The sequence below is a fragment of the Urocitellus parryii genome, chromosome 2 (genome assembly GCF_045843805.1).
Source record: "Urocitellus parryii isolate mUroPar1 chromosome 2, mUroPar1.hap1, whole genome shotgun sequence".
Taxonomy (NCBI): domain Eukaryota; kingdom Metazoa; phylum Chordata; class Mammalia; order Rodentia; family Sciuridae; genus Urocitellus; species Urocitellus parryii.
This window is the reverse complement of record NC_135532.1, coordinates 26,136,161-26,208,249: the sequence shown is the minus strand read 5'-3', so window position 1 is coordinate 26,208,249 and position 72,089 is coordinate 26,136,161. Positions and strand designations below refer to the sequence as shown.

The following is a 72,089-nucleotide window of genomic DNA, read 5'->3' as shown; positions in this document are numbered from 1 at the left end:
ACAAAATATGGATCTCTCCCATAGTCTTCGACCCATCTTGTTTTTAGAAAATAAAAACTCAAGTCTAATCCCAATCAAAACTTCTACCTCTTTTCAGTTCACAGCTTAGGTCCAGCTTGGCCAGGGAGCGGACCTGCAGGAGGAAGAAGGTCTGGCCCCTCCCCCGTTGCTCTCCCCCTCCCCAGTTTGCTGAGGGGTGGGGGTGGGGTCAGGGAGGGGCAGTGGGAGGAAGTGCCTGGTGTCTGCTTCGTGCCTCACTTGCTGTTGCTGTGTCTGCTCTTTGCGTCAGATCCCCCTGTCAACATAGGACACGCCATCCACAGGCTCCAAGGAGTCCTCCCTGTCAACATAGGACACGCCATCCACAGGCTCCAAGGAGTCCTCTGCGGGATTCCTCCCAGGAAGAGCCTGGCCTCAGAGCCATGCTGCGGCACACGCTGGAGGCTGTTGGCCAACTGTTATCTTCGGTGCTGAATGGCAAGTATTTGCCTGAAGGGACACAGGGACAGCCCCTATCCCAGTGGCCACCTCCATAATCACTGCGGTTACTTCTGTCCAGGGCTCCAAATAAGGAGTTTCCTTAATTGTCCACTTCTCCCTCCATGAAAGGGAGTGAGGTGCTTTGCCGTCCCCTCTTGCTCAAGCCAAGTGAAGGGGACTCGGAGGGAGAGACCCTGATGGAGCAGGGGAGGGACACTCTCACCTGGACAGACATGCCTGTGTTACAGGGCTGGGGCCTCCTGGGAAACTGAGGCAGCACGGGGCCCCCTTTCAAATCCCAATTCTTGCAATCAAGTCAGAAAGGTTTCAGACAGGTGACGCAGAGCAAGGGCGTGGGTTTATTACAGGGGACAGGAAAGGGGAAAGAAAACACTCTCAAGGCAGAGAGTAGGTCCTCTCAGAGAGGAGAGGGACAGTGAGCCTCTCCCGCACTTCAGTTTTATTACGGGGTCCCAGGGAAACTTCAGGGTGACATCCGACTTTCAAGTCCCTGTTGCCATGATCCCTCTAGGTCCCTTTGGCCCATTCTGGCTGGTTCTAATTGGAGCCTGTTCTTACAGATTTTATGGCTAGGGGAGATTTTCTTTATCTCCCAGAGTTCTGGAATCTGGTCTTTGAAAGGGTCACAAAGAGTAACTTGGGCTTCAGGGTAACTTGGGCTCCTCTTATCAGGATTGCCTTGGGTCTGCATTTCTCCTGCAGATAACAGGTTGTTTGCTGAGGAATGTAACCTATCCTGCTCACTTAAGCCAGGCAGGGCTGCACGGGAATGGCTTTTAAAAAGAGAAAGCATCTGGGGGTCAGCACAGTAGGACCGTTTTATAGAATTTTTCCCTTAATCTCAAGTTCCCGCCACTCACATCTGTGTGTCCCCTGTCACCTGGAGCAGCTGGAGAGACACAGAGAGTTTGAGGAGCACAGAGCCTAGTACCAGGGGCAAGGAATGAAGGTAACCATGCGAGCAGCAGAACTGTGTCCGGTGAAGATGTGCGGGGTTTCCAGGGCCCAAGTGCAGCCGATGGAAGATGGGCCCCGGATGATTCCTAACCAGGAGACTGCCTGCAGGGCGGGGACAGCCCCAGCAAAAAGAGGCCAGAGCCATGCTCCTGCTGACAGTCAGCCAACAGAGTTAGAAAAGGTCACCTACAGAAGGTGTAACCCACTGGAGGAGGTAGAGCTGCACGGACTCCCCAGGAAAGGGATCACTATGGAACCCCTAGCAGGGTCCAGAGCGCAGCCAGTCCTGGCCCTGAGGACCTCCTCTGTGGGCAGCCTTGGGCCCAGAGCTCCCCACTGGGTGGACCAGCGCTTCGTCAGAGCTCCACTGAGTCGGAGGCTCTCCCTGTCCAATCCCACTTCCTCCTCATCCTTCACAGCAGCCAGGCCCCTCAGTTGATCTCTTGCACAGAACTTCTCAGGAGCTGCTCTGCAGAGTGTCCCAACTGAGATTCCTTAAGCTGTGCAGGTTTAAATTCTGTAGGGTTAGTGACTATCCAAGCACCTTGAGCCCCTTTTCCTTTGAAGCACCAACACTTAATACCCTGTCACCCACGTGTTGGCCCTATGGCATGTTGCATAAGTAAACATCATCAGATAACTCAAGGGGAACCGAACCCGACATTTTGGTGGCATATGACAGCACAGGTCTATTTCTAACTCACCTCGCTTGTTACTGGGCTCCTTTAGGTGTCTTCTCACAACACGATTTGGGCTGGAGGAACTGCTCTACTCTGGACGAGCCTTTCTGATGCCAAAGGGGAGAGAGCAAAAAAGCCTGTGGAAATATGCATTGGCTCTCAAGTTCTTCCCACTCACATTGAACTGGCAAAAGTCACATGGTCAAACTTGACAATGGGGCAGGGAAGGACAGTCCTCTCACAGTCACAGAGCAAAAGCCAAGAATATCTCCTCTTCCTATTCGGGAGCAAATATTTGAAAATAGACAAGAATGTCAGAACTAAGTTATCTGAGAGAGTCCAGAGCTTTCCTTCATCATCTCAAAATGGCTGCTGCAGCTCCAGACACCATAGCCCTTTCAACAAAGGAAGAAAAATGAAAAAGCAAAAGAAACAGAAACAACTGATAACTAAATCTGTCCCTTTTAAGAATTTTCTTGGGCTGGTTCCTCCGTATGACTTCCATTTACAAGTCACTAGTCACCCCTCTCTGCAAGAAATGCCAAGGTATATTATTTACCTGCCAGCTCCAACAACTAAGAGATTCTAAGAGGTACTAAGGAAAATAAGGGGTACTAAGGAAGCTGGGGAAAAAATGAATATTGGGTGGTCAGCTAGAAGTTACTGCCACTCCAACAAAAGAGAGAGATCTATAGATTTTTTTGAAGATACAAATGAAGCAAGTTGACTGTGGAGTTCAAAGAGAAAGCGCATCCTAGAACTTTATATGGTTGTTGCAGAGAAGGTAGAAATCTATCTGCTCAGGGTGAGCAGGTGGATGAGAGGCAAGGATTAGAGGCACCACCTTCTGCACTTCTGCACAGACAGCAGGCAGTTGGCTCCTCTTTAGGCAAATCAAAGCAAAACACAAAGATAACTTACAAATATTCAAGGAGAGCTAAGACCCTGGTTTACAGGTTGGTTTGCCAAAGTTCAGTCTTCCCTACACCTTTCCATGGGGACCCCTAAAGCCCATCAGCCCTATTCTTGCCCACTTTATCCAGAGCCCAGAGTCCAAGTCCTACTTCACAGAGACAACTTCCCTGAGACAAATAATAGTGAGGACCCTCGCCAGCGGCCAACTCTTCCTGTCTTAGAATACTGGGGTGGACAGGCAAGTGAGGGACTCTCCTGCAGAGCCAGGCCCAGTGGAGAGCGTGATGTCACACTGAGAGCCAACTGCTAACCCTCCAGGCCTCTGGTACCCATGCAACAAGAAGAGGTTGCTATAAAAAAAAAAAAATGAATCACAAAAGAGTGCTTATATATTTTAAAATTCAACCAACTGCCAATTAAAACAGGAAGTACTAAGAAGAAGCTGGAATTTTCACAATGAGGAGTTGAACCATAATGTCTAAGGTTGCTAAATGAATAGAGGGAACAAAATAGAGTCTAGAGTTAGGAAGGACTGACAAGAAAAGCTAGATAAAGAAAAAAAATAAAAAGCTTATCTCTAAGTTGTGGATTCAGAGAGGGGAAGCTGGGAGGCCCTTCCTTTCCATTGTAACTTGCTTGGTGTTCTTTGTGTTGCCACAAGTGTGTCCTTCCTTAATAGGAAATAGAAGGGGAAAATCTAATAGGATGATGTAGTCTCCAGTAATGTCAGGAAATTCGGTTTCACTATAGGCATCAATGCCTGCTCGTTAAGACTCAACAGAATTGGTCTGTTACTAAGCAACAGAAGCCACTTGACTGTAAACTGTACACAAGATGCTATGACACAGGACCACAATCAGAGCAAATGCTTATTGATGCTTACTAGATGGCGGTTACTCGGGCTTTGGAGATTTTTATTTGCCCTTCTCTTTTGGTTTTCATAAAAGTCCTAAGTCCTGAGTGATTGCAATACCATACCCATTTTACAGATGCAGAAACTGAGACGGAGATAGAAAGAAGCAAACCAAAATGCACAGGGCTAGTAAGTGGGGGACAGAGTCTGAATATAATCAGTCCGCTTGTAAAAGCACCTTAACCTCTGTGTGTCGTTGCCTCTAAGCTGTGCCCCAAATATTATCTTGGAAAATATTGGGCTAGGGGTTGGGAGTGTAGTGCACACACACACACACACACACACACACACACACACAGAGCTATCATACTAGCAGGAGGTAAGTTCTTCATTCTAAAATTATATGTAAATTCAAATAATAATTGCCTTTAATTTTGTCTTACCTCATTATTTTACCCAAGAAATACTAGCTCATCTCCAGGGAGTGAAGACTCACCCCTTTTAGGTGGCATTAATCCACTCAAGAAAGCAGATCCCCGAGACCCAAATGCCTCTTAAAGGCCCTGAGACCTCTCAGCATTGTTAGGTTGTCTACCTGACCTTAGGGCATGGATGACGTGGTGCACTAGCAGGTACTAAAGCAAGAGAGGGATTACATCTGGAACCAGGAGCACAGAGAGCCAAGGGAGAAGAGTCATTTGGACTCTGAATCTCCAAAACAGAACTAAATAAACCTCTTCTTCATAGGTAGGCATGTGTCAAATATATCACTTCCCATTACCAGAAAGCAATGCTCAGTATAAATCACGGCTCCTCATGGACTCTTGCAAACAGTGGCAGCCTTGGGGGTTAATCCTACCATACTTTGATCTCTTAGGAGGAAATGCAGACTCCGCCTCAGTCGTTCCCAGCCTGGACTGGGGCTGTCCCTCTGCTGCAAAAGCTTTGGTCCCAGAACCCTTGACCATCTTTAAAAGTACTGAGGACCCCAAGACTTTCTTTTTATGTATTTTTTTTTTTAGTTGTAGGTGGACACAATACCTTTATCTTATTTTTATGCAGTGCTGAGGACCGAACCCAGTGCCTCATCCCACGCCAGGCAAGTGCTCTACCACTGAGCTACAGCTACAGCCCGCCAAGACCTTCTATTTACGAAGGCACACCTATCAATAATTACAACATTCACAATTAAAACTGAGGACTTTAAAAAATTGCGTATGTTTCATTTTAAACTTACAATATCAAGCTTATTACTGTAAATCTAAATAACATATTTCTATGGAAAAAAATCTATATTTTCCAAAACAAGAAATAGTGAGAACAATAGTTTTGTTTTATACTTTTTGCATATTTCTTTAATGCCCAGTTTAATGGAAGAAAAACAAGATTTACCTTTTTACTTCTGCAATCAATTTCATTATCACACAATTTATATTTTGGAAACTACTCCTGTACAATGTAAGAACAAAAAAAAGGCAACAATATCTCAGTATCAGTAAGGTATTAGGTTTTTATTAATTTGTGGGGTGTGTGTGGTGTGTGTGGTGCTAGAGATTGAACCCCATGTCTTGTACCTACTAAGCATTCTGCCACGGAGCTATATCCCCAGCTCAATTATGGTTTAAATTTAAACTTGAACATTCCCTGAAAAGTCCCAGGGTCCCTGAACCATGTTGTGAGAACAGTTTTTCTAAAGAGTGTTTGGAAACAGGTGGGGTTGACTCAGTGATTTGAGGAAGGGAATGGCCAGGTTTGCTGATGTCCTGTACAGCCACAGATAGTTCTATAAAAGGAAAAAAAAAATCACAGGGCCCGAAACAACAGTGTGCAGGGTAGGGAGACTCAATCCCCACAGGGGTTGATCTGAATTCTTGCATTACTGGCCTCAGTATAACTTTACAAACATTTTTGAATTTGTTAAATGGAAATGAAGGAACCAAGCTGTTGACCTTGATGACTTACCTAATAATGAATCAAAATCTAAATGAGAGTGTTTTCATTGTGCAGCCTTCTAATTACCATGATGTTGCCAAAATTATTGCATGTCCCAGACAATGTCTAAATATATAGACTTTTTCTTTTTTTGGTAACCAAAACAGTTTGGCCATTGTTAGTCATATGATTGTCTTCATTTGCTATGTTAAAGTTCTACTGAACTAATGAGTAGATTTGGTGCAAGACAGAAAGCCCAGTGGAACCCACTTCCCCCCAGGAAACAGAGTGAGGCTGTAAGTCCTATGGGGTTTCTGATTAAAGTTACAAATGAACACAGGGAACTCAGTATATTTCAGTAGAAAATGTCGAAGAGAACCTCTGTTAAGTTAGCAGCCTTTTGTTTATTTTTAAAAACCATAGCTTAAATCATAAATATGACTCATTGTGCACAGGCAGGAATTACCAGGGATGTTGCGTTCTGGTTTGCTGGTCTGGAAGGCCCTGCTTTTCACAATGGCATTGGAGGTGAGATTCGGACTTTGGAGGGATAAATGCTCCCGCCCTGTGCTTCCTTCACCAGCTCCCTGGATGTAACCAATAGCTCTACTTCTCACTGCATTTTGATAGTAATTATCATCAATAAACTCTATTAGTTGAATGCATTTAGTTTGCATCTTTTTCATCCTTATTAATCTCCCCCAAACCTTGCTGTCTCTTTTCCATTCAAAATGGTCAGCGCAATGCCGGGCACTGGGGAGCTTGCCTGTCCGCCCAGCTACTCAGGAGGCTGAATTGGGAGGATCACTCAAGCCCCCAAGTTCAAGATCAGCCTGGGCAGCATAGTGAGACCCCATATTAAAAAGGAAATGATTCAGCCCATCCTCTTTCCACTCTGGATGAATACAGCAAAGTTACTAACCCGTCATCTCTTTGGTGAGTATCTAAGTCATGTAAAATTTTCCTTGATTATGAATAATACCGTTCTGTTCATAATGCAAATTTTCCAGCTTAGTATTCCAGGACTTCACACACTGTCACCTATTAGCTTTCTTCATGTCCTGATACACCCTACATAAATCCTCTGCCTCAACGGGGCTCCTCCACTCCCGTCACTAAGCCCTGCCTCTCTTCTCCTCCTTGTCACCATTAAAGCACCCTCTCAAGGATCAGCCCAGCCATCCTTCCTCCACGGGGTCTGTATTGACAGCTCAATGGCTGTTTCTTCCCAGACTCCTAAAATATTTACCATCAGTGCCACGCAGCTGGCACCCGCTGCCTCCATACTTTTTATGTATCTTCTCCCCACTCCCTGACACCCTCAGGAGATGAAAGTAACCTGGTTAGCAGAGAGCCTTAAAGGGAAGGAGATCCCTGCAGCAACCAGCCCAGGTCCAGTTCAGTCATTACCTGCTGGTTCTCATTTGACACACATGTATACATGGTGTATTTAAACTTTTTGCAAAGGTTTTTTTTTTGTTTTTTTTTTAAGTCTTCATTTTAAACTCTCCCTTAGGTTGGTTACCATCCAAGTGAAAATAACTCATTGTAAAAACAAAAGGAAAGAGAGAGAGAGAGAGAGAGAGAGAGAGAGAGAGAGAGAGAGAGAGAGAGAGAATAAAGAAGTATTTTAAGAAATTGAAAGTAAAAGTCTCCCATCTCGTTTTTTAAAGGAAAGTGTGCTTCTCCCTGAAGATCCACAAGTAGAAGTCCCTGTGGGTGTGGCTGGGTTTGCATTTGCCTCAGGCTTTCTGTCCAGGGGGTGGGGAGTGGGGGAGAAACAGCTGGAGAAGAGACCTGAGTAGTTGTTACAGTGTGCTTGGCGCAGACCCTGAGACCCCTGTGTGTTCACATGGACCTTCTGAGATCACCACCCCACAGGCTGACGCTCCTCTGCCCCAGATGGGGAAGATCAGTGCAGAGAATAACCACTTACTACCCTCTATCTGTAATTTAGGGAAACTGCTGCTGTCTTTCAACACTGGCCCCTCAAGGACTGCTTCCTTCCGAAGCTTGAGAAACTAGTGGGAAAGGGTGACAGAGAATATTCAAATCACCACTCAGAGATGAACATCAACATTGTTTTGTATAATTTTCCAAATTCTACACACATGGACATGTGCATGTGTGCACATACAGTAAGTACACACACACACACACACACACACACACACATGCACGCACAATTGGGGCTCACCCCATATATGCAACATGAGCAACTATGTGGTCAAGGTCACAAGTCAGGCCTCTAGAGTCTGACCCCAGGATCTGAACCTGGCCCTACCACAAACTAGCTCTGTGACCTTGAACAAATTGCTCTCTCTTCACATGTTCCCCCAGCTACAAATCAGAATAATGGTTCCTGCCGCATAGTGTTTTGATGAGCTTCAATGAGGAGATGTATAAAGTGTTTCTAATAGTGACAGCACAAAGCAAGAATGATTCAGCTATGAATGATCACAATTACACAGTTCTCCAACTTACCTATGAGTGTGTATGTGTATCAGTTATTCACCAAGGGCCTCTAGCATGCAAAGCAGGTATTTCACTGAGGTCCACCCCAGCCCCTCTCAACTTACCTGTTAACTTTAAAATTTTGTTTTGACTGTGTTATTAAATAGCCTTTGAAAATATTATTTTATGATTATGTGATCCTGTATCCTATTCTTTTTTAAATTTTTTTAAAGTTGTAGATGGACACAATACCTTCATTTTATTTATTTATTTTTATGTAGGGCTGAGGATCAAACCCAGTGCCTCACACATGCTAGGCAAGAACACGATCACTGAGCTACAACCCCAGTCCCCCTATTTTTTTAATTAACATTTAATCATGAACTTATGTTTTTAGACATTCTTTGAAAACATTATTTTTGATCTTTACATAATTAAAACTCTATTTTCTAAATATTCCATAATTTTATCTACGATTACTGAACATTTAGGTCATCTCCTATGCATCAGCATTATAAATAAGACTGTGATGGATGATATACTTCAAACTGTATCACATCCCCAATTATTTCCTGAGGATGAATTTCTAAGAGAATTTCCCAGGGCAAGAGGGCATACACATGATTTCACGTTACCACACTGCTCTCCAGGAAGGGCAAAATGGCCTCCCCTCATCAGCGTCCTGTGAGAGTGGCATTTTAGTATTATCTCCTCTTCTTTGCTATATGGGGAAAAGAAATTTCTTATTTCTTTTTGTTTTAATTACTCCTGAAGTTAAACCTTTATGGTTATATTAGTCATGGGTATTTTTTAATTGGCAAAAATTATATAATTTTGTGGTGTGCATGTGTGTGTGTGTGTGTGTGTGTGTGTGTGTTATACATATTTCCTCTTTTTTCTTCCACCTACCCTCATGGGTATCCCTAAAATCTTACAACCACTTTTATATCTCATGGTCTGGGACTAGAAGAATAACAGTGTGCAGGGAGCTTTGATAAAACAGAGAAGCTTGGGGTCCCATAAGCAGAGGGGACTGTTCCTAGCAATAGCTCTAAGAAATATCTGATGCAACAAAGCCAACTTCACAAGATTCCTTTCCCTCCACTGAGGCACAGGAGGGCCACCGCAACCCTCAGTGGAGCCAAACGCCAAACGCTCTCCACACCAACCTGGGTGCACCTGTGACCTCCCTCCAAAGTCTCAGCCCCTAGAAACCACTTCAGGGCAGGACATGGAGGAGACCTGGAATTGATTGAGATTGTGTTTCTGGCAATGAAAGAAAAGGGAATAAAAACAATTTAACGAATAAATTTCTATTTCTTATACATTTGAAATATCTCACTGCGGTTTGTTTGTTTGTTTATTTGTTTGTTTGTTTTAAAGAAAGAAACACCAAAAAAGAGATCATCGGGGCTGGGGTTGTTGCTCAGTGGTAGAGCGCTCACCTTGCATATGTGAAGCCCTGAGTTAAACCCGTAGCACCACATAAAAATAAATAAATAAAATGTCTATCTACAACTAAAAATATTTTTAAAAAGAAGTTCATCATTGAATTACATAAGAAATCTCCACAGTTTTTTTTTTGGGGGGGAGGGGGTGTTAAATACTGAGAATTGAGCTCAGGGTGCTTTACTAATGGGTTGCATCCCCAGTCCTTTTTAAATTAATTAATTAATTTAGAGACAAGGAACTGAGGGTCTTGCTCATTTGCCCAGGCTGACTTTGAACTTGGGATTTTTTTTTTTTACACAATACCTTTATTTTATTTATTTATTTTTAAAATAAAAAATAAATAAAATACCTTTATTTTATTTATTTATTTTTAAAATAAAAAAAAATAAAATACCTTTATTTTATTTACTTATTTATATGTGGTGCTGAGGATTGAACCCAGGGCCTCACACATGCTAGGCAAGTGCTCTACCACTGAGCCACAACCCCAGTTGGAACTTGGGATCTTAAACCTCCAGAGCTGCTGGAACTAAGAGGCATGCACCACGGTGTCTGGTGAAATTCCTACAGTCCTTAAGAAGAATCTGAAACTGTATCCAGAATTTCATTAAGTTAGCAATAATAATAAATAATAATGATTTTAAGTGAATTTTTTAAGGTGCAGTTTGAAAAACATTGTTTGTTCCATTGTGTCCAAGGTGGAGGTGACTGATTCTGCTCTTGCTGGCTGGCCCATCACAAGTACCAGAAGCACAAATGTCCTTCAGGGGCACACACAAGCAAAGACCTCCTGACAGTGGGTTGCTAAATGGTCCTATTGAGAAGATTCCTTCTTTTCTCCCCTCCCAATCCATAAGCCCCCTTAGCCATTCTCCTCCTCCTCTCATCAGAGGCTGGCCTCTACAGTGGGGCTTTTTCCTCACTGAAGCAGAGTTGGCCCTCGGTGGGAGGAAGCAAGTAGGGCAAAGCTCATAGAACACGGTGTCAAAAGAAAGCATAAAAAACATGCTCACCTGACTGTATTATTCTGCATTAAAAAATGACAAAATCATAGAATTTGGAGGGAAATGGATGGCATTAGAGCAGATTATGCTAAGTGAAGCTAGTCAATCTTTAAAAAACAAATACCAAATGACTCCTTTGATATAAGGGGAGTAAACAAGGACAGGGTAGGGACGAAGAGCTTAAGAAGATTTACATTAAACAGGGATGAGAGGTGGGAGGGAAAGGGAGTGAGAAGGGAAATCACATGGAAATGGAAGGCGATCCTCAGGGTTATACAAAATGACATATAAGAGGAAAGGAGAGGTAAGACAAGATAATACAAATGGAAGAAATGATTTACAGTAGAAGGGGTAGAGAGAAAAGGGGAGGGGAGGGGAGGGGGGATAGTAGAGAATAGGACAGACAGCAGAATACATCAGACACTAGAAAGGCAATATGTCAATCAATGGAAGGGTAACTGATGTGATACAGCAATCTGTATACGGGGTAAAAGCGGGAGTTCATAACCCACCTGAATCAAACTGTGAAATATGATGTATTAAGAACTATGTAATGTTTTGAACGACCAACAATAAATAATAAAAAAAAAAAAAAACATGCTCACCATCACCAGTATCAGGGAAGTGCAAAGCCAAGCCACAAGGAGAGAACATTTCACACCCATACACCCATCAGGATGGTGGTCACTAAAAAAAAGGGGGGGGGGAAGCGGGGGAGAGAAATTGGAGCCCTGCAAACCGTTGTTGAGAATGTGAAATGGGGCAGTCACTGTGGAAAACTACACAATGTAGTAATTCTACTCAAGGAATGTTCCCCAAAGAACTGAAAACAGAGATTCAAACAGAAGTTTGTACACCCATTTTCATAGGAGTATTATTTACAATAGCTAAAGGTAGAAATAAGAAAGTAGCAGAAATGTTGTTACAGGGGGAAATAGGGAGTTACAGTTTAAAGCCTTATGACATTTCAGCTTGGGAAGATGAAAAGGTTCTGGAAATGAATGGTGGTGATGGTTACACAGCAGTTTGAATGTACCTAATGGCACTGAGTTATCCATTTTAAAATGGTTTAAAGGGGCGTGGTGTCTGTAATCCCAGCTACTCTGGAAGTTGAGGCAGGAGGATCGCAAATTTTAGGCAAGCGTCAACAATTTGGCGAGGGCCTAAGCAATTCAGTGAGATTCTGACTCAAATTTAATAAACAGATAAAGTAAAAACAAAAAGGGCTGGGGATATAGATCAGTGGTAAAGTACCCTGGGTTCAACCCCTCATACAAAAAAAAAAAAAAAAAAAAAAAGTTAAAAAGAGCGGGAGTGTTGGTGCCCGACTCTCAGCTACTCGGGAGGCTAAGGTGGAAGGATCCCAAGTTGAGAACAGCCTCTGCAATTTAGCAAGTCCCCATCTCATAAAAAAAGGGGGTGGGAGGGGAGGGCCTGGGATGCAGTTGAGAAGTAAGGCGCACAGTGTTCAATCCCCAGTACGCGGAGGAGGAGGAGGAGAATAATCAAGAGTTAGAATGGCAACCGGGGACCCGGGTTGACTGTCCCCAGGAGCAGGTCCCAGGGAGTCCTCAGGATTGTGCCGTAGGAAGAAAAGGCGGGGGAGCGCCTGGGTGGCCCTTCTCAGCCCCCACCTGGCTCCTCCAGGCACCCGGGCAGCCTGATTGCAAAGGGTTAAGTTCGGAAATGGCAAGTGGACGTCCTCAGTGGTACTTAAACGGAAGGCCCCTCTGTCGCCCTTCCTGATGTCCCCTAAACCGTGCTTTCTCCCCCCCCCCCACCTAAACGGGGTGCAGATTAGTTCTGGAGGTAACAGCTCACTTGGTTTTCACGCACAGAGCACAGAACGGCCCAGGGCACAGGCACCGCGCGTCTGTGTCCCTACATGTGACAGAGGTGGCGGGGGAGGGGGCAGAGCCCAGGGGAAGGGGCACCCACGTCCCGGAAGCCGAGGAGCGCCCCGCGGCTCGGTCCCGTGGCCCACGCCAGCCCTGCGCTCTCCCCCCGGGACCTGGGAGGGTGTCCGTGCGGCCTGGACCCGTCCCAGCTCCCCTCGGGGACCCCAGGCAGCGAACGGCGGGTCCCGTCCCCCGAGTAGCGCCGGCCACGCTCGCAGCCGGGGCTGGCAGGGAGGCGCCCCGAGGCCCCGCCCGGCCTCCCGCGCCCCCGCGGCTCCGCCTCGCCCTCGGCTCGGCTCGGTTCGCGGCTCGGCCTCCGCCCGGGCCCGCCGCGGTCCTCCGCCCGCACTCGGCGTGGCGACGCCCGGGGTGGCGAGGGCCGCTGCCGCCGCCGCGGAAATGTGTACCTAGCGCGCCGCGGCCCGGCTAGCTGGGTCTCTGTGGCGCAATCGGTTAGCGCGTTCGGCTGTTAACCGAAAGGTTGGTGGTTCGAGCCCACCCAGGGACGGCGGCGCTTCTTTTCCCGAGACGATCTCTGCGGGGGTTCATTTTAAAACTGCAACCCAGAGGTTTTTAATTGAGGAAGAGGACCACGTATAACCACGTTTCTACGACAGAGGACACTATCTCCTTGCTGCTTGGGGACTAACGCGATGGGTGCACCCCCAGTGTGGCAATGGACTCCCTACCCTTAACCCTAGTGGTGTGCACGCGGGCTTCAGGAGACCCGCCCAGCAGTGCTCCCCAAGAGCTAGGTACTGCAGGAATGAAACAGCAACCCAGGTGCCCATGGGCAGGTGAAGAGATAAATGCCATTAGTTTCCCCCCCAAATTTTACACCACCAAATAGCAAACTTATTCAATATTACTACCCCCCCCCCAAAAAAAATGAGCAAGCCCACAGATGAAACTGTGAAAAGGAGTCATCCAGAAGAGGGTGAAGCACACCATCTTCAGAAACTATTCGGTTAACCTCAGTCACAGGCCCGCCCCCCCAACAATGGACCTGAATCTAGAACATTTACCTTAGCTTGATGATGGAATTTTCCCTGAAGTTGACCTCAAGAGGAAATTGAATAGGTTCCTATGAAAAAGTTCCAAATGACTTTTTTTTTCAACTCTAGTCTTACGGGGGACACAAATATTTTTCAAGTAAATGATTTACTTAACCATGAAGACAGAGAATCCCATGTTTTTTTTTTTTTTTTTTTATATAATAACACAATTTTCTGTGAGGCTTGAGGTCATGTGGCAGGTGCTTTGTCTCTGGAATCAAAATAGAATTTAGAGACCTAGATGAAGGAACTGAGTCACTAGAATGTCTCTTAAAGAATGCCTAGGCAAGGGGCTGGGATTGTGGCTCAGTGGCAGAGTGTTTGCCATGCACTTGTGAGGCACTGGGGTTGGTCCTCAGCACCACATAAAAATAAATAAACAAAATAAATATGTTGTGTCCACGTATAACTTAAAAAATGCCTAGTAAATGCTAACTGATTTTTTTTAACCAAATAACTTGACAATAAAATATCCTCTCTTGCATAGTTAGGGCCCCTAAAGAATGAAGCACAGCATTGCTTATGGCAGAATTCCAGGCAGAATCACAGGTAGTCCCCTCAAATGCTCTTAGGTTAAAGGCCTTCCTGAAGCCTATCAGAATTCCTCACTTCCCAACTACAATTACGGGTATGTTTTTTTCAGTGGAAACAAGAAAATGAAAATAAATTAGGTCATAAAATCATGTATACACTGTTCAAATCTTACCTAACTTCACCATGAAGGGTATATTATTGGCTACCACTACAATGATGGGGACTTAGAAAGCATGCCTTCCACTTAACTGAATATTGTATTGGAGGTTACAAGCTCCTTGGGGCAGAGACCATCTTCTATCACTAATGATTATTTTAGGCTTCAAGGTGCTTCCTTCAGGATACAGATCAATTTCTTGAGCTTAACCCCAAAGGACTTATATGATCCACAGCCTTTGTCTTATATCACGTTGTCCGGTGAAACCTTCCCATGGTTATATGTACGTACCCAGGGTTCCTTGAGTGGCCCTGCTGCCTTACAGCCCCAAGATGCCCTGACAAGTCCACCCCACTCAGACTCATCAGCTCAGGAGTCACCTCAGCAAACTTCCCCTCACGCCCCTCTTCTGCAAACCACCACACCACCCTGAAAACAGTGGGCTTGTCGCTGACACTGGAATTGAACTCGGGGAGAGTATACACCAGGGCTTCCCATGCTTGCTCATCTAGCACAGGACTGTCACACAGCGCATTCTCAGTACAGGAGCAGTCCCTGCCTTCTCAGGATTCAGAGAGATGGACAATCACGTAAAAACGTGTATGATGGAACATTAGCTCCAGACCCACAGAAAAATGTTGTCAGGCAGTTAAGGAGGTGGTCAACATAATGGAGGAGCTGTAAGTGTCTTGATGGAGGATTTGAAAACCTTGTAAGATCTGGATAGGTCAGAAGTAGGGGAGGGGCATATAAGTCTCAAGAAAATTCAGGACCAGATGGTAGTGGGCAGGTGGTGGGAAATGAGAACAACTGGTATATAAAGCAAGTGTACTCTAAGAGGGTGAAGTGGAGGTGTTCTTAGCTGTGGAAGGGCCCTGGAGACCTGGGGATGAGGCTAGACGTCACCCTGTAAAGTAAGGGAGTAACTATTAGAAGGTTCTGCTTCAGGACAGAATAAAACAGACTTTGGACAGTTAGTCTGGCAATAGTGCAGAGAAAATAAGAGATCAGAGAACAGTTAAGAGGCAATTCTATTTCAAGAGAGAAGCAAAGAGATTTTGTGTTAATGTGGGTACAGAGAAGGCAGGGTATGGATGCAATTCAAAGGAAGTCTGGGAATGGGCTTTGGAGATTCAGGCTTTTAATCCCAGTGAGTCAGGAAGGTGAAGCAGGAAGATCCTGAGGACAGCCATTGCAATTTAGCAAGACCCTGTCTCAAGAATTAAAAAATGGCTGGTGATGTAACTCAGTGTTACAGTGCCCCTGGGTTCAAACCCCAATACTAGCGAAAAAAAGACTGATTAAGACTAAGAGACTGAAAGGAATGAAGAGCCCAGGGTAGTACCTACATTAGAGCTTGGGTGACCCTATTAATAGATATTTGAAATTTGGAATTGTTTTTGGCTTTGTTTTGCTTTTTGAAATAGGGCCTTGCTGTATTGCTGTTTTGAACTCCTGGGTTCAAGCAATCCTCCCCTTTCAGCCTCTGGAGTAGCTGAATGGAGGGGTCTTAAAGAAATAAGAAAAAGTATAAATTGTCTATCACCCTTAGCTTATCCAGTTCGCAACCAATGAGTTCTACTGGAAACCAGAACCTCATTCTAGAAACAGACTTCATTTTTTTAAAGTTGAACCACCTCTTTTTTTCCCCCTTCTTCTTCTGCCTTCAGAAAGGGTTTTCCTATGTTGCAAAGGCTGACCTTGAACTTGTGATCCTCATGCCTTAGCCTACTGACTAGCTGGGATCATACGCATGCATCACCATGCCCAGTTTTAAACTTCAACTTGACCTTAAGTTAAGCTTTTATTTATTTAAGGCAAACTTCCCAAGAGACTACCATAGGGATTCATGGAGCCCTGTGAAAATCAAAAGGAAAGGTAAGTACCCAGTTCCCCCAAACACATATATTCAGAAATAACATTTTGTTAATGATGTCCAAGGGAATCACAAGCCCTATGAAGTAGAGTTCTTGGCCCCCAAATTTTTAATCCCTGGCTCTTATTTTATATGCTGAATTTTAATTCTAATTACTGATAAAGGCCAGAAGTCAAAAAGTGTTTACACATGGAAAAATGACTAAAGATTTTAAGATAGCACAAAGAATCAGAATAGTCAAGTACAAAAAGAAATCAGCTTTGGGGTTACTTTGGTTGAGCAATTAAGTGGATATGTAAAATCAGTTATAAAGGACTTGAGACTAAAACAGCTGCCTTGAGGTTCTCATACAGTGTTGTCTGGGTGTAAACTGGGATGAGTGGATGTGAAGGGCTTTAACAGAGTGACCCTTTCAGGACCATTAGCAGATACAAATTTGCATTTCTTTCCTTATAAGTTACTTAAATGACACTCCGAAAATTGCCACGTTTTGGTTACCCCTCCAAGGAATAGAGTCATTTCCATGGTTTTTTAGCAAAAACAAAACAGCCAAAACCAAAAAAGCCCTGGTGTATACTCTCTCTGAGTTCAATTCCAGTGTCAGCGACAAGCCCACTGTTTTCAGGGTGGTGTGGTGGTTTGCAGAAGAGGGGCGTGAGGGGAAGTTTGCTGAGGTGACTCCTGAGCTGATGAGTCTGAGTGGGGTGGACTTGTCAGGGCATCTTGGGGCTGTAAGGCAGCAGGGCCACTCAAGGAACCCTGGGTACGTACATATAACCATGGGAAGGTTTCACCGGGCAACATAAGACAAAGGCTGTGGATCATAAAAGTCCTTTACGGGTAAAGCTCAAGAAATTGATCTGCCAAAGACTGTGCCAAAGATGACTCAAAATGGTTATTCCCAAACAAGTGAATTAAATACACACTTCAAAATAAGGAGATCCTCAACTGCCTTTGTAAAAAGCTGAGTAGATTATCATGTGTGTGAGCATAGTGAAGGCTTCTTTATACTTCACTGAGCTATATGTTTACTTATGCTTAGTATATTGAATTCTGATGATTAGAATTAACTCGTATAAATGTTATCAGGTAAAAGATGCTTTGGTTAATACCTGGTGTAGAAGTTTGAAATATAGGATTTCTCTATTAATTACCAAGCACAGGGACTCTATCCACCACAAGTTCCATAGCCAGGGGGCTGGGGATGTGGCTCTAGCGGTAGTGCGCTCGCCCGCTGGCCTGGCATGCAAACGGCCCGGGTTCGATCCTCATTACCACATTCGCCAAGAACTAAAAATAAATATTAAAAAAAAAATTCTGTCTTCCCTCTAAAATTAAAAAAAAAAAAAAATTTCCATAGCCAGTTCAACATCAGTTGACCACTGCAAAACTTTTGCCATCCTCCTGAATGGGCCCGGTTTACATTGCCCTGGGGCTTTGGGAGGATTTAACTATCAAGTGACTTGTAGAATCACGGGAACTTCCCGAGCATATTCAGATAATCTCTGCCTCCCAGCCTGTGGAAAGCTCACAGAACAGCTATGAAGTACCTGCAATAACTAAACAGAAAATGAGTTTTCATTTTGAGATCTAAAGTATTTCACTGGGTTCTTTTTCCCTACAACCTCCCTCTTTTGTAGTTATATTTAATCTACTAATTATTTTCAATATCACCAATACCAGATTTATGGTCACTTTCGTACTTTGGCTATTTTGTAGATGCTAATCAGCGCCTTTTCACGGATGTGCTATATTTACAAGAACCTGATGTGCCCTTCAGCCCCACTTGCTTCTGTGGTTCTCTTAGGGAATGCTGGTGGGATTTAGGAGTGCCGGCCTCTTGGTGGTGAAAAGCTATCAAAAAACAAAATGTCAACAAATGGAGTTGGACCTGTGAATTGTGGGTGGTGGCTCTCATTACTAATGTACTTTTTAATGATTCATTAATAGAGCAGCATCCCACCTATGAAATAGAAGGGTGCTTATGAGCTATGTACTAGAGATAGAAAAAAGACAACGCAATCAGAAACAAGAAGAAAAATGGGTTTGTTTCAGTAACTTTTCCCATGGGGTTAAAGCAGAAAGGCTGTCTTAGCATAGAGCGCAAATAGACCAGGCCCCCTTCTGATTGGCTGCAGTGATCTGCTCTTTTGGAAGACTCTTATAGCACCTCGTACAGGTGACTCCATTCCGGTTTGATCTGGTCTATTTAGCCTAGTGCTGTGACTCAGTCCAAAACAAAGGCTGACCATAAATTTTATATAAAAAGTCAAGAGAGCCAGAGATACAGCATCCCAGATAAGCTCATTGAGCAGGTCTGTTGGGGCCTAATGAACTGTGGGGATGCCCATCTGAAGGGTTGCCTCTGGAAACCGCTCACAGTGAAGTCATTAGTTGAAGTCATTGCTTGAATGTCACTTCTGTGGGATACTTTCTCTAATCCATCAGATTGATTACACCTCTGCTGCCATGAGCTTCCTAGCATTTTTTCCTCCCTGATATAGTACACCCCTTTTGGACCCCAGACTCTAAGGTTGGAGAGGCCAGTCCATTCTGTGTTGGTTTCACCAGCAAAACTCTAATGCATTGTCTTCCACTTTCCATCCTCTTTTGAAGGCTTGCCAAGGACATTTTTGTGGTATCTTAAGTGGATAAAAAATTGGCTAAAAATTTAATACTTTCCTCCTTGCATGTTTTTTTTTTTCTTCTAGGGAATTGGCATTAAGTCCTTGTATTTACACTTTTCAAATGGCATTTGATAAGAAAATTTTCCAGTAACTGCAACATATAATGGGAATTGAATGTTGTTAGTATATGAAGTAAGAAAGATACATAAACAGTGTGTTTTGAATCATTACAGAACCATTTATTCAACAAATTGTATTCAAACAAGTTTCCTATTTGGAGAAAACCAGAAAAAAACAAAACAACAAAAAATGTTACATATCAAAATACATTCCAAATTATTAAATTCATATGCCAAAAAAACACAAGTTTCATTAGAAAAAAACTATGTGAATATTTGTAATTTAGGATGGAAACATTGCTAAAATACCAAAAGATTCTAAAATAATGTAAAAACTTCTATATTTCAAAACATTAAAAATTATGGCTGCCTAGAAACTCAAACTGCCAAATAACAGAGAAAGTTAAGTATCTTTTATACATAGAGCTGATATCAATGACCTCAATTCAACTGCCACAGGACTGGGGAGGTCCATAGAGTTCTTCCTGCTTCTCCTTCAGACACTAGTGCCTAATTTGTCTTTAGGAGACTCCTCTCTTGCCAGGTGTGATGGAGCACACCTGTAATCCCAGCGGCTGAAGAGGCTGGTGCAGAAGGATTGTGAATTCAAAACCAGCCTCTGCAGTGAGGCTCTAAGCAACTTAGTGAGACCCCATCTCTAAATAAAAAATATTAAAAGGTCTGGGATGTGGCTCAGTGGTTAAGCATCCCTGGGTTCAATCCCAACACAAAAAAAGAGAATCCCCTCTTGCCTCACTCCAACTTTCTAAGACATCAATCCAAGAGGGATGCTACAATGAGAACAGCCTGTCCTGATTCCATTCCCAAGAGCTCTCACGACTCAAACTATGTGTACCTCTGTCACCCTATTAACGGAGGCCTCCCACATCTAATCTCACCCAACTGCCCAACCTCTCTTGTCTAGCCCCTTACCCTCCCACAGTGCCAATTCATGGCCTGTCCTTGACAGGACCTCCCATGACTGACTTCTGTCAACAATCTCCCTCCAGCCCTGTGCTAAGGGTAATCCGACTCTCCCCAGGAGGGCTAACCCTCCAGTCCTATCCAGTGTTGGTCGTTTGTCTCCCACACACCACTGGACCTGGAGATGGGCCAGGTTCTTCCTTGCTGCTATTTCAGCCACTATTCCTCCATCCTCCTCATAACCCTCCAGCGCCTTTGAAGCAAATCTTCCCACTGAACCACCAACTCCTGCTCCTTTTGCTGCCATCTGTTATTTGCACGATACAGTTGTCCCTTGGCATCCTTGGGGGATTGGTTCCCAGACTTCCCTTCAGATTAAGTACCTTCTACAAAATGGTGTAGTATTTGCACAGAACCTACTCACATCCTCCTGTACATTTAAATCATCTCCAGATTACATATCTAATATAAGTGCTATGTAAATAGCTGTTCTACAGTATTTAGAGAATAATGACAAGAAAAAGATCTGTGCAATTTGGAGAATATTTTTAATCTCTGGTTGAAAATGCAGATGTGAAATCCATAGACATCAGACTATATACTGTCCTTCCTTGAAAATGTTAGCTCCTGGTTTTCTCTTTCCACCCATTTACATTATTTTATCTTCCAAAAAGATAACCCATGTACAACATGTTCTGGCCTCTTCATTCCTTGATCTCACTTCTTGTGGACTTTTCGCCCAACTTCCATTGGGTACTTTCGTCATACTTCATACTCTACATCGCTAGACTGCTGTCTCTAGTCCAATTACCTACTAGTTCTGCCTTGGCATTCTTGAACTCTCCTATCCATCAAGATTTGCTACCCTATTGCTTCCTAATCATAGCAATAATCATTACCTATGTCCGCTGGCTTTGTTATTGTATGAAATACCTGAGATAATCAACTTACAAAGAGAAAAAAGTTTATTTTGGCTCAAAATTTTAGGTTTCAGTTCTGTGATGATTGGCCCCATTTCTTTGGGCCTGTGATCAGGCAGCATATCCCGGTGGAAGCCTGAGGCAGAGCAAAGTTGTTTCCTTCATGGCCAGGAGCAGAGAGAGGAAAAAGAAGGGGCATGGTCCCATTATCCCCTTCAAGGGCACACCCGAAGTGACCTGAAGACCTCCCACCACCACCTATCCCTTACGGGTTCTAGCACCTCCCAATAGGGCTAAGCTGGAGACCAAGCCTTTAGCACATGCTAAAGACATTAGCTTTGGAGACATTCCAGATCCACACTTCGGCTTTACCCAAGCATGAAACCTTAATTCCTCCATCTCTGCTCCCTTTGCCTGACAATTCTTCTCATTTGGCTAAATCCAAATTTTCACATACTACAACCCACACCTGAGCAGCTAAACTGGGGGGAAAAAAAACAAAAACAAAAACCCAAAGACAAAAAACTCCCCACCATCATCTTAACTGGTCTCAGTTAAATTTAAGACTGTAAATCCCCAGTGGGCTCTCCACACAGCCTAGCAAGACCACTGCATGAACTAGCTGGATTAGCTCTCCTCTCCCAGAGACTGAATATTTCAAACATCTCCTCTTCAATATTCAACTACTACTCGCTTCACACCCCCAACAACTAATCATTTCCCTGAGAAAATCATCAGAAGAGACCTTCCTCATTTTTTTCTCATCATAGTCTCCTAATGTTTGTCTCCACGTACCTGTCTTCCCTAGTAGTAACATGATAATTCTCTGGCTCTTGCCTCTTCCACACTGAATCCCATCCCTGGAGAAATCTGCTGCCATGACTGCTTGTTTTTACCTGTAACATCCCTTGACAATTCTCTCCAGGGAACATTCAGGCCCACCTAGAAGTATATTTGATATCTTCCATCTTTCAGACAATAACAAAGAACCTTGACCTTACATTCCCCCACCAGGTACCAGGAAATGTTACAAAAACTGGATCTATACCTCCACTTTCTCATCCCTTTCCTTGTGGGCCCAACCACTCTGGTTTCACAAATCCACTGAATTGTCCTTATTAAGTTACCAGGGACTCCTCTAAGGCCAAAACCAACAGTCCCAGGCCTCATATCACTCTACTTTTCAGCAGCATCTGACAAATAATCACCCCTTCCTTTTAGTTAAAAAGAAAAAAAGGAAAAAAAAAAAAAAAGCATTCTTCAGGTAACAAACTCATCAGATTTTCCTCCAACTGCCCTAAAAGTTCTCCAGAGCTGTTGAACTCCCTAAGTGACCCCACCCTATATTATGGCATCGAATATGATCATGCATTAATTCCACAGTGAGTACCTCCAATGTCTGCTTCTCTCCTGAGCTCCACCATTCTACAGCCAACTTCCTGCTAAATTATCTCCACTTGGAGTCTAATTAGGAATCTCACACTTAACTCACCCCCTTTAAATCCGTTCCTTCCCAAGTCTCTCATCTCAGTAAATGGCACAACCATTCACTTAGCAACAAAACCTGAGATTCATCTTCGACACCTCTTTCCAACCAAATCCAATCTATCATCACATTCTATTGGTTTTACCTTTGAAACTGAACAGCTATCCCATGACTTTTTATTTCCTTCTTTTTTCCACAGATAGGGATTGAACTAAGGGCTTCAAACGTGCTAGGCAAGAGCTCTACCACTGATTTACATCTCCAGCTATATGCAACCACTTTTAATACCTCCACAATTATCACCCTACTCTAAATCCTAAGGAGACTGTAATTGACAAGGATTTCTATTATGACCACTGTAGTATTTCTCTACACTTCAATGATCATATTAAACTCAGACCAGATCATGTTAGCCTCTCGCCTGAAACCTTCCAATGGCTCCCTAATAATCTCAATGAAGTCAAGGTCCTCACAGTGGCCCATTAAGTCCTAGGAAATCTTGTGCTGCCAACTTCTTTAATCTCATGCTCAGATTTTCCTTCCTCTGCGCACTCTGTATACCACCTCTTTCCCATTTCTGTTAAAAGTGTGCCCTCCACAAAATCATGTTGAAATTTGAAATTTCCAATATAATAGTATTAAAAAGTGGGGTCTTCTTTCAAAAGATGATTAGGTCAAAAAGGATTACTGCTCTTATAAAAGAGCTTGAAGGGACTGCCCCTACCTACTCTGGTCCCCTAAACCATATGAGGATACTACAAGAGATGCCATCTCTGAAGCAGGTGGTGTACCTTCATCAGGCAACCAATATGCTGGTGCCTGGAACTTGGGCCACCCAACCTCCAGAACTGAGAAATGTGTTTCTATTATTTATGAATTTCCAAGACATTTTGTTGTATTAGTCTGCCCCCACACACTTGCTCCAGTCACATGACTAACTCCCTAACCTCCCTTGGTCTCAGTTCCAATGTCACCACCTTCAACAAACCTCCCAAGTCTACCCAGTCTAAAATAGTTCTCCAACTCATGCACTTTTCTTCTCCATAGTATTCAGTGCTGCTGACTGCCAATCCTAATTATTTGTAAACTCCATATTTGTGAATTCACCTACTTGCTAAAATTTGCAACCCTAAAATCAGTACTTGTGGTGCTTCCCATGGTCACTTGTAGACATGTTTAGCTGCTGAATGCACACATTCCCAGCTCAAGTTCAACACTGTGCCTTTGTGTTTCAGCTTTCATACTGTAACCAAGTAATTTTGAGGTCTACTTAGTGCCCTGGTTTTCACATTTTTTGTGACTTCCCTGTTTGAAATGGCCCCTAGCACAATGCTGAAGTGCTGTCTAGTATTCCCAAGCATAAGGCAGCTGTGATATGCTTGACAGAAAATCCATGTTAGGTAACTTTGTTCAGCCTTAATTTACAGTGACATTGGTCATGAGCACCATGTACTAAAATTAAATAAGGTTATCTGTGAACAGAAACATACAAAAAAACATGATCACTGATTGGCTAAAAAGAACATGACCAGAGGGTCAGGAATTTAACCCTGTACTTCCCCTAGGAACATAGTATCTAAGATACGACCTTACTACAAATTTACAACCTTGTATGGCACTCACCAGTAATCTGAAAACATATAAAGTGGGTAATACAAGTGAAAGATGAATGAGCAATTCCTGAAACTCAACTGGCCAATAGTAATCAACCTCAGTAGTAATCAAGGAAATGTAAACAAAACAGCCAGGGTTGCCCCCTTTAAGCAATTATTAAGACTTTTTAGATGTGGATACCTTTTGACCAAGAAATAAAACTTGGATCTGTGCAAAAATTTATCAGCAATAGTAACTGATGTGGCAAAATTAACAGCACCAAAACAGTAGAGATCACCTCAGAATCTAAAAAGGATGAGCAAAACAATAGTTGTCTACCCAATGTAATATGTAGTTATTAAAAAGGTTGTTCAAAACTATGTGATATGGAAAAATGTCCATTATACAAAAAGCCTGATAGGATTTGGGGGGATATGGGGGATTGATCCCAGGGTCTTGTACATGTGAGTCAAGCAGTCTACCATGGAGCTACATCCCCAGCCCGTAGGATCTAATTTTTATTGTTTATGTGCATAAAAATATGAAAATTTGGTTATTAGCACTAGATATTAAAATGACCTAGTTTTTCCTTATGAAAAATATGCATTACTTTTATAATCAGAAAAAAAAAGAGAAAGCTTAGAGAGTAAATTTGGCAAATAAATTACCAAGTTCTGAGTCTCTGGCAAAGTCCTGCCACCCCTAAACTGTGTGCCACTTTCAACCTGAGTTCAACTCCAATCACTACAGCAGGAACACTGTGCAGGCATTCAAACTTTTAAAGGAAACCTGAGAAGTGAAACCTGGAGAGAGCAGCTCAACACTTCTAACCCCTGTGATAACCACTCAATCCCTGCCCCACAAAACTCATTGACTATATACTATTTTCTGTAAAATGTGACACAAGTTGTCTCACAGGAATGGTGAATTTTAATGAAATAACACTTCATATATTATAGAATCCAACATATAGCAAGCCTCATATTAATGGTTATTACTCTCCCCCCAAACAGAACTGTTAGCTGGTGTCCCACTCTGGTTACAGAAATAATTGTATTGGGAATAAAGATGGTATATTTACAATAACATGTAAACATTTCACACATCACAAATAAAGACTACCTCTGCCCTGTTACAGGTCATTTACTGCTCACATAACATTACTCACAGTTCTAGTCAGGTTTCCTGCCATCCATTGTGAGGAGAGGCAGAAGAGATGAGTAGCACTGAGGCATTCATGTTCTCTTCCTCTAAGAGACAGGCACAGGCCCTTCTGAGGAACTTCATTCACTCCACATGACAGCTTCAGTCTGTATGAGCAGTGTTTGTACTCAATCTAACCAAAACTTAAAATCTAGAAATTTAATGCACCCAACTGTATAAATCTTCAGGAACTAAACAATCTTTTCATCTTTAATGTTCTGAAATCCTCATTCTCCCACAAGTACAAAATGAAACCAACAACAAAAACACATTTCCTGATCATTTTTATTTGTAAAACTGATTCTATGACTCATGGGCAGAATCAAAGGTAAAACCTTCATCAGCTTACATTTTATTCAAGATTATAACACAAGGTCAGTGTATAAACACTACCTGAAAATACAGTTATGTATTTCTAAGAGCAATAAATATTACACTAAAGAGTTAACAAGCACTCATCAATTCTCAAACAGATATTCATCAAAATGAGGTAAGTCTAATGTGTCATTTGCTAAAGAATTTAATGCTGAAGTGGAAAAAAATTCATCGAAAATATCAGTCTTCATGGGGCTCTCCAAGTTTGAGGTTCTTAGGGAGGCATTATTCGTGAGTGAGTCTGGATGAACTTCACATTGATTTCCCTTGGTGGGGCTGCAATAATTATGGTCCTGTTTCAGATGTTTGTTCTGGGGAACATCATTTAATTCACTGGGTACTGGGAAAGGGTTATCTCCCATTTCCAAATATCTGAAGTCAGTTTCCCCATTTTCTGAGAGCTCTGTTGAAATAGTTGTAGGGGACAATAATTCTGCTAAAATTTCTTCATGAGTTTGACCACTATAGGAGGAAACAGGAATAGTGGTACATCCAGACTTATTATCTGCAATATCAATTTGATACTGTAGTTCATTTAACAAGTCTTCTATTGATTCACAGTCATTTGGAGACCCACAATGGGGCACGGGTTCTAAATTTTCACTTGGAAGTGTTTCACTTTGAAGGGAAGATGTAAGAGCAGCTAATTTCCTCTTTTTTGCCTTTAGCTTTTTAAGAAGTTTGAGACGAAGTTTATGAATCTGACCTTCAACTGAGTCTCCATGGTTTCCTAAAGAAACACCATTTTCATTTCTGTGAGAATCATGGCTGAGGTGAACTCCCTGGGAGGCACTTTCACACTTCTTCAGAAGTTCTGAAGTGCTGTTCCCACCAGTGTGCGGATGAACAGCTGTGGTACCTGATGGCAGAGGACCTGGTGGAGGACTGCAAACTGGAGGAGACTTATCTGCACTCTTTCGAGCTTTCTTAGATAACCGGTTAGCTTTTTGGTTTAGACCTTTAGTTTTAAATCCACCAAAATTATTTGCCCCTTTAACTGAGGGCTGCAAATCAGTTACAGTGTTTCTATTATGAGCGGAAACACAAGGTGGCATAAAAGAAGCACCTCTGCTTAACAGGCCTTTAACCCAACTTCCCACAAATGGTTTCTTCTGATTTTCTTTTGGAGGCTGATTCTGTGATGACTTGGCTATTACGGTTTGAGAATCTGCTGCAGTGTTTTTCTTCAAATTAGATACCTGAGATGTAGCAAGTTGTTCCGGTTTTAATTTCTCAATTTTTGGTGGAAGAAACTGTTTTAACTCAGTCTCCTTCTCAATTTCTACTGACTTCATTCCCTGTACATGACTAGTAGAATGAATACTGTTCATAGATGTGGTAATTGACGTATCTCCTGAATTTGGCTGCACTGACTGTGTGTTCACATTTACAACTTGTGATGGAAAGCTTAAATCCACAAATTGGGCTTGGGTAAGCTTTTCTTTATGTGGACTAGATGCTGAAGAAGCCTTTAGTGATTCTTGAGATGGCAAAGTATTTGCTTTGCCAAGCCCTATATTTTCTGTCACAGATTTGTTTTCTGATGGGAGAACTTTGGAGTTAATGGGGAAATCTGGGGCAGTTTTCTGGATAGTTCCTTTAAGTGTCAAAGGTAAAATAATACCATCAATCAAAGTTTTTTCATCCCGATTTTCATGAGCTATAGCTTTGTCCTGTGGAATAGCATGAGAAACAACTGACGATACATGTGTAGGGTGAGTCGCTGAGGACGTTTCTGCTGAGGCAGCCTCATCCACAGAACACCATGCTGGAGATGCTGGTTTCTTCTCACCAAAAGTGTGCTTGTCATTAGTCTTCGGAAGGCGAAGGTGGGTAGCTTCCTTATCTGTCACATGGGATGATTTTCTTTCCCAAATAACAATATGTATCTCTGAAGCAGGAACTTCAAATTTCTCATGCCTTTCAGCACATGGACCTTTTAAGTCATCACACTCTAGCCAACTTCCTGTGGAATGGGAAAGAAAGCCAGCCATTAGACAGTCACAAACCACTAGCCTAGGCTGACTTTCTTCTGGCCTTTTAAACTGCTATTATCACTGAATATCCATCCACTAAAGGAGATCACTCTAAAACAATGCCTTGTCTCCGGCCATACCACCCTGAACGCGCCCGATCTCGTCTGATCTCGGAAAACAATGCCTTATCCTTGTTACCAGTCTTCTCTGTCAAATTTTTAAGTCCTTATTTGGATGACAAAAGTTACTAATATAAGCAGAAAACTGAAAACCTCAGATAGTTTTCTGGAATAGTTCACTCTCTTTCCTAAAATACTAAAAATAAACAAAAAAAATAAATAAAATCAAGACAGCTTTATATTTAACTTGGGGGCTTAGAATATAGTATTGCCTAATTTACCCAAGAAATCAGAAAATAGCATAAGTTATTTCATATATATGAATTTTCAAATTAATAAAGTTTATTGCCTCCAGTAGCAACATTTGCTTCAATTCTCATTTGAGTCTTTTATCAAGTGAGAATTGATATCAATATCATTAATATCAATACTAATGGCTATACAAAACTGAACGTATTTAATGTATGACAAAAGAGTTTAAGGGCTGTGAGTAGTCTACAGTAACAAACACAAACCCTTGTCAAGAGTTCATTGCGTAGTTAAAAAACAAAACCAATTAAAAAAAAAAAAAGAGTTCATTGCTTACAGCACAACTAGTTAGTGGTATGACAGGAAAAGAAGTCATTATGCAGTGGACTAAAGTGTAAATAAGGAATAAGTTTAAACTACTCCTCAGAAAAGAAAGGGAAAAAAGGTCAACTATTAGAAGAGCTATTACCAACAAACAAATAAGTAAATGGAAAATAGCAAATGCTGGCAGAGACATGGAGAAACTGGAACCTTCGTGTATTGCTGGTGGGAATATAAAATAGTGAAGCTGCTGTGGAAACAACCAGTTATTCCTCCAAAAGTTAAACAGAATTATCATAAGACTTGGCAATACCACTGGTAGGAATATACCCCCCCAAAACTGAAAACAGGGAGTCAAATACCTGTCCACCAGTGGTCATAGCAACCATTTCATAAGTTAAAAGGAAGAAACAAATTTAATGTTCAGCCTTATAATAGAAACCTGGCATGCTACATGATGAACCTTGACAACAAGCTAAATGAAACAGATCATACATAGAATGACAAATACTGTGTGGTTCCCACTTACATGTGGTACCTTGAGTGTAGAATTCCTAGAAACACAGAGTAGAACAGTAGTTACCCAGAGCTGGGGATGCAGGGAGGATGGGGGTTAATGTTTCATGAGTTAAAGAGTTTTGGTTTAGGATGAGGAAGAAGTTCTGGAAGTGGATGGTGGTGATGGCTCTACAAAACTGTGAATGTACTTAATGCCAATGAACTGTAAACTTTAAAAATGTTAGAATGGTCAATTTTATGTTATATTTTACCACAATAAACAAATACAAAGCATGGCTGAGAAGTAATAAAGATGACCAGATGGTGACAGGTGATGAAGGTTACAGGAAGGTGTGTTTATTCATTTATAGTTTACATACTACACACATAATGATCTGAGAAAAGCTAACCACAGGTTTGGATAAGTAACAGCTTTTCAATAGTCAACAATTACTTATTTATGCTTTTATTATTGACTTCCCACTGTATATCTCAATACCTATACATCTATATGAAATGAAAACAGACACAAAAAGTAAAATGGTGTGGGAATTCTGACATACCAAATATGTAGCTTACTCTGTTTCTTCAAACTCAAACATGGTATTAAAGCATGATGTCAAACACCACAATATGTAGTATAAAGACGTTTGAGAAATATAACTAACTGTAAGCACCCAAACCACCACCCTATATTTCTTCAAGGGAGCCCATTATTTTAGAAAATATTATTTTAGCAGCAGAAATGACAACACAGTGTTAACACTGCAAAAATATGTTCAGATACAAACACAGAAAGTGCACAGTTTCCTTTCCCTGTTCTTTAAACATATGCATTTATCATTTTTGCAACAAAAATTTCAAATTATGAGGAAAAGGGAAAGTTAAGAAAGCATAAAAGACATCTTTCAGCAACTACCACTTTAGGCCAATTTAGTTGCTAATACACTGGCCAATTTCTAAGATATATCATTTAGTAACTACAAAATGTCATTAGACATTTGTGACTACAAATGTCTACGACCAACAAGGTCTAAGATCCAACATATTAAAAAAATTCCCCAAAGAGAAGAATTAAACACAAGATTAAAATGCTTATTAAAATATAATATCTGATACAAAGTAAAATGAGTGACAAGTCACAGAACGGAAATATGAATTCTCTGATTTACCAAAAAGAAAGCAAAATATACTCAGATCTGCTAACCTCTCAAATAAACAAAAACAAAATCATTTACCTAAATATGTGGTTTATGTGGATATACACTATAAACTCCCTGAATACTTTTTATTCTCTACCAATTAAAACTTTGAGACTCTTCAGCTTGCCTACATCAATGATTTTCTACCATATGCATACCAAAATTACCTGGGGAACTTTTTTAGTATACGTGTTGCCAAAGCAAGCATTCACCTGGGGAACTTTTAAAACAATACTGACATTTGGATCCAATGCCCAAGACTCATTTGTTGATATAGGGTATAGCATGGCAATTTTTATAAGTTAACCAAATGATTCTTGTATGTCACCAGAGTTGGAAACCACACTGTACCAAAAGTGGATTTCTCATTTCCTGGAATACACCAAAAGTTACAATACTTCCATCTAAAGCCTGATGCAGGATAAAACTTCAAGGTAATAATTACACGTATAATGTGAGTTTTAGTTTGCAAAGTGCTTTTGTTATACAATTTTGCATCATCCTTCCAAACCACCTCCAAGAAAAATATCAAATAAGAAAATTGCCCAAACAATAGAAAACAGCTATAACAAAGTAATTCCTCACCGAGGGCCTGAAAACACTTTACTGGGATTGAATTATCTTGTTTTAAGACAAAAGTGAACATTTTGAGGAAAACACACCTAGCAGTAAAACTGAACAAATGGAAGGGGGTGAACTTCCAAAATCTGTGAACTGTATTTATTTGGTTTTCCATTGAGAAATTTAGTCATTTAAGTAAAGGCTTCACATTTTAGCTGTTGGCCAACTATGGACTTCAGATGGCTATTTCAGCAACAGAAGGGCTACACAGTATTATGTTTAATAGTTTTAGAAATAGACATTCACTTTTATTTTGTTTATACAATTATAGCAAAATATAAGGAATATTTTTACCATTATTAAAAATCTTCAGTATGATATACGTTCTTTTTAGAAGTACAAAGTATCTAAAAAGTTAAAATTCCCACCATTCATTTTTCTATATTAAACACAGATTACATGTAACACATGTAATTTAAAAAATAAAAGCAAGAATATTAAACAGAAAAAAAGCAAACTTCAAACCAACAATAGTATCCGATCTCTATGTAAGAAAGAAATAAGAATGTGCATCATATAGATATGTGAAAGAAGAGTTAGGAAGGACACTAAAAACAAACTTTTAACAGAAGGGAAAAAAAGGCAGAAAAATTAAAATCCAAGGGGAGAGAAAAAAAGTCAAAGCATAGGTTGCCTTTTAAAAAATAAATAAACCATCAGAGTTTAGTTTGCATGCCTACTATCATAAAAGAAAACATTTCAATACTTACCATCAGCATCTAAAATCCAAGTTATAAAATGATTCTTTGCTTGGTACTGAATTACGGATGTTGCTTGATAAAGACAGCCTTCAAAATGAAATGCATAGTGCTCCAAGTCATTCTGTGGTAAGCCTTCTACGAAGTGCAACATGAATATGGGAGATACTCTGTGGGGAAGAAGGCAAGTCAAACAATTTTAATGCCATGTGTCTGCTTATGCAAGAGTCTAAAGTGAACGAGTCACACATAACACTTTCAAGGCTAACTAAACTGATTTTTCTTGAGCACCTCCAGATGTGTGCCTTAATTAGAAATGAAGAACTTGCTCTAAGAAGTATGTAACACTATCCCCTTTTCAGATTGCTATCACTGACAGTTGGAAGCCATCATGCAATAAGAACAACACAGACCATTAAACAAAAATTGCTCTGTGAGCAGCAATGTTGCTTTGGCTTAAAGAAAATCTCATGGTCGATACTTTGTAAAATTCAAAGGAAAAAGTCCAGATCATTTAGAATTTTCTTTGGCATCAAGTGCCCAAATTATTTACTTTTGTTAGGTGAATAGGCAACACATGAAAATAAGGTACTTAAACCTAAGACAGTCAAATAAATGTTAATTCGGCCTATTTCTTTCTATCATCTCAGGAAGCAATCTATCAAATTACAATTTCTACTTAGAAAAAAGTTTAAATTTGACTTAAAAGATACTGGTTAATTTATTGTAAACTTCAAGATATTCAAAACTTTCAAAAATACATTTTTGTTATACTGCAACATGTCAAACTAGAAAACAGAACCCACAGATGGGCCTCAAATAACTAAATCTAACAAAGCTATCAGGATTTAACAAAAATGTTGAATATCCTTTTTCCTAATATTTAAACAGCTGTCAAGACTTACTTAGCTTATCAAAATTTATTCAACTGAAATGAACTTGAAGCAATGTCCAAAATGTAAGATTATTCATACTGACAAGGGATAATTTGCAAATTATCCCTTGTCAGTCATTTTGTTAAAGAATAATCAAGTCCTCAAAATTTAAGAACCTTAGAAATACAAAGTCCTGAAAACTGTAACACTGAACCCTTTCCCACTGTTTTTAAAATCATAACTATTTTCACTGAATCCAAGACATCAATGATTATAAAGTATACCACGCCATCAATTTTGGGTGGGGGGGCGTGCAGGGGAACCAGGGATTGAACCCAGGGGGCGCTTAACCAATGAGCCACATCCCAGCCCTTTTATACTTTAATTTTGAGACAGGGTCTCACTAAGTTGCTTAGGGCCTCAATGAATTGCTGAGGCTGGCTTTGAACTTGCAATACTCCTGCCTCAGCCTCCAAAGCTGCTGGGCATGACATCAATTTTTAAACATACTTTTATTTCACATGTTAAAATATGAAGTATATGTCTTTGAACTAATACTTCACAGTAAAACTACAGATGTGTTCACAAAGCTACAAATGCAGGCTTGAAGCACCTGCCTCTTTTATTTCTATTAAAAAATTTTAAAATTACTAATATTTGGTTCCCTTGGACTCATACAATATCTGTCAAAATATCTTCTGAGGCTAGTTACTATAGCAATCTCTTTATAATCCTAGACTAGGAAATCTCACCAGTTTCCTGCCTTTGTGTGATTTACACATGGAAAATGTTTTAAGATAATGTATACATGACCACTTGCCAGATTTTTATGCTTTTTATACATTTTAAGCATTCTAAACTACTCTTTTGTAAGTTGGTAAAAGTAAAAACTGCCAAGACCAGTATTCAAGAGGCCTTGGGTTCAATCCCCAATACAACACGAAAAATAAATTGTAGCTGGGTACAATGGTACACACCTGTAATCCCAGCAACAAAAGAAGCTGAGGCAGAAGGATTGCAATTTAAGGTCAGCATGAGCAACTCAGCAAGACCCTATTTCAAAATAAAAATTTTAAAACGGATGGGGATGTGGCTCTGGTAGAGTGCTTGCCTAGCATGCACGAGGTACTAGGTTCAATTGTCAGTACCACTTTAAAAAAAAACACTAACCCCCCCTCTTAGTGAGCTTCCTTAGATATAGTAGGTAAATTTCCCCAAAGTCAGCTTTGAGATCTAGAGTTCTACAAGGCAGAAATTTGATTTTCTTATAGGGGGGGAGGGGGAAGATCAGAGTGATGAAACAAATTTTAAAACATCTTTTTATATACTATTCTCTCTGGAATTACTGCACCAAAGTTATCCAGGGCCTAACAGAGACTGCAATGATGCCAAGCAGAATTCTTTTTTTTTTTTTTTTTTTGGCAGTACTGGGAATTAAACCCAGGGATGCTTTACCACTCAGTTACATCCACAGTCTTTTTATTTTTTGAGATGGAGTCTTGCTAAGCTGCTGAGACTGGTCTTGAACTTGTGATCCTTCTGTCTCAGCCTCCTGCCACAGGGATTGCAAGCATGTGCCACCATGCTTGGTTAGAATCAGTTTTATTACCATTTCACCTGAACAGAGGCAAACCCCTCAGAATATCCTCCATATTACTTTCTCGTTCCTCACACATGCTAAGCATAGGATCTTTCACTGAGCCCTTCAAACTACTTTCTGTAACTATAAAACTGCATAAACTCCAAATACCAAATCAATTACAATTTTCTTTGTATGTGTTCGTGTGTGTCTGTGTGTGGAGGTGGGTATACAGAGGATTGAACCCAGGGCCTTGTGCATGGGAGGCAAGCATTCTACCAGCTGAGCTATATCCCCAACCCTTCCCTCTGTATTTTAACATGTCTGAGACTGGGATGCATCTTATCATTGATGGCACAGCTAAACAGGCAGCATTTCTTTCTTAATGGCATTTGAAAAGATGGTACAATTTATAAACACTGACATCTTGGAATCAATCAAGTAATATGCTTCCTCCTCCTCTTATTCATTTTTTTCAGTGGGTTCCCTAAAAGTCACTGTATTCTCCTACACACAACTCCAGTTTGTTTTACATTTCCAGCCTCTCAGGTGAGGGCAGAACTCTGCCTCCATGTTTTGTTCTCAAGCTTCTTCCTACACTCAATGCTAGAGCATCCGTTAGAGATGATGCTCAGAGCTGTAGAGAACAAGTTAAGGTTCTGCCTGAACCATGAAAAAACTGGATGGCATGGATTAACAGAACTGGAATCAAAAGTCAACAAGAAATTTCAAGCTAAGACACACTTGCCTTCACCTAACATGGGGCTGATTTCCTCTTCTTATAAGGACCTTTTTTCTTTTAAGAAAAAAAGCACAAAAGGATTGTGTTAACCACTGTACCCAAAGACAGCAAGGGAAATGCAAGTCTCCATTACGCAGAGAGCAGCCACATCTTGCACTAATGGCCTGGAGTAAAAGTTTTTTATTTATTTTCAACCCAACTAATGAAGTAATTCATATTTTATAAAATGCAAATCTAAGCTGGGTGTCGTGGTACATGCCTATAGAGCCAGTTTTTCAGGAGGCAGGAGAATCACTTGAGAATGAGGACATGAGTTCGAGACCAGCCTAGGAATATAGCAAGACCCCCATTAAAAAAAAAAAAAAAAAAAGTTAAAAAATACCAATTAAAAATGTGCATATATGTATATCTGAACTGTAATACTGTAGGCTTTAGGTGATATATATATATATATATATATGTGTGTGTATATATATATATATATATAAAATATATAATATATAATCTCATTACATTTTAGGTCTACTATATTATTTCAACTATTTTAGAATCTGATAAAAATATTAATAAAGTCAGTTGCAATTCAAATAATTAGAACCAGATTATATTCACTGTACTAAGTAAATACATCTTCAGAAAAATTTAACTGGGTTGGGCACAGAGGTGCACATGTAAAGTCCTAGCAATCTGAGAAGCTCAGGAAGGATTGCAAATTTGAGGTGGGCCTTGGCAACTTAGTGAGACCCTCAGCAACTTATCTCAAAATAAAAAACAAAAACAACTGGGGATGTAGCTCAGTGGTAAAGTGCCCCTGAGTCCAATTCCCAGCACACACACACACAAAAAAAAAAAAAAAAAAAAAAAGAGAGCGAGAGAGAGAGAGAGAGGAAAAAAAATCTGCTAAACAAAGTTTATAAACTGTTCTTTGGAGTTAATCAAGGATCTTACAAATTAATAAATAAACATTTTCTTTCAAACAATGAAGACTTTAGAAAATCTATTTTCTATATTCCATTCAAACTTTTGTAGGGGAACCTGCAGTTACTTATAAAAAGAAATGTTAAATTATTTTATTAGACCTGAATAAGTTCAGTACGCACAGAACAGAAATATCTTACTTCTCTTCCTACCACTCCACAAACAAACAAAACCATTAAGACTGAAGTTCATGTAAATAAGTTTTTAAAATGCCAACCAAGGAGAACTAGACTCTTAAAGGAAATTCATTTCAAAAGCTTGAGAAGTAAAATTAAATCTGATTCTAAGATCTTGGTGGTTCCATGTCAGTGTGCTCTGAATATAATTCTAAATAATTTACTTAGAAAAAAATAGCAGATGTGGATCAGACAGACATTATTCACCTGATTTATCAATGGATTCTTTTCCTAATGGGGACATCACATTACAGATGTAGATTATCTAAGATAAGATATTTGAGGAATTTACAAGACTATCAGTCTTTGGAATGCTGTATGATTAAATTACTCACAGTATCGTGATGGACTTAATTATTTTTAAGTTACCTCTAACAACTATATTAAATTTGTTTCTAAATTCCATTAGACACCAACAAACCGAATTATAAAGTAAAAATGCTACAAAGGATTTGTATAAAGATCTTGTCATTTATAATTTAAGTGAAATTTTACATGTGTTCGATTTACTTTTGAAGAATACAGGAAATGTCCACATTACAAATTTTGCTTATAAATCAGCTCAGTGGAACTCAAAAAAACACATTTTACACTGGAATACGTTTTTACCTAAAGGCTATCTTTCCAGATCAGAACATGAATGTTTAAGTAAAGCAATTTATGTATATAATTAAAAAGTGTACGTTGCAAAGTAACCAATTAACAGATTAAAAAAAGAACAGAATGAGTCTATCTTCAATCCTGAGGCTTAAGAAAAAGTAGATATAAATATTAGAAAAAACTATATACACCAAGATGCCTTAAGCAGCCCAGTGAACCAATGCAGGACGCAGACAGTCATGCTCTGCTGCCTTTCTACCCATCTTATCATCCAACGAAAGGGTTTACATAGAGGATCCCTCAACACTTAGATCTCAAAACTTGGCCACCAGAAAGGCAAAATAGGTTACTGACTTCTGGTTGAAGACAGCTCCTGTTTTGCGTCCCACTCAGAAGCTCTCAAATGACAGCAAAGGACAAAAACCGGTAATAATCCAAAAGGGCAAAAGAAGAGAAAGGGCACTGAACAAACAAGCCAATAAATATTCAGGGGACAGCATACAGAGAAATGGCCTCTTATATAGCAGAATGGGTAAAGTGATGACACAGCACTACAGAGCAGGCATGCTGATGAGAAGAGCTTATCCGTCCCGCTCAACTCCCAATTGATATCCACAGGCAACAGATACTGTGGAATATGGGGACGAGGCCTAGGCTAAAAACTGGAACAGGGAGTAAAAAAAACAGGAAGTATAAAGAGCATTCCTATGCACAAGGCCCGGAGAGAGCCAGTACAGTCTGGAGCAAAGAATGGAAGGCAGTAGGAGAGAGGCTTCCAGGAGGGAAAAAAGGGAAGGATTCAAAAATTTTAAAGTATTGAGTGCTGGAAATTTATTATTTGAAGTATTTGGGGAGGAAGACCCACAATATACGATAAAGTAAATGAAAACATTGAATAAAGAATTATAAGAGAAATAAAATATACCATGTATATTGCTTGGCTGGAGAGGGAATAATATATGTGTATTAGTAATAATGCAACACCGAATTAACCAAATACAAACCCTTGGAGGAACCAAGAAAGGCAAAACAGAGAGATAGGGCCCAGGTGCTGATGCAGGAACTCTCGCTCTCAACTACTTAAAAGGTGAACAGGCCCCGCTGCAGCAGAAGCAGCCATCATTTTAAAATGTCAAAGTAACTACCATCTTAATTTGAAGATCTGAAGCAGAAACTGAGAGAGGGAGTGAGGAAGGGGATTTCCCTGTTTGCCTTCTAAGCCTTTTGGTACTATTAACTGAGAACTGATTGATTTGATTTGGTGACAATCAACCTTTAGGAACAATTCTGAGGAGTTTCTGGTAGATTCAAGGGCATCAAAGGTTATTGATTTTCTTTTTTCTTTTTTGGTGTGGGGACGGGAGGTACCAGGGATTGAACTCAGGGGCACTCAACCACTGAACCATATTCCTAGCCCTTTTTATATTTTATCTCAAGACAGGGTCTTGCTAAGTTGCGTAGGGCCTCAGTAAATTGCTGTGGTGGCTTTTGAGCTTGTGATACTCCTCTGCCTCAGCCTCCCAAGCCATTGGGATCCCAGGTGTGCATCACTGTGCCTGGCACTGATTCTTTATTAATATACAGTTACTGTGAAAATGAAGGCTAAAGAGGATGTGTACATTGTGTGAGCAGATTAACAAAGAGAGACACTGCCTAAAATGAAACTAACCTCTGAGCTTAAAGAGAGTGATTCTGGTAACACAGGAAAAGAGAATTCTGACCAACTTTCCTGCTCAGGACAAATTGAAAAATTGGCACAATATAATAAAGGCACATCTGCTAAGGGGCAGGAGAAAACTTAGATGATGATGAAGAATTAGCAGGCCAAGATAGAAATTTAAACAGATGAGCCTGTGGCTTACCTTTGAAACATCTTGGTTCTTGAAATTATATTTTAAAAATCCTAGAATTCTAGTAACTTAAGAAAATTAGCAGGAGAAAAAAAACTAATGTTCAATATCCATAAAGGGAGAAAAAAGGCAAAGAGAAGGAAAGAAACTAGGAGAGCGGGGTCAATCACCCTAAGCCAGCAGTACATGGTATTTCACAGCTGCTTACACCCATTAAACAGCTGGTCCAGGTGAAATACCAGTGTTCCTATAAAGACAGGCATTTGGCAATTCATAAAGATCTATTAACTCAAACTTCTGAGAGACAGGTTTAGTTGCCATTTTGCACTCTACACACACACAAATGCATATCTACTTTTCTTATTTTTTAAATGATGAGGTAATTTTAACTCACTTTTCCAATACCATTTTTCTTATTTGTGATTTACTGTTGCAAGCATTACATGGGCCAAAATGGGCAGCATTAAGTGGGTGCCACTCAGAGATGACATTTGTAAAGGTGACCAAACTCTTCATACACCTATGGAAAAAAAAAAAGACAAATTCATTTTTGTTAAATTCATTTACATTAATCTACACCAATGTCTAAAATACCTTCATTTGTTTAGTCATACTTTCTTGTTTTCCTGAATCATGTATTAGTGTGGTAATTTTCCTCCCTATTCTTTTTGTAAGGCATCGAGAATATTTAGCATCATCCTGGCTTTCTATTCCCCAGATGTCAGTGTAGCCCCAGCTACAGCAGCCAATGTCTCCAGACACTGCTAAATGCCCTACTGGTGGGTGGGCAACAGAGTCCCTTGTTGAAAAACCACCATTCTTGGGCTGTCGAATATAAAGAACTCGCTGCTTATTAAACTCAATCTAGCTATATGTTACTGACAACCCAAAATGAAAAAGGGTATCTTCTTTCTTTGTGTGTGTGTGTGTGTGTGAGAGAGAGAGAGTGTGAGGACCAGCTTGTATCCACTTTAATAAGCATTTTTAATTAAAAAAAGTTACTTATTACCAAAAAGCAATGGCTGTTAACAAAAGATAAATTCTCAGAGAAGCTAATATTTTAAATGCAAAGCAATAGAGAAGTATTAACAAATACATCAACCATGTTCTGCTAAATTCTTCACTCTCAAAGGTACAGTTTAAGCAAAGCCTCCTTTTTTTTTTTTTTTTTCCTCTTTTGGTAATGGGAATTGAACAGAGGGGCACTTAACCACTGAGCTACACCCCCAGCCTCTTTTGTATTTTATCTACAGATAGGGTCTCCCTGAGTTGCTTAGGGCCTTGCTAGCTGCTGAGGCTGGGTTTGAACTCGTAATCCTCCTACCTCAGCCTCCTGAGCCACTGGGATCAGAGGCATGCACTACTGTGCCTGGCCAAAGGCTCCTATTTTTAATTTGTAAAAGACAGTTTGTCTAAACAAATAAGTGTTAATGCTTGCCATGACAGCTGCCATTTCTGAGCATGCACTATGTGCAAGGCAAGGCACATTACTACATAGTTTTCTTCCAAACAACTCTTTAAGCAGTCAATGCTGCCCTTACCCCATTTTACAGAGGATGAAAACTGCAATTCAGAGGGTATTGATAAACTGAGTCTGGAGTTCCAAATCCAGGCAGTCAGCAGATGACTGCAAAGGCCAGTTTTTTAACTGCGTTTTTTTAAACCAAAGCCCTTAACTAACACAAAAACCAGCACCACAAAATGAATGGATCACAGTCTTCCTTCAGCTTACATGAAAGTAAGTTCTAACTGTAAAACATTTAATGAATCGTTACTTTAGTTTTTCTATTATACTTGCTTTCACTTTTAGAGATTATTTTAAAAACAAATTGCGAAGTGTCTGGTGGATTCTTCCCTTGAAGTTCTTGAGCTCAGTCAGGATATATGCAAAGATATCATAAAAGTTGCAAAAAGACCCAACTAACTGACCCTTTCTTATGTGTATATATATCATCTCTCTAACTAATAATCTGAATTTAGCCAGGATAGAAATTATTTCTAGTGAGTTCCTAGCACACAGAACATAATGAAAAACTGTCAAAATATTATGAAGATGCACATTCTAGGAAAGCTATGATTAAGCTGATTCTAATCGTTAAAATTGTTTATATATTATTTTTAACCTAGGGAATAATTACAGGACCTTACTCCAGTAAGCAAAAAAAATCTTTACAGTTCAGAAAGGCCTGAGTATGACTCCTAGTTATGTCACTTTACTAGTGTGTCCCTTTGGGTACCACCTAACTTGTTTCAGGCTTGAATGTCTATAACTGTCAAAGAAAGATGCTATGATCTTAATCTGAGTTTTTGTGAGAAAACCAGATGGTTTATACAATTCAATGCCAAAAAACTTGGAAACTGGTATTTGCCTTCATCAGCACTTGCTTATACAAAATTATTCAAGTCCTAATATGAATAACACATTAATTTTCACCCTGTTCTAGTTTTTAGCTCACTGTTTTTGTTTTTTTTTTAAATAAAGACTTTCTGTTGCCTGTCCTCTTCAGAGCATTCTGTCAGCCACAGATCTCTTGGATTGCTCCTTAAATGCCTACAGAGAGCCTCGTGTTTAAATAAATGAATATCTAAGCAATATTCTACTCCCACATCTTTATTTATTTAATAACTTACTAGTGAGTTAAAGAAAAGAGGAAAAGAATTTATCTCTATTGTAATAATCCAAATAAATGACCAACATGACCAGTTTGGTATTCTTTTTAATTTCCAGCCTGCAATACTTTATCCAGGTATCAATGGAACAAGAGTATCATATCAAATGAACACCCACCCTGACTCTTCTTGTGTGGCAAGTATATGACAGCAGAAGAAATCTGCAACTTTTTTCTTCTCCATGTTTCCTCCCAAGTGCCAATCTTAGGGCCCAGAATGTCACTCACTAAGGCTCCTAATTCTCACCTAGAGGACTCAGGGATGCAGAAAGTATGGCTGAGACAGTTCAGGTGCAGGAGGACTCTCATAGGACTAAGAGAAAGAACAGGGAAGTGTAGGTTATCTGTAAGATGCTGCCAGACTCTAAGAGCCTGAGATCTGTTTATATGATTAAAAGACTAAAGTTAATGAACAAAACAATGCCCTAGCTTCCAACAGAGGAGTAAAGAAAACACAGTTTCAAAGAATTCTGAGTGGTATTCTTAGCTGGGAATCTGAAGTGCTTCTCAGTTTTCCCCATGTCCTTCTAAATAAATTCTTGAGAAAACTCCTATTAGCTGGGCACAGTGGCACATGCCTGGAATCCCAGTGACTCAGGAGAGGAGGAAGGATCACTAGTTCGAGGCCAGCCTCAGGAACTTAGCAAGACCTTCAGCAACTTAGTTAGAACTGTCTCAAAATAAAATAAAAACTGGGGATGTATAGTTCAGTGGTAAAGCGCCCCTCGACTATATAAAAATAAAAAAGAAAAAGCCTATTAGTAATCTCTCAAATCATAAATTTTTAACCCTTCCAGTTTAAAGCAGCAAGCAAACTGCAGTTTCTTGCTAAAACGTGTCCTTTTAACCTTAGTAGTAGAGAGAGACCTTAACATGTGGTGGGAAATTTTGTCAAGGGTAGAACTATAGAGGGCAAGTGCTGGTTTAGGGGCCAAAGTTTTATTCAAATTATATTACTCAGAACCATTTCAATAGAATGAATTCATTTAAGGAAAAAAAAAAAAAAAAAAACTAACCTGTTTTGATACCGGTGCCCACACTGTGAACATTCAAAGTCCCAAGAAAAAGAATATGTGAAGAGCTTTTCAATGTGGGGTTCTATTTTTAAGAGCAAGGGAAATGCGAACACAGGGCTTTCCATATCACCTTTCAAGAACAATAAAAAATATATATATATTACTCTTACTTTAAAACTGCAAAAAGCAAACTCAAATAATGAACTGTTATCTTTTCTCACTGCATTTATAGTATGAATATACATGTATACAGTCTGATAGTTGGAGGGGAGAGTTTTAAAACCATTTTTTTTCCTAAAAAATGCCAGCACAAATTTAATTATCACCTCAGTTGCTTCTGTTTTTCTTGGTGGTAACATTTATGAAAACTTGAGACAAAAACAAAAGATCCATACTGTCTTCTCACATCTTTCTATTATTTCTCATGAAAAAAAAACAATTAAAATGTAACTTGTGAAGATAGTACAGAATAATATATGAATCTGACAAAAATCACTAAAACACCATTTCTATTCTGACCCTCTTTTTCTACATAAGAGGACCCACACACAAGGGCTAAAGGATGAGACTCAATCCTCCCTACTCTTCATTTACCATTCTTTCCAATCTTTTATTCAAGTCCTTTCCTTAAACTCCAGTAACTTTAAGATCTGAATTTTGTTGTCATTAAGACAAAAACTAGGGGCTGGGGCTGTAGCTCAGTGGCAGAGTGCTTGTCTAGCTGTGGGTTTGATCCTCAGCACCACATAAAAATAAATAAAGGCATTCTGTCCATCTACAAAAATAAAAATAAAAAATAAAAAGACAAAAATTAGTCAATGCTAGCTTCCAGCTTTGAGATCAGCAAGTCAGTTAACATGAAAACTCACACTGTTCTCACATTCACGTATCAATTGTTTTCCTTCCTCAGGGAGCTTAGATGGCCCTCCCTCCCCAAAAGAGCCCTCTTTCACCATCTAGTTCTCCTCCAAGCCTGCGACTATAGCTGTTTAGAACATGGCCAAGAACAGTCACCTTGGCAGGACCACAAGGCAGAGGGTAAGTGCTATTACATGAGCATGTTCTATAAATATCAGTAGGTACAAAAGCTATTTTAATAGTCACCTTTGTAATAGTTCCACTGCTATTTTTGTACAAAAACATATAAAATCAAAACAAAATATTTTTGTAAGTAGAAATACAAATAAATCTCCTAGAAATGAAAAATGTAACACCTTGAGAAATGCAAACTTGAGAACAGTAAAAGTCTGTAAAAAGTTATCAGGCTTTAAATGCTTACTAAGTATTACTGAAAAAGCAAACCATTTATACTTCACGACAACATAAAATCCTCAAATTTAAAATAAAATTTTCAGTGAATCAAAACATCATAAAAGAGCTCAAAACTGTTAATTAGTTACATGATGGCAGATCATTTGAGATAACTTAAATAGCCCCTAAGTTGATCTTTATTATTTTTCCTCAGATTACAAATTTTACTACAGAATATATAATACCAAAACCTCAGTTTAAACTTTCTGCCTAAATTAGTTAAGTGGTGTCTTTTTCTCTAGAATCAAACACCAGTTCCCCAACCCAACTCTTAACCTAGTTTGCATATGTCCCTAAAATACCTCCACTTGCCAAGATGCAAACCTTTCAATGACTCCTTCTGTACAGCTTTCTTGTTAATTGCTCATTGATAATAGCAGGCCACTTCCCCTGCCCCCAATCAGGGTTTATTTTGTTTATTTCTTAATAAACAAAAGTTCTAATATATCCTGGATATTACTTCTTTGTTCTATCCTTGCCCAAAAGTTTCAAAATTTAAGGGGTATTTACAAATTTTTTCCATCTTATTTGTAATTTTATAATTTTCCCCACTCTAAAGTAATAAATATATATATTTATTTATTTATTTCTGTCCAAAGTTTTAGAACCCTGCTTTTTTACACTTTGGTCTTTAAATATGCTGCAGTTTCTTTCCAACTATGCTGTGAAGTAGAGACCCAATGGTCCTCCTGTATCAGGAATCAAAATTACTCTTTACATTGACATAAATAAGCAGAAACTATAACAATAGTAGCTTCTACTTAAAAAAAAAAAATTTAAAAGTGATGATGAAGAAATGGACACTGGAGGGGGAAAACACCAAATTAAAGAGTGTTATCTTTGTGCAGAGATAGGAAGAACTGGGGAAGTGTACAAAGGGGACTACAGTTGTATTTGTAACATTATATTTCTTAAACTTCAGGGAGGGAAAGCAAAGAGAACAGTATACAATGTGTTCTTTTAAAACAACAATTAGGATGATAAAGGAGCTGATCTGGAAAAAGTTAACCAACATTCAGGGTCAGTACAGATTCTACTTGTCTTTATTACTCTGAAATAAATGCTAATATTTGGAATGACAAGACACAGATGGCAAGATTTTAAAGTGCTCTCTGAAGCAGATTAGGTTTCATTAGTAAGGTTTTAAGTTTTAATGTAGCACCTACCACTACTAAGTAGGTAGAGTATAAATAAGACAGGACTTTACCATCCTAGAAAAGCTACACCTGCTCAGTTATCATGATTGCACACAATAATATTTAATTTTTTTTTCTTCATAGAAAACCCCCAAGGCCAAGGGGGCACAAGAGATGCAATTTGCTTCAAATATAATTATCAGTGATAAGAAGGGTGGTGATTCTGATTAGGGCAGAAACACCTCTTCTTTTAGTCACACCTCAGGTTACCCTTTGGGGGGAGATGGGATGCGGAGCCCCTCAATTTGTATTCAGAGATGCTTTGGAAAAGACTCGTTTGAAATAGGTATTCATGCAAAACTTCTTTGTGAGGAATAGGGTGGATTACAAAGGAGCCTGGTGAAGTTTTAGGGTGATAGATCTATCCTGAATGGAGTGATCGTTATACAACTGTATACATTTAAAAGGTTTTACTATATGTAAATCATACTTTGATAAAAAGAAAAAATATGTATCCCACTGGAGATCCCACCTGATGATAAACGAGAACTGTTCTTTAAACCAAAAGGAGATTATGTCACAGACTGGCATATAGAAAACCTGTGTATTTTAAGTGGAAGGCAAACTCATAGTAAAAGTCTATGAAAAATTAAAGAAAACTAGGGGGTAGACTGTGAGACAAATAAGTAGGTCAAAAGCTGTCAGGTATGGACAAAAGACATTGTTTCTAGATACCATATCTAGGCCTGATGAAATAAATGCCATTCACTGAGAGGAAAAATAGAAGGCACTGATATTTTGCATAATTGAGTACAGGTACATACTAATACAAAGCACCATACATTATTAATAGAAGAGTTAATACACAAAAATAAAAAAGGGAAATAAAAAGGCACTCCTCAAACAAAACAAAACACCAAACACCAGTGGCTCCTTCTTGTAATACTAAAGGCATGTAGAAAGATCTGGATGGAGACTCTGGTTTCCTTGTTTCACTCTGCTCCCACAAGGCCAAAAATCAATTAACAGAGGACAAAGCAAGTTCCACTCTTATACCTTTTTTAAAGATGAAAAAGCTTTCCTGAAAGGTCTTCAGCATAGTTCTCCTAATATCCCACTGGCCAAAATTGTACCACATGTCCATTCTTAGAATCCACTGGTAAGAGAAGAATTACTAGACTGGTTTAGATCTGATTCTTAACCCTACCCACATATATGAGCCCCAGCACTGGTATTTACTTTTAAATTCCCTACATATTTCATAATGCACAGTCAAGTTTGAAAATGTTGAATTAGCCTATTGGGGTAAGAACTGGAGAAGCAACCAAGGGTGTGCAGTCTAAATATTCACCTGGCTCTGAGCACTGCATCCACTCTCAAGAGGTAGAACACCAACCTGCAGATTTATCTAAACAGCTGTACACACCAAAGATTCAATCAGTGGTAGACTCCTAAGATAAACTAGCCAGATTCCTGCTCCCAAAGAATCCAAACATCCAAAGTACTAAACCAATATTATACCTCCTTATGATGTACACATTTCTATGAGTTAAGGTACATCAATTACTTACCCAATGTGCATCTAAGCTGGGGCTGCAGTTCATTAAAAATTTCGCCTCTGACTTCATTCAGACAGGTCTCTATCTCTGTGAATATTTTTGAAGTAATTTTATACTCTCCATCTAGAAATACATTCAGAACATTATCATCAAAAAATTTCTCATCAATGTATATCTTTCTACATAAAATTTAAGACATTAATAAAAATGGAAGTTTATTAATTTGTGCAAACAGAGATAAAAGGCAAACATAAAATTACAGTATAATATATAATTCCCTTTTTATTTGTTATCAGCACAGTATCATTAGCATTTACTACCTGAATAAAAATATCACCCAAATAATCAGAGGTCTAGTAAAACATAGGTTGGAATCATTAGTGTTTCAATTTCAGGTTGAATTTTTTGTTTTGTTTTTAAGATTTTGGAATATCTGCATATACATTTTGGGGAGAAGAGCTAAATCTAACCATGAAATTCATTTATTTTTACACAGAGCCTGAAGTTAATTCTGAAAATTGTGTTTTGACTATGACCTGTCACATGAGGTCAGGTATGAAATATTCCTACTTTGGCATCATGTTGGTACTCAAAAGTTTCAGTTTGAGGGCATTTTAGATTCAGATTTTTGGATTAAGAATATTTAACCTTTAAGATATTTTTGTCCATCTCTGAAACAGCCGAAGCTCTCTTTATATGCAATTATTACTTACACTAGAAACAACTTCTAATAATTTACTCCACTTCGTATAACTTTTCTTGAATCTACCTAAGCATTACAGTTTTTATGCAATCCCACATCCTCCTTTGTTCATACAAATTTGCTTCATTAAGCACAGGGAGACTCAACACCATGTTCAGCCAGAGGAAGGAGAAGTTGTGCTTCATTTGTGAAAAATGTGACAAAAATGCATTCTACTGTCATGTATAACTAATTAGAACAAATTAAAAAAAAAACACAGTGGGCTAGCTGCACCCACTGTAACCAACAATCATTCCCCTATTGCTGGACATTTCTTTTTTCAATACCATAAATTTATAGTAATAACATCTTTGGGCACATATCTATCCATATTTTTGATCTCTTTAGGGTTAAAGTCCTCAAAATGGAATTACTGTGACAAGAAACTAGCCAAGATTAATAAATTATTTTGAATATAAGCCTCCATATACATCCGAGACTCTGGTTACTCTTAAGCAACAAATGGATCTTCTCTTGAAACTCTTACAAATGATACATACAGCTTGACCACTCTCTGCTTAGGTGTTTCACTAATGAAAATATCTCGATTGTCCTTAATAAAAAAAGTAAGCATTAACCCAAATTTTTAGTTATTTGATGATGGCAAAAAAGAAAATTTATAATGCAAAAAAAAAGAAGTCGAACATAATTAACATACAGATTGTGAAAATACAGTTATTCTATAGAGTATAACAAATATGAAATTAATTCTGGTATTTAATTATTGCTTTTCATCAATAATTGACTGGACAACTGTCTCAAAACATGTGGAGAAGACTCTGAGATTTCTGCAATTACATAAAACAGAAATAGAAGAAAAAGCCAAAGGCAAAAATGCTTATGAAAGCTGGGCAGGATGGCACACACCTATAATCCCAGCTACTCAAGAGGATGAGGCAGAGGACCGCAAAAAAAAATTTCAGAAGGGTTGGGATGTAGTTCAGTGGTCGAGCCCTTGCTTAGCAACTGTGAGGGTCCTAGTTTTATGCCTAGTTCTAGGAGTAAAAATTTTTTTTAAAAGGCTTATTTTAAAAATTGCAAAAAAAAATTTGCAAGTGAATGATGCATGAAAAAATTTAGTTTCAGGGAAACTTGAATCGAAACAAAAATACTCTTTACAACATCATAATTTTTTTTTAACCTTGGGATTAAACCCAGAGCCTCCCACATACTAGGCAAATAGTCTACCATGAACTACATCCCCAGCCCTTAGATTTTATTTTGAGACTGGGGGTTTCAGTAAATTGCCCAGGCTGGTCTCAACTTGGGATCCTCTTGTCTTAGCTCTAGAGTGGCTACTATCACAGGCATGTGCCGTCTAGCTCAAAGCCAAAGATGGCTAGAGTACTCTGAGATATTTTCTTCCACATAATGAAAATAGAACTATATTAGTATAACTCTTCTGGAATAAGAACCGTAATATTCATATTTTAACATCCCTCTTGACATCAATGAGCAATACATTCAAAAAAAATATACATATTTGTCATAATGTGAATCTGAAATAGCAAAAAACAGTAAGCAACCTAAATGGTCCACAGTCAGAAAGCAATGTACAGGATCCATACAAAGGACTGCACAACCAAAGTCACATTTTTTAATATATTAATGAATATGAAAATACCTACAATGTCAAGTGAAGAAAGCATGGTATGATGTTAAATCTGTCAAAGAAAATATATGCATAAATAAGATCAGGAAAAAAATATACCAAGACACTTCAAAAGAAGTTCAATAAAAATGAAGATCTTGTCCTTCCAGACAGCAAGACTTTTAAAAAAAGTCAAAACAGTGTGGGTACAGGGACAGACAAAACTGGGAGTTAAGAAACAGTTGCACATACATAAGACAAACATGGTATGGCAGGATCAACTTGACAAAAGGAGGAAAGCTAGAAAAACAGGCTACACAAATGAGAGAAAAATGGATCTTTACTCCATACCATACACAAATATTAACTTCTGCTGAATTAATAATTTCACTGTCAAAAACAAACTTTATGATTTTTTCAGTGACAATAATGATCAATGTCCAACTTCCTGTTCTCAGGAAAAGAAAGGCTTCTTTGCCACAACACTAACTCCAAAAGAAAAGCTGAATACTTTCCTGTATATCAAGACAGCTTTTAAAAAGTAGAAAAACAAGCCGTGCGTGGTGGTGCACACCAGTGGCTCGGGAGGCTGATGTAGGAGGATTGCGAGTTCAAAGCCAGCCTCAGCAAAAGTGAGATGCTAAGCAACTCATTGAGACCCTATCTCTAAATAAAATACAAAATAGGGCTGGGGATGTGGCTCAGTGGTCAAGTGTCCCTGAGTTCAATCCCCTGTACCAAAGGAAAAAAAGTAGGAAAAAAAGATGCATCTGAGAGAAGATTCAGCAACAAATATCTAACATAAAAATAGCAACAAGGATATTCAAAAATTCATACAAATCAGTAAGAACACAACAACCAACAGAACAAATAGGGATAAGACACTATTAAACACTTCACAGAAGAGCGAACATATGTGGTCAATGTACACATGAAGGGTCAGATCAAGCTCCTGAAATCTGGAAATGCAAACCAAGACCACAGACCACTTCATGACATTCAAATAGCAAAAATCTCAAGTGTAAAATCACTAAGAGAAGATGTCTTATAAATTGCTATTGGGAGTTCCTGACTGATACAACTACTTTGGAAAACAACTGCCATTATCTGAATGTCTGGACTCAGATATGGTAAATGCATTCCTATGGAATATGTAAGAGAAACTCTCCTACTATCTATACTCCTGGAAAATTATCCAAAATGGTCACAACAACAGTATTTATAATGGCAAAACAAGAACCCACTGTCCACTGACAAGTGAGTAAATCACAGCTGGTCCTCAGTACCTTCAGACTCAACCAACCATGGACTGAAAATATTTGGGGGGGGGGGGAATTGCATCTGTACTGACTGTACATGTACAGCCTCTTGTTCCCTTGCCATTATTCCCTAAACAACATAGTACAGCCACTGTTTGCATTCCACATTTGTTATATTAAGCAATATTAAGTAATCTAGACATGATTTCAAGTATATGGGAAGATGTGCATGGGTTCTATGTAAAAATTAAACCATTTTAAATAAGGAATTAGCATCCTTGGATTTTGTAATCTGTAGGAGGTCCTAGAATTGATTCTCCACAATACTGAGGGAAGAGTACATTGATATATTTCCAAAATGAAAAATACCACACATCAATGAAAATCAACAAACTGCAACTCCAGGCAGCTTCATAAACCCTTAAAAAAAGGTTCCAGAGGACACACCATATCTTTTTTAAAACATTCAAAATAAACTAAATTTGGCAATTTTAAGAAAAATTATTAAGTAGTAGTGACAAAACACAATTCAGGATAATGATTACCTTTGGGGGAAATGAAGGGCAAGATGGGAGGAACACATAGGTGGACTGAGTATAAAACAATGTTTTAATTCTTCTTGGGTTGAAAAGTAGGTTTCTGAGTATCCTATCAACTTGTGGAAAATTAAAAAAAATATATCCCTCCCTGTAAACATTTTGGAGGGCTGTAGGATTTCAGGTGATTTTTACTTGCTTCTTTATTCTACCTTTCAGTAGTTTAAAAACTTAAAAAAGATTTTACTTTGATGGACTGTGATGACGACTACTACCCTGACAACCACTGCTTCTTTCCCCCTCACAATTAGTTTTTGAAAGATGACCTTTGTGGCACTCATGATGCTGTGGCCGCTGTTATCTCATCTTCATGACACTATCCTTGAGTTTCCTGCTCCTAGGTCTTTATATAGTACAAAACCCTACTGATGGCATCTTTTCCACATGCTTTGAGACAAAACTCAATAACGTCTTTAAAAATTAAGGAGAAATAATGTACTACTACCAACCTTTAACTCCATCCAAATGATTGTTATACAGAAGCTTACTTGCTTGATCATATTTTTCAAACAACCTCCAAAACACAGATTCTTCCTTAGAACACAATTTAGTCACAGTGTTCTTTAACTCTTCCAAGTGTACCAAAGCTGACAAGAGACAGTCTAACCAACAGAGAGCATTAGTATTTTTCCACTGGACACAGAGAGTCTGGAGAAATGACGAACATTTGATCTCCAACGGCATTTCCAGTTCAGATGTATATCCTTCATTCTGAGGAGAAATTCCCCCAGTTTCAGAGACATCAACAGTAATAGGATCTTCTTCAGCCATATCAACATTATCAGCGTCCAAGGTCTCATTATGATCCAAGGAATGAGCAGTTCTAACTGAATTCTGTTGACTACTACTATTGGGTAAGTTTGACAAGATTTCATCATATTTGCGGTTCAAAACTTGTTCTCCATCAGTAACAAGATGATTTCTAGTCTTTTTGGAATTTGCTAAAAAAGGTGAATCATTACAGCTGGTTTCTAAGATCTTTCTTTTTTGAGGCTTATTTGGAATGTGACAATCTTCCAAATCAGGAGAAATTAAATTACTAAGTGATTTAGAGCCCAAAGGATAAATGCACTAGAAAAGAAAAATAAAATCATACAATTACAAAAATTCAAATAAGTAAAAGTTTTACTTTACAGTTTCTAGTTTCTACACTATGAAAAACAAATTTTTAGCATTAATTTAACATGAGAATATATTTATCAATCTAAATTTGAAAAAACTAATGACAAACACTATTTAATCAAAATGTGGACCCCCCCAAAGAAAAAATTTTCCTAATGAATTAAATCTAAGGTTTAATCTGAGTTATAACTAGGGTAAGATAACAAAGAAAACATATTTTTATGTTAATAAAAAAATCTAATTTCAAGAATATTAAAAAATTTCAACATTGTAAAGAAGTCTGAGGACCACTACTCTTTTGGAACAAACAGTGTAACATTTTAAAAATTGGAAAAGTATGTTTCATTTTTTTTTTTTGGTGGTGGGACTGGGACTGAATCACCACCCATTAGTACTCTACCACTGGATCATATCTCCAGCCCTTTTTGAGACGGGGTCTTGCAGGCATGTACCACCACACCTAACTTGGAAAAGTATTTTCAAAGTTAAAAAACTGCATGGATTAATTTCTGTGTTTCCTATATTTTAACACTGAGTATAAATCTAAAAACATGCTATTTTAGTTCATATCTAATGGGTTGAGAGAAAAATTGCTCAATTTTAACGACTCATCAAATCTAACTGGGCATTAACACAATTTCAACCAAATTCCAAAATGTAAATACATCATAAATCAGTGAATTTTTCTTAATTTTCAAGACCACCAAAACATTCTACAAGATAAATTCAAGAACCTATACACTAAATGCCCTCATTTAAAATATATCTTTTGGAAAGAGATACTGTAGTTCAGTGATAAAGCACTTGCCTAGTATAGTATGCAAAAGGCTAATTCAATCCCTAGCACTGAGAAAAAGTAATTTAAAAAATTAAATGAATAAATAAATAGCATACTACAGGGACACAGCCACATCAATGTTTATAGCAGCATAATTCACAATAGCTAAATTGTGGAATCAACCTAATGCCAATTTGTAAATGAATGGATAAAGAAAATGTGGTATACACAACGGAATATTATTCAGCATTACGAAGAGTATACAAATCAAGGCATTTGCAGGTAAATGGATGAAGCTGGAGAATATAATGCTAAGTGAAATTAGCCAATCCCAAAAAACCAAATGCCAAATGATTTCTGATTTAAGGATGCTGATCCATAATATGCTGTGGGGCAGGTATGGGGAGGATAGGGCAAAGGGGAAAAGGGGAGGGAGTAGAAGGGAAGGGGTATAGGGGTAGGAAAGATGGTGGAATTTGATGGTCATTATTACCCTATGTAAGAAAACATGAAAGATGTGAATCTACTTTGTGTAAAAACCAGATATAAAAAATTGTGCTCTATATTTGTAATATGAATTGTAATGCATTGTTGTCATATACAACAAATCAAAATTAAAAATAAATATATATTTTGGATGGATGTTGTTTAATGATATTCAATCTGTCACAACTCTGACATAATAAAATTATTTCTATGATAAAAAAATTAAATGAATAAATAAACAAAACATGCCTTTTTCTATACAAGTTTGGTAGACCGCTACACTTTGGTGGCCTTCAGTGAACTGAAGAACCATACCTTCTGGTAACTGATGTCCTCATACTGTCAAGTCCTCTACACAGACTGGGCTTAGGCATTTACTACCTTTGATGGGACATTTGGACACAAGATTCACATGAAGGTCTGATAAGCACTGGCCCATTCTTGTACTCTTGGAGGCCCTTCTTCAGTCCCAGCTATCATGCAGTAAGAAGCCCAATTAGTCTCAAGAAAAAGAACTGAGATTCCCAGCTGGTTCCCTAAGCTGAGCTCCCAAACAGCACTTACAGTCAGACATGTAAGCATTTTCAGTCATCACAGCAGATATTGTACATACAAGGATAAGAACTGCCTAGAGAACCCACAGAATCATGAAAATAAAGCCATGCAATTATTTAGTTTTGAGGTAATTCACTTCATAGCAACAGATAAGTGAAATGCACTGAAATCCCTCATCTAGCTTCTTCTATACAGTGAATACTATATTTAAAATACTACATTTGCATAGGCCTGCAACCCCAGCTAACTCTGGAGGCCAACGTAGGAAGATCACAAGTTCAAAACCAACTGGGGTGAGTTAGCGACACAGTTTAATAAAAAAGGATGGGCTAGCGATATTGCTTAGTGGGGAAGCACTTGCCTAGAAAGTGGATGCCCTGGATTCAATCCGCAATACTTGGGGATCAGGGTAGGGATGAAGGAATACTAACTTGACTAACAATTTTATATCTTGAGATTTCTCAAATCCTACCCTATGCCAGGAAACCAAAAACACTTTAAAAATCAATAACAATGCCAGATGTGGTGGCATACATCTGTAATCCCAGCAACCTGGGACACTGTTGACAGGAGGATCACAAATTTGAGGACAGCCTGGGTAACTTAGACCCTCTCTCAAAATAAAAAATAAAAAGAGCAGGGATGTAGTTCAGTGGTAGAGCACTTCTGAGTGCGATCCCCAGAATCACACACACAAACTAAAACTAAAATCAATAGCAATAATTGCATTTTCAGAGTCATAAAAGATTACATTCAAAAATATTGAAAGCAGGATCTCAAAGAGATGTTTGCACACCCATGTTCACTGTAGCACTTATTCACAATATCCAAAGGTAGGAAAACAATCCAAATGTGTGATGACATATATGAACTGATAAGGAAAATGGGGTATTATCCATTCAATAGAATACTATTCAGTCTTAAAAAAAAAATAAAGGAAACCATGTCACATGCTACAACACAGATGAACTTTAATGTCATTATATTAAGTGAAATTAATCAGCCACACAAAAAAACCATATACTGTAATGATTCTATTTATATGAAGTACTTAAGAGTAGTAAGATGTATGAAATATGATATGTCAAGAACTATGTAATGTTTTGAACAACCAATAATAAAAATTTTTAAAAAAAGAGTAATAAGATTTATTGAAATAGATCAGTGGCTGCCAAGAGCTAGAGTGAAGGGTGACTAGGGTATCTGTGTACAATTCAGTTGTGCGAACTCCAAAGAAAGTTCTAGAGATATACTGCATAACCATGTGAGTACACATAGTACTCCTGAACTATACACTTAAAAATGGTTAAGATGTTAGATTCTATAATTTTCTGTCACAATTTTAAAAAACAGAAACAAAATAATTTTTTTAAAAATTATCCAAATACCAAAAGTCCTTCACCAATCTCAAGCAGTCAAGATCTTGGTGTATATACATACTGCTTGTATCCCTATTTAATGAAAAATAATAAACTATGAGGGTCTTGGGCTACAAAACTTAGTGGCCTGGATAGTTTCCACACTTGCTTTACAAACGTTTTCACTGACTTTTTTTTCTATAATCTCTACTCTCATCACTAGGGCAACCAAAATTATAATTTGTTTTTACCGTAAGTTTTCCCTTTTATAAATTAATACTTTTATATTATCTCTTTGCATCTGACTGTAGTTAGCATTTTATTTAAAATGTAATAACTAGAATAAAGCTTTTTAATTTAAACCTAATGCTGTTTCTCAGTGATTTTTTTTTTTTTTTGGAGCAGCTTAAGTAATTTCCTGTTTTTATTCCTGAAAGACAGTAATAAGAAAACATGTTTTGTTTTGTTGTTGTTGCTTTTTTTGTTGTTGTTGTAGTTGGACACAATACCTTTATTTATTTATTTTTATATGATGCTGAGGATCAAACCCAGGGCCTCACATGTGCTAGGCAAGTGCTCTACCTCTGAGCCACAACTCCAGCCCCTATTGTTGCTGTCTTTGTGTGCAGTGCAAGGGATTAATCCCAGAGCTTCTCACATGCTAGACAAGTGCTTTATCCTGAGCTACATCACCAGCTATCATTTTATTTGGAAATTAATTAAGCTTCAGTCAAAGAAATTATAAAAATAATTTATAAATATTTCATGCCCTTTCCTTCTTTTTTCTTTCTTTTTTCTTTCTTTTTTTTTTGGTGTTACTGGGACTATTTTCTATTTTTTAGGTACTGGGGATTGAACCCAGGGGCACTTAATCACTGAGCTACATCCCAGTCCTTTTTATTTTTTATTTTGAGACAGAACAGGGTCTCCCTAAGTTGCTTAGGTCCTCACTTACTTGCTGAGACTGGCTGGCCTCCAACTTGTAATCCTCCTGCCTTAGCCTCCCTAATTGCTGAGATTAAACATGTGTACCACTGTGCCTGCCCTTTTTGTTTTGAGACAGGGTCTACATTGCTTAAGGGCTTGATAGATTGCTCAAGTGGTCTCAAACTTATTATCCTCCTGTCTGGGTCTCCCAAGTGGACAGGATTACAGGTGTGTGCAACCATTCCCAGCTACTTATGCCCATTTCACAAATGAACAAGTATTTTCTTTGATGACTTAACACTATTTAAAAATCTCTTTATAGCTGAACAAAATGGCACACATCTGTAATCTCAGCTACTTAGGAGGCTGAAGCAGGAAAATCACAAATTCAAGGCTTGCCTAAAAGCAAGATCTCAAAAAAAAAAAAAAAAAAGAAAAAGAAAAAGAAAGAAAGAAAAACAAAGTATGCAAAATCCTTTTCATTATAAATCTTTTTCTTAAAAAAAAAAAAAAAAAAACAGGATTGAATAATAAAATCCTCCAAAATAATGAACTACTCAAAAAAAAGAAAGGTTAAAACATTTTAAAAATACTTGAAAAGTTCCAATTTGGTATTAATTCTAAATTAGTTTAGAATATTAAATTTTTTTTTCAAATTAAGAAACATTTTAACATAAATAAGCAATTGGGCTGGCGTTGTGGTTCAGAGGTAGAGCGCTTGCCTAGCATGCGTGAGGCATTGGGTTCGAACCTCAGCACCACATAAAAATAAAACAAAGGTATTGTGTCCACTCACAACTAAAAAATAAATAAATACATAAATAAGCAATTAAAAGGGGTTCCCACATGCTTCTTCCAATTTAGAGCAAATACATGCAAAATGCTCAGCGGACTCCAAGTTTTGTAGAACTCTTTACATATTATGTATTCAGGGGTCTTATGGACTATGAACCAGCAAACTATCTATAAAAGGCTAAAAAATAAACATTTTAGGGTTTGTGAGCTACACAGTCTCTGTCAAAAATATTCAATTCTGCTATTATAGTGCAAAAGCAGCCACAGATGTTATAAAAATGACTGAGCATAGCTATATTCCAATAAAACTATTTATACACATGAAATTTGAATTTCATGATTTTCATGTGTTATCAAAGAGACTTCTTTTGATTTTGATTTTTCCCAACCATTTTAAAACAGGAAACTCACTCTAGCTTTTTATCATACAAAAAGAGTTTGCTGACCCCTGCTGTAAACCAATCTACTTCACAAAGTACACTAGGCTCATACTGTTGATTGGTAAAAAAAAAACCCAAAAAATTTAAATTAGATCAATAAATTACTCCGGTTCTGTGTGTGAGAGAGAAAAAGAGTTACTAAAAGTTGTACCCAGGGGTGCTCAATCACTGAGCTACACCCCTAGATCTTTTTATTTTGAGACAGGTTCTTACTTAGTTGCTGAAGTTGGCCTTGAACCTATGATTCTCCTGCCTCACCTCCCAAGCTGCTAGGTTTATATAGGCATGCACCCACATGCCTGGCTCAACTCCAGTTTTTTTTTTTTTTTTAAACATCTGCACTGTATATTCTTAAAATTCTTGACTATATATTTTCTCCTTATCACCTAAAAAAGAATGCTTAAAATACTAAAAATGCAAATAACATATCCAATCTTAATAGCTAAAACCTACTTCCTGAAGACAGGAACTGCTCTATTGTTATTCTCCTTGGTTAAAGAGCTCTACTGAATATCACTTATGTATTGTTCCAGGAGGGCAAAAGTACTTTCATCTAAAAGCAATAAGATTTTCTCTTTCCAATGGTCACAATTCAACAACTTTAAGTTAACTAGCAAACACTCTGAATATAGCCTGTTAATTAAGAATGAGCCCATGAAAAGCTCCTACAATCAACCCCTCACTGTGGGCAACAAAGTCTACCTCCTGCTCCAGGGATATGCCTCTAGCTATTTTCCCAAACTGTCCCTCAATGAATACAACTAGGATGCTGGTCTTTTTCCCAGCATACTTAAAATTTTAAAAAATTCTTTCACATCTATGCTTCTCCTTCTGTCTGCTCCACTCAGGCTTTTATCACCACTGCTTCACCCAATCTATTCTTCCTGAGGTGTCCAAGGACCTCCAGGTCACTCTAGTCAAAGATGAATTGGGTTGTCCTCTTCCCTGAGCTCTCAGCAACATCTGACAATAACTAACACATTCCCCCCCTTCAATTTTTCACTGGACTTCCTGCACAATGCACTCTCTTACCTGATTTTACTGCTACAAACTTCTCAGACTCTACTGTGGTCCATTTCATCTTCCCAACTTCTTAATGTTGGAGTGGTTCAGGGCTGTTATTAGACCTCTTTTATCCACTCCTAGGGGGACTCTTCTAACTTTATGATTCAGTTAGCCACATGCTCAGGACTACCAAGTGTTCTTCTCTAATCCCAAACTCTCCACATACAGCTCCAACTACTTACGCCACAGATGTTACAAGTCTCAACCTTGATTATTCTGACCTCTCAGGGGTTTTAGCTTTGTGTGAGAACTGGGAACAAAACTAACTAGTCTCCTGGATTCAGTTCTTGCCCATTACATTTATTTTTCAACCCAACAGTCACAGCGATCCTTTTAACACATAAATCAGAATATGTTACTCTTCTGCCAACAGTTCCTCACTTCAACCAGAATAAAAGTCAAGAGCTTATCATGGATTGTAAGACCCTACATGGTTCAGTCCCCAATTATTTTTCTAACTCATCTTCTATCACTCTGCCTCTCACTCAAATGCATCTCAGCTGGTTTCGGTGCAATAGCATAAACATGACAGGAAACCTCTCCTCTCTCGTGGCCCTCCTAGTGCTTGCTTCTCCTAGTGCCTGGGATGGCTCAATACTCTCCACCCCACCCCCTCAGGCCTTAGCTCAAATTCCACTTTCTCAATGAAGCATTCTCCCCACCACTCTTTAAAACTGTGAACAATTCCTCCCAACACTCCAGTTTTATGTTTCTTAGTAGCACTTTTCATCATCTGACATAAAAAAAAAATCATACTTCACTTGTTATTGTCTTTCCAAATCTAGAACATAATCTCCTCAAGGGTAAAATTTTTGTTGTTGCTTTATTCATCCCTGTATCCTAGCATTGTATTGGAAAAAGTGCCAACTCAGTGACACTCATTTGCTAAATAAATGCATAAGGAAATTTGTTTCTATGTGTAAACACGCCTGGGATTGTTTTCCCTCAAATTACACCAAGCAAAATATCTATTGCCAATTGTGTGATGTTGCCTTGTATTCCCAAACTGGGCTGTTCATTAGATTCATTCTCAAAAATTACAAAACTATAGAAATATGGGCCAACTTTAATGAACAGTGTCTAGAGGTGAGAACCAGAAATATGTTAATAACATTCCAGATGATTCTGATGAACTGCTAGTTGAGCTGGAATGATTCTGATGAACTGCTAGTTGAGCTGGAATAAACAGGTCTGAAATTAGCTCATTACATTTTCCTTTTTTTTTTTTTTTCCTTTCTGTACTGGGGATTAAGCCCAGGGCCCTCACACATGTCAGGTGAGTGCTCTCCAGCTGAGCCACATCACCTAGCCAACAGACCTGAAATTAGAAAACCACAATCCAATCACAGCTCTGGCACTCTATAAAGATCTTCTATTCCCCAAACCCTCTGAATCTAGGGTGCTTGTTTTGTTTTGCACAGTGCTGGGAATGGAATCCAGAGACTGACTCATGCTAGATAGTGTGCTACCACTGAGGCACATTCCAACCCTGAATATCTTTTCTTAAAAAAATGGGAATACTTATCTTGCAAAGCTTTGAGAATTAAAACATGTACAAGAAAGTTTCATAAAGTGTCAAGTACAGTATAATGTAGAATATTACGGAATTAATAAGCTCCTATATAAATGTTGTACTGGTGGATACAATTACTATAATTAAAACATATTTAGAGCCTTTTAAAATTTTTAAGTACAAACTATTTAGCACATAGAATAATACTGTTTGGGGACTAATGATTTCCGAAATACTTTTCCAGGTAAATTAGAAGGTAATAACTTTTCCAGTCTAAAAGTTCATAAACCAAAGAGAATAACTACTACATGCTAATAACTAACAAGAACTCCCCACCAAAGTTAAAAAATAACGTATGCAACAACTAAGGAATCCAAATGGAAAAATGACATAAAGAACCAAACAGATTTAGAAACTCAGATTATCTATGCGTTAAAAAGCTACATTCTAGGGGCTGGGGTTATGGCTCAGTGGTAGAGCACTCGCCTCGCACATGCAAGGCCTAGGTTTGATCCTCAGCACCACATAAAAATAAACAATTAAAACCAAGTTATTATGTACAACTACAAAAAATAAATAAATATATTTTTAAAAATCTACATTCTAAAAATACAAATCAAAACCGGTATGATAGCGCATGCCTACGTCCCTATAACTTGGGAGGATAAGGCAAGAGGATCCAAGTTCAAAGCCAGCCTCTGCAACTTAGCAACACCCTATATCAAAATAAAAAATTTAAAAAGGGCCAGGAATGTGGCTCAGTGCTTAAACACTCCTGAGTTCTATACCCAGTACCAAAAACAAATTGAGTAATAATAATGAAGAAAAAAAAATCAAAAGACTAAAACTTATGTGCTGTATTAGATTAATACTTTACCTGCAGATCCTCACACAAAGAGATAGATTCTTGAAAACTAATTCGGTAAGTCTTTAAGGCTTTTACTTTTCCCTTCTCTCTACAAGCGGGGCAATACCCATCTGAGGTAGCTTTAGCTGAATTATAATTCTAAAAGAGAAATAAAGCAATTAAAATGAAAATATTTTTAAATCATATCAAATTACAGAAAGTTCAATTAGAAGTGTCCTGGCAAGATTAAACACGTCAAATAAAAGAAATGCATAAGGTTTTAAATTTAACTATTACTGAAAAAAGAATATCATAAGAATTAAACTTTAAGTGTTAAAAACAGCATCCATTTTATTTGCAGGAAGAAAAAAAGTAGCATCAACTGCCAGGGAAAATGTATGTTCCATATTTTCAAAGAATAATAAACTATAAGGTCTGTTCATATATCAATAAACACAGAGAGGTAAACACATTAAAATAATCTTTCGCCATTGCTGTAAGATTTCCGTGGAAGATACACCATTTTAGAAGTTAATTGGTAAAATTAAAACTGAATTTAAGTGTCAAAAATAGAAGGGGGAAAAAAAAAAAAGAACAACTTTGTACTGAGCCAAAAAATAAGTTCACTAACTTTTCCCAAATACCCCACCATGGGGAGTGAAGATACCCCTATATCAGCCCCTGGTCCAATCACTGGCAAACCATTTCCAATCTTCGGAGAATCCATCATTCCGAGTCATTGGCTAATTTATGTCACTTGAAACATGTCAATATCACTAAGGATTTTTCAATGAACCCTGGAAAAAAAAAGTCAATAGACAATTAAATAAAAATTCTTATTCTAAAAAAGAGCTATGATATTTTACAAAAGATACATATTTTTAAGTATATGTTGAGAGATCTATATTCTAGGATAAACATATTCTAAAATTGTGATCATGAAGTTGAAAATATCTAAATTTATTTATATATTAAGCAAATGTGTGAGGAGAGGGCAGAGAACAGCAATAGGATGTATTTTCTTAGCAGACTCACTTGTAAGCAAATTAAACAAAATTTGTTGTAGACGCAGACACTATTTAAAGCACCCTATATTCACCAGAATTTGAAAATTTAAGTTTTTAAGAGCCTATGCACAAGTTAAAACAAATAAGCCAGCATTATAATGATAAAGTCTCTAAAACCCCCCAGATTCACTGTTATTACTTGACAGGGAAAAAAGAACCAATGAACCACATACATTCCTACTGTTTTCAACCCCCAATACCTCCCCAATTGAGAATGCTACCTTTTAAAAGTTACCAACAAAATACAAAATTCATGTTATTTGTAAACAATCTGTACCAGAACTAAAATATAAACACTGCCATAGTACAAATTACACAACAAGCTTGTTGAATGTAGTCGCATGAAACAGAACCATATTCAGTAAAAAATTATGACACGCAGCTCAGAATAAGGAAAAAGTTATTAAAGGCAGTTTAAAATATAGAAAAATCAGATATAAGAAACTTTTAAGTAAGGTAAATTACCACTTGGCTACAACATTGTTAAGTAACTTCAAGCATAAGTTACTACAAAGCCTAAGAAACTACAATTCTACAACAACCATCTTCTGGGAATCAGTGGCTCACAGATTCACTTTGAAAACTGGTTCTACTATTCTGTTCTAGTTGTATAAATTTTACATACCTTCAAGCCAAGGAATAATTTCAAAGATTAAAAAAAAAATTAAGTATCAGTGAATCTCAATTTCCTATTCCTAAACCACAGACAGGGTTTCTTAACTACAGCACCACACTTTTTGGACCAGATTAATTCTTTATTGTAGGTGCTGTCCTGTATATTGTAGAATATTTAGCAGGATCACTGATCTCTACCCATGAGACAACCAAAAATGTCTCCAAGTACTGCCAAAATGTACACGAAGAGATAAAAGTGTCCCATTGAGAAGTACTGCCATGGGCTGGGGTTGTGGCTCAGAGGTAGATCGCTCGCCTATCATGCGTGAGGCCCTGGGTTCGATCCTCAGCACCACATGAAAATAGAATAAAGACATTGTGTCCACCTATAAGTAAAAAATAAATATTTAAAAAAAAAGAGAAGTACTGCCATGAATGTTACTACAAGGTGGATGCTTGTTATTTTCAGGCTCTTTATGGACAACACCAACTTATGGTCTCTGGCTAGTTATAATCTACTTACAAAAAAGAATTTCAGGGGGCTGGGGTTGTGGTTGAGTGGTAGAGTGCTCACCTAGCACATGCGAGGCCCTGGATTTGATCCTCAGCACATTAAAATACATACATAAGTAAATAAATAAATAAAATAAAGGTATTGTGTCCAACTACATCTAACAAATAAATATTTAAAAAAGAAAAAAGGAATTCAGGGGCTGGGGTTGTAGCTTAGTGGTAAAGTGCCTACCTATCATGTGTGAGGCACTGGGTTCAATCCTCAGCACTACATTAAAAATAAATAAATAGGGCTGGGGATGTGGCTCAAGCGGTAGCATGCTCGCCGGGGTTCGATCCTGAGCACCACATACAAAGATGCTGTGTCCGCCGAAAAACTAAAAAATAAATATTAAAATTCTCTCTCTCTCTTAAAAATAAATAAATAAATAGATAGATAAAGGTATTATGTCCACCAACAACTGGGGGGAAGAAAAAAAAGAATTATAGGACACAGGAAAGAGTCAAACTTGTACTGTCCAGAGTGACTATCAGCCCCAGTTTTGCACCTGCTGATCTGGGCTAGAAACTTGTTAAACTGTATCATTCTAAGGATTAAATGAAATAATGCATGTCAAATGCTTAACACTTGACACATAACAAATTTATAACTACTCCTAGTCCTAATTTCCTAATTGTATTTATTTATTTATTTATTTTTGGTGGTGCTAGAAATCCAATCCAGGGCCTCACACATGCCAGGCAAATGCTTTACCACTGAGCCACAACTCAGGTCCTAACTTTACACTTAACTATGCAGAAACTGTGCAGTGTACTTTCTATCATTCTGCAGCATTCTCAAGAGATACTGATAGGCTAAGTATCTTCAATATTTTTTTTAAATGAAAATCTCCATCTGCCTGAGGGATCTAGGAAACCATTTCAGATTGTTCTCTCTCTCAATTACAGACACAAAACACAAGGAGCCTTCAAATCTTCTGACACTACCACCCAACATTTCAATGAGAACAGCTGGTAGGTTGTGGAAAGAAATAATGAATATTCAAAATCTCCCCCCAAAAAAATACCAGAGATAGGTTCTTCAAGTCTTCTTTCAAATACAATTTACTCTTATATGCAATCCAGGAGTGGCTAATTACAACTTAATATGTCCCTTCACTGTCTTCTATTCAGAAATAACGTGTTCCTCCTCCCCAATCTCAACCAAATTTTGCCATCTCCAGCCTCCTAAATATAGACTAGAAAGTGTGAATCGTTCTCTGCTTTTGTTTTTCTTTTCTTCATGTAGTAAAAGTCACCAAAGTCTGTGGACAGTTCTTTGGAAATGTTTCAAATTCTTACCTCTCTATTCCAATCTTACTCCACCCATCTCTGTCAAAGTGATGCTCCTATAAAACAAGTCTGAGTTTGGCACTGCTCAGCTTAAAAATCGCCTACTTACTGCAGCCTGATTATAGGAAAGTCCATCCGAACACCTCAGAATGACCTAAAGATACTAAGTACTATGACCTCATTGCATGGTGAAACCAGCCTAGCTTTAGGGTCTCCCTCCACTTCACTCTTGGCCCCTTTCTTCATACATCCCTTTTCAATACTTCTGTAAGCCACTGATGCTCCAAAGGTCCTCAGTATGCACCCAGTTACAGCGCAATGAATTTGTTAGTGAAGCTGACCATGAGGATGGCAAAAAGCACCCAATTAAACTTAGTTCACAGTGCTATGTGAGAAATGATAAAACCCAGAGAAACTGTGCTCAAAGGTGCTTGCACCCATTTGAACTTGCCCTTGGGACCAAGTGGGCTCAGCACGTGAACTCTCAAAGGCAAGGCCACCAGAGACTTAAAGGCGAGGAACGGGATCAGCTTTTAACGGCCACCCTGGTACCAAACCCCAGGTGTCCTGAAACAGAGACGGACTGGACAGAGACACGAGAGTTTCAAACCCCAACCCTGGAAACCCCAGAGACGCCGCGTTCCGTTAACCCTGCCCATCTCCAAAGCTTCCGGGAGACGGAAACAAACTCTGATTTCTCTTCAGCGTTTACCTCTCTGTGACCAAATAAATCTCTTAACTCCAACTCTTATACCTTCGCCATCAACCTTTCCCACCTGAACCTAGTCCCTGCCCATCCTTTCAGAGTGCCCACTATCCCATAGGGCATCTCAGGTGTTCCTTTTTCCTTATTTCGAAAGCCGAAAGAAACTACTCCCTCTTCTCCCTTACCTGCAATTGGAACTCCCCCTCTTCGTACCGGATCGGTCCGAACTCCACACCACCTAGTTGTTACGTTCAACCCACGTTCCCTTCGGACTACTCCTCCCCCACCGGCATCTCCGCTAGGAAAGCAACTTCCGGTTTGAGTCCGCGGCAAAAAAAAGTCCCCCTTCCTGCTGCACGCGGGGCTTGAAAGGACGTCGGCGTCGCGGGGAAGGCGAAGATGGGAACACTTCCGGAAGGGATCCGCAGAGGCGTGGCTGTCCGCCCTGTAACCGCAGCCGCAGTTTTAGCTGCGGCTAAAACTGACGAGGAGGGGCGGGGCGGGTGGCTTCCAAGCTCGCCGAGTGTGAGTGGCTGGGTTTGGGGAGGCGATGTTTCTGGAAGCTGCTGGAAAGCACTAGAGTGACGGAGGTGACGCCGACGGCCAGGGGGTGGGGCGTGATTAAAACTAGTGCGCGGCCCGCAGCGGAGGGATTACGCTGCTGAGGAAAGAGAGAACCGAGCGTCTCTTTGCGCCCTGTCAGGGCCGCGCGAGCCGGGGCTGGCCACCCCGGGGGCCCCTGAGTGACCCTGGGGGGTGGCGCAGCAGAGGGGAGGACCGCCATGGAGGCTCTTGGCTGGCGCGTCTCCTTGGTGCCACGGTCGCCACGACGGGGCCACGCCGGGCACCCCTAGTCCGCTCGCTAAGCCTCGGTGAGAGCCGAGCTGCCACAGTGCCTGTTCACAAAGGGTCACCACACACGGAGCTGCCCCTCCCTTCTCCCTAAACCCCACCTTCGAGGCCAGGGGCTTTTCCACCAGGATTCTGGGGTGTTTCTCCTCCTTTCCTCCCTCCCAGATCTTCTAACGGTAAGGGGAGTAGCGAAAGCCCAGGGACGTGGCTCTCCACGACCCGTGGTGACTCCTGAGCAGCCGACCCGTCCCTGCTGCACTGGTCTCAGCTGCCCTGCCTCGTTTTAACTTCAGAGGAAGGGGGAGTTCTCATTGAGTTGATAAGTTGCGAGGCTGCTTTCGTAGGGAGGTCATGTGGTGCACGGGACGTGGTGACCGCGTCTGCTGTTTCTGGAGTCTGCATTCTAAATCTCAGGGCAGCCTATTCAGAAGTACTTTGGGGATCGATTGTTTCTGGGTCCTAGGATAACAGTTTGTAGTTTACTGACTGTCTCTTTACATCGTCACCGTGTTGGGCATTTTGGCGTTTTGGACTGTGGGTTTCTTTCAAGTGCTCAAACGAAATGATTATATTCTGGAATAATGCTGATGCCTTTGATAGGGTGATAGGAAGGAAACAAGTCCCGTGTACGAGGAAATTAGTGACTAAAAGAGATTTTAGTTTGTGGTACTTCTGAATGTCAATGGCCAAGAAATCCAACAAAGAATTGTTGGTTTTTTTCCTCCAGATGAAAATAGGCTGGTTAGGTTTTATTTACTACTTTTTTTTTTTGTAGTTGTACTAGATTATTAATGTATTGTGCATTCGTTGTAAAATCTAATAATAAAAAATTCATTATTTTGAATTTATGAAAATTTGGAAAAGTAGTATTTCCTCCTGAAATAATAGCTTTTTTCTTGCTCTCCATTGCCATATCCATTTTTAGAAATACAGTAATAAACACTTGCTGAATGTTAATTCAAATTGAATAAAACCAAATGCAAATGTAGTAAAAAATTTGAGATTGCAAAGCAACATCATTGACTAAGTTATGTCAAAAAGCAAACGTTTACAAAGTTGATTTTTATTCTTTGAGTGAAATTTTGATTTTTTTTTTTTTTTTTTTTGGCCAGGAAAGATGTTAATAATGACAGGAATAAAATGGAGATGGATGGGGCTTCAGTTGTTTTGGTTGTGTAATGACTCCAGAGCCTTTCTCCTTGTAGAAAGTTAGGAAAGTCTTAAAGGAGAGGATTCAGATATAGGCGATTAGAAGAATTTGTCTAGAAAACTCCACTTACATTTGTGTTAGAGAGCAATGGTCCCAAATTGGTAAAATTGTTTGTATTTCTACTTATTCCTTAACCAGTGTATTTGGAATGCTCTGAGTACTCCAGAGGCAGAGTGCAGTTACCTTCCAGTGGCTTCAAGCTGTTGCCTTCACTCCCTTGTCAGCAGCATGGAACACAAATTACACTTCTTTATTTCCATTTATAATCTCACGTTTAATACATGGAAGCTTGTTTTTATTATTTATTAATATAGTGAACGACTATAGTAGTACAATGCCATACAATTAGGATCTCCTTTTTTTTTTTTTTTTTGCGCTTCATTTTCTCTCATGATGTCAATTCTTAATAGATTGGCTCTTTAACCAATAAACTTTTTTATCTCAGATCTGGAATATAAAAGCTGCCTGCTGTGATTCCTTGTGTGGCTTCATCCAAAAGACAGAGACAAGTATTCATACTTTTAGCAGCACCCTGCAAGTTCAGTGTCTAATCCCTTATGTAAATCTAATATTCAGGAAGCTTGGAAAATCAAAAGCTTTTGAAGTTTAGAGACACAATTCATCACAAAATACAGCCTGCATTAATGAGAATTACATAAAGTTTTTATTCCATTTGTTTTTCTAAAACAATATTAGTAATTTTGATTGTGGGGTTCTGTTCTCGGTCACTGTTTTATGGAGTGTTAAATAATGGTTTGTGTACCTTGCAACATTTTTAATTCCAAGAAATTGTTTTTGTATACCCCTACCCCACCCCCAGTTCTGGGAATTTTGCACCCAGGCCTCTTTACCCTTGAGCTACATCTCCAGCCCTTTTTATTTTTGAGACAGGATTTTGCTAAGTCTCTGAGGTTGGCCTTGAACTTGGAATCTTGCTTCTGCCTCAGCTTCCTGAATTCCCTGGCATTACAGGTATGAGCCACTGTGCCACCAGGCAAAAATTCTTAACACACCTAACTAATCTAATTTCTGAAATACAGCTAACTCTTGCATGTGAGGAATTTTGAAACTATTGCTTGTCAGTAAAGTTGTGCTAGGCATTGCATATTTCAAAACTTAACTTTAAGGGCTGGGGTTGCACATGTGAGACGCTGGGTTTGATCCTCAGCACCACATAAAAATAAACAAATAAAATAAAGGTATAGTGCCCAATTATAACTAAAAAAAAATTTAAAAAATACTTGAGACATTTTAGTATTTGTCCTCAGTGATTTGATTTGTTAGAAGGGAACATGCATTTATTTATTCTGCTCTATAAGTGCAATTATAGAGAAAAGCACAAACTGTAAGTGTAGCCATTTAGTGATCCAAACAAGAAATTATTAATCCCAGGATTTAAGGTTGTTTTATACTTTAAACTCTAAAATTTAGATAAAACCTGACAACTTATAATGTAGCCCAAATTTACTTTTTTCCCACACAAAATGAAGACAGTATGATAAAGAGTCTTACAACATATTTTGGAATATCTGATTTCTATTCCAGAGTATCTATGTGACCTTACACAGGTCACTTAATTCTGAAGGCCTTGGTTTACAGATTATAAAATGAGAAGTCTGAAATAGATGGACTTCTTAGAAAGGTCTTTTATAGTTCCACCATTATACCTGCAGATATTTACTTTTTAAAAAGTGTTTCCCACTCAGGACATGATCCCATTTCACCATAAAGTGCTATCTTATTACTCTAAATTTGTTGTGTTGTTTTGGGTTGGTAGTATATTCGTATGGTTCAAAATTCAAAAGTGTATGCAGTGAAAAGTCTCCCTACCACACCTGTTCCTCAGTTACCCAGTTCCCTGCCTAGGAAGCAACAAAGGCTAACAGTTTCTTGTATATTTTTTTAATTATGCATATACAAGCAAATAAGTACTATTGGTGTTTATTTACCCCTCTTTTGACATAAGTGATATATACAATGCATGCTGAAATACCTTTGTTCACATATCTTAGTTACTGTTCTCTATTACTTAGCAAGCAGTTTGTTGTTTTTATGGCTGCATAATATTCCATTAAGCTTTTTCATTATTTCATCAGTCCTCTCCCCTTTTGGATATTGAAGGTTTTTTTTTTTTAATCTTTATTAAAAAGTATTGTGCAATGAATTACATTGTATATTCACCTTTTTCCACCTATGTGAATATATCTGTGCCATTAATAGTGGCACAGATGCATCCCCTATGTCGTAGTGGGATAATGGAGTCAATGTCCTGTTAGTTCTAAAGTAAGCAAAAAGACCTTGGGTTTGATCCCCCAGCACCACAAAAATAAATAAATAAATAAATAACCTGAAGTAAGACTAGATATATGAAGTCACATTACCTGAAGGACTGCTTCTACATTTAATCTCTAGAGGAAATAGGTGGTTTGTGTTCAGGGACAAACACAAATCTTTAAACATTAAAATCATTCAGCACAGCAAGATTTTCAACAAGAAACATATGAAAACAGACTGACTTCTGTGCTTCCAAACCAATGCTTATTCCAAAGTATATGCTATTTAAACTTATTTTTTCTTATACATTTGGCTAAACATGTAGTTAAATTTGTCTATGATGCAACTGCTGTGCATTGTCATTTTACCAATAAGAAAACACCTAAAAGAAGTAAACAGTTTACCCAAATTTACCCAACACAGTGGCAGACCTGGGACTAACACCCAAACCTTCTAATTTCTTTCTTTCTTTTTTTTTTTCAGTTTTTTTTTTTTTTAGTTTTATTGATTTTTTTAAATACACAACAGTGGAATGCATTACGGTTCTTATTACACATATAGAGTACATTTTATTTCTAATCTCAGACTATTCCAACATATCATCCACCTTCGTAATTAAGTGGGTAGCTTCAGCCGTAGACCTGATCTGAGAATGCTCAGTGGTTAGGGACTGCTTTAGGTACATTTTTCTCTTCTTAGACCTTAGACTAACCTAGAGTTCAGAAAGCAGCAGTACATTTTTCTAGCAACAAAATGACATTCTATAAGTACTTTTTGAAGTAATCACACAACATGCTGATTAGCAATCAAGAGGCCTCCCAATCAAAAAATTAAGCTTATATAGAGAAGCATTCCTAATTGAAACATAGTTGTCAATTCAAAATGAATTTATCAGTCATAAGGACTGAAAGGAATTTAGGATTATTTGGAAATGGGTAGTCTGAAATTCCCCAGAGTTCATGCCATCATTTAATTTAGCCAGGAAATTTAAAACAAGAAATCACCAAGAAAATAAAAACAAACAAACAAACAACAACAACAAAAAAAAACATAACCAGAAGAGAGTGATAATAGAAACAATAGCAAAATAATAAAAAAAAAAAAAAAGTAGAAGGTTGGAAGATGTGCTGTAGTAATGGCATTGCATCACATGGCAATGCTATTCCTTGTCTTTGTAGAACTTGCTCTTCTCAAGCTTTTGATCTCAGCTTCAGTGTCTTATATCAAGTTGTCCACCCTGTTACAGAAGCCCTCTGTCCTTTACACCCACACTAATTTTTTATTACCACTTACTGCTGTTTTCCTCATGGAATGAATGTGTAATAAATACATATATATTTACTTTCTCTGTATTAGGTTCTGTGAGAACTTGGACTACATCTGTTTTGTTCATATGGTGCCCAGTACTACATAGTATGGACTTGAATGATGATCTTGGTAATTTCCAATTAAAATGGTAGACTTTTAAAATGGAATATTGTCCAGTTTTTGTTTTGTTTTGTTTTTTGTTTTCTTTTTTGGGGGGTGGTGTTGGGGATTGAACCCAGAGCCTTGTGCATGTTAAACAAGTACTCTTAAAAATGAACTACAGCCCTGGCCACTTAAGATGGAATATTTTCAATAGTATATTTCCCCTGTATTTTTGTATGTATTAGTTTCAGTGTATATGTCATTGAGAAAAACATTAAATTTGTCAACAAGCATCCCTTAAATATGCAAGGCACTGTACTAAATATAGGGAGAATCAAGGTGAATAATGCATGGTCCTTATCTCTAGAGAGGTAGAAACATGTAAACAGGTGACTGTCCTGTCACACAAAGCAGAATGAAATTTTAATTACTAGAGTTGCAAAGCAATATTCTATAGGAGCAATGGAGAAAAAATTAATTATAGGCAGAACCTCAATTAGTTGAATTTTTACTTTGGTCTTGACCCATTGAAAATGGAACTGACCCATAAATAGAGAAGAGAGGTGAATGAATGTTTAACTTCACTTTTTTAAAAAAGTTCTTGAAATATTAATATTGACCACAAAGCATATGTTCTTTTAAAATCTCAGTTATAGAGGCCCCTGATCTTAGCTGGGCACACTAGCACATGCCCGTGTTCCCCGGCTACTTAGGAAGCTGAGGCAAGAGTATCACAAGTTTGATAATAATTTGGCAGCTTAACAAGACCCTGTATCAGAATCAAAAGGGCTGGGGATATAACTCAGTAGTAGAGCACCCATGTGTTCAATCCCCAGTACCACAAAAATATTAATAAGGGCTGAGATGTGGGGATGTAGCCCAGTGCTGGAGTGCTTGCTTAGTATGTGCAAGGCCCTAGATTGAATCCCCAGTACCACCAATAAATAAATAACTCCAGCCTTAAACTTTATACTTCTAAATTGAGGCTAACCGTAAAAACAGTTTGACTAGGTTGGCAGTTCCCAAATAGTAGCTAAGTGCAGTCTAATGATTGGATTGATTGTATTCTTACTGTTATTTGGGGGCTAATAATTTGTAAACTAATACAACTATGGAATGGTAAGAATAGACTCATATATTTTAAAAGAGCAAAACCACTGATGGTATTTAATGTATGATTCTCTAATCACATAATAAGTAAAAATGTAGACTGAGTTTTTGTGATCTAATCTGATTTCTTTTTTAATTTTACTTTTGCTTTTTTACTTCTATGTTTTCCTAAGCAATATAGACCTCCATCTACTCTTTAAAAACCATGCCAAAAAAAGTACAGGTTATAGATTCAGAGATCTGATTTCAACTTGGCCACGTATTAATTCTGGTGCTGCCACTGTTGAATTTGTTTCTCCAGACATTAACTTCCCTGAGGCTCAGTTTCATCTATAAAATGAAAATATCTACTAGTCCCACTTTTGTTATTTAACTAGTTTTGTGACTTCAGGCTAATTATTTATCCTCTTTTGAGCTCAGTTTTCCATATATTAATGAAATTCTCCTAAATGAGGTAATATGTACAGCAGTGTCTGGCAGTTAATAAGCCCTCGCAACAAATGTTGGTTTCTTCTCATCTAAACTTTGCCTGTCCCTCAAAGTTCGCTGTAACGTTTCAGTTGCTAGTTCTTAGCAGCCTCTCCTTCCAGAGTTGTACTTGCCCTATATGCCTGGGTTCCTAGATAGATACGGATGGCAGTACATTGGGAACTTGTTAAAATTGTAATTGTGTGGGTCCCATTCATGATTCCATGAACATAGAATGAATGGGGATTGATCAACTGTATTTTTCTTCATCAAATTTTCTCCTGCTAATAATCACAATTGCTCACCTATTTGTTAATAGTCACGTGCCCATTATAGTTTACATTTATTATGTAATTCTTAAATAACCTCTCAGGGTCTTTGCTTTGTATCCCAAATTTACTGCACATTTCATGCGGGCACGAAATACTCAGTTTAGAGTTTGAAAAGAAATGCCTTCCATTAGCTGGACATAGTGGTGCATATCTGTCATCCCAGCAACTCAGGAGTCTGAGGCAGGAGGATAGCAAGTTTGAACCAGCCTCAGCAACTTAGTGAGACCCTGTATCAAAAATAAAAAGGGATGGGGTTATGGCTCAGGTCAATCCCCAGTACCAAAAAGAAAAAAAAATGATCACAAATATAATATGCTAAATAATATTAGGTTTCATAAGATAACAAAAAATAATAATTGCAGTGTTAGAGGGAACTTGAAATATTCATTTGAATTAAAAGTATATAATTCATTTGCCTTCCATTTTATAGCTTTTC

The 72,089-nt window shown here is 38.6% G+C and overlaps 1 protein-coding gene and 1 non-coding gene across 3 annotated transcripts; one reads left to right on the top strand and one right to left on the bottom strand.

The window, feature by feature from the left end:
• The first annotated feature begins 13,080 nt into the window (after window positions 1-13,080).
• Window positions 13,081-13,154, top strand: Trnan-guu (transfer RNA asparagine (anticodon GUU)). Its single transcript has one exon. It is a non-coding gene; the product is annotated as a tRNA-Asn (tRNA).
• A 12,149-nt stretch (window positions 13,155-25,303) lies between these two features.
• On the bottom strand, window positions 25,304-64,298 carry Uspl1 (ubiquitin specific peptidase like 1). Of its 2 annotated transcripts, XM_026388405.2 has the most exons (10): window positions 64,183-64,298; window positions 60,432-60,561; window positions 59,795-59,923; window positions 50,328-50,949; window positions 45,703-45,813; window positions 41,685-41,814; window positions 40,916-40,981; window positions 38,394-38,519; window positions 31,212-31,369; window positions 25,304-27,481 (listed from the first exon to the last, which is right to left on the bottom strand). In XM_026388405.2, exons 2-10 carry the CDS (start codon window positions 60,492-60,494, stop codon window positions 25,599-25,601), a joined length of 3,288 nt encoding a protein of 1,095 aa, XP_026244190.2. In that variant the 5' UTR covers window positions 60,495-60,561; window positions 64,183-64,298; the 3' UTR covers window positions 25,304-25,598. The 2 variants fall into 2 exon arrangements, with proteins under 2 accessions (XP_026244190.2, XP_026244191.2); XM_026388406.2 differs by lacking the exon at window positions 40,916-40,981.
• Window positions 64,299-72,089: the final 7,791 nt, after the last annotated feature.

Excerpts from the sequence above, each read along its gene's own strand:
- Uspl1 (XM_026388405.2), bottom strand. The coding sequence starts at position 60,494 with ATGATGGATTCTCCGAAGATTGGAAATGGTTTGCCAGTGATTGGACCA. Across the intron at positions 59,924-60,431 it reads GACCAGGGGCTGATATAGGG|AATTATAATTCAGCTAAAGC; the intron begins GTATCTTCACTC and ends TTTCTCTTTTAG. Across the intron at positions 40,982-41,684 it reads GGGCACCGGTATCAAAACAG|TCCTATGAGAGTCCTCCTGC; the intron begins GTTAGTTTTTTT and ends TCTTTCTCTTAG.